This window comes from Sorghum bicolor, chromosome 1, assembly GCF_000003195.3.
Source record: "Sorghum bicolor cultivar BTx623 chromosome 1, Sorghum_bicolor_NCBIv3, whole genome shotgun sequence".
Taxonomy (NCBI): domain Eukaryota; kingdom Viridiplantae; phylum Streptophyta; class Magnoliopsida; order Poales; family Poaceae; genus Sorghum; species Sorghum bicolor.
The window spans coordinates 59,826,863-59,898,951 of NC_012870.2; the positions used below are offsets into that span (position 1 = coordinate 59,826,863).

The following is a 72,089-nucleotide window of genomic DNA, read 5'->3' on the forward strand; positions in this document are numbered from 1 at the left end:
TTGTAAAATAGAAAGTTGGTCATCTCTTGATTTTCGGTGGCCATATATAGCCAACCACTGACACTGGCTATCTGATTTTGTAAAATAGCAAGACTGTTGTGGACTTTTTCTTTTTTAAGAAGTTTTCTATTTTATAAAATGGCTAAACAATATAATTTAGCTACTAATTTTAGCCAAGCTCTTGAAGTTGCTCTTAGTAGCTAAACTTCAAAACACTCTGGCTAAAAGAAGCTAAAATAGTTTAGTTCCATTAGTCACCTAAAGAGTAGCTAAAATAGTTTTAGCTAGCTAAAATTTAGCAAGAGAAAGCAAACAGACCCTGTCCGCAGAACATTGCACAACAAATATATAACAGAAAAACCTAAACAAACAAATTTATTATAGGATATTTGTTGAGCACAGCATCAAGCTATCTTTCTGTAACACGTGATTACCTAAAGAAACAAGGACGTCAAGCATTGTTCAGGTGCTTTGCATTGATACTAAGTACTACTCCACTTAGGTAGTGTTTGATTTGGTGAGGTGGGGTGGGATGATCAATATTTTTGAGTTGCTTGGTTGGGAGTCATGCGAGCACGAGGACATCCCATGAGGCATTATTCGCACCATATGCGGGATGCCCCCTTAACAAAAAAATGAGGGGACGGGGAGGGACGAAGTGGGACGAGCAACACGTACATGTGGGATGGAGACGGGGGCGCAAGGACAAGACAGCCATGGCGTGGATTGTTCCCCGGGGGAGGTAGATCTGGTGGGCGGACGACATGACCTCCGACGGGTAGGGGATCGGAGGCAAGATCCGGTGGGAGAGCGATCTTGCGAACGGCTGGAGCAGATCCGCAGCAAATGGTGTAGAACCATAGCTGGACGGAGCAGGACCGCAACTGGGCAAGCTGTGAATCGCTGGAGCAGGGCCGCTGTTGGGCGAGTTCCAGGTAGTGTTGGGCACTTGGGCTCAAGGACAAGCAGTGTGTAGGTTCTGTATGGAGGGCAAATGGAGGAAGAAGAGGAAAGACTGACAGACCCTCTTGTTAGGTGGCTGATCCCATCTTTTATGCCTTGAACCAAACAGGAAACGGAGCAGTCCTGGCCCTCCTCGACCAAATAAAAATGGGTTCATCCTGTGTCCCGGCTCACAAACCAGAGTCAGAACCAACCGACCTCATCTTGCCTCTCAACCAAATGCTACCTTAGCATCCTAGTTATTGCAAGCTATAATCACGTACCCTTGAAATCAAGTAGTATGTGGCAGAGGGTTGGAGCATCCATGGTTCTCCTAGGACGCGATCGGTGACTTTGTTATTTTTGCTGATAGGACACATCTCCCCAAAGGAAATGATTTCTTCAAATCAAATACAATGTCTCACACGGACTCTTAGAAATAGGCATTGAGATATCCTCGTTAAAAACGGTTTTCTTGCAAAAGGCTTACAACCTAGTGGTTACAAGAGTAGCACATTAGATCTTGGGTTCCAACTCCTGGGTTCGACTCTCCTCCTAAGAGAGTAGAGTTTGCGAGCTTGGGTTTGTAGGAATAAAAAAACCGTTCGGATGCACCATCATGTGTTTATAGGAATTAAAACCGTTCGCATGCCACCATGTGTGGTGTCTTATGATTACTAGCTACTTAGCGTGTTATTATTAGAAGGTTTCATGTGCCCGACTCACAACTTGACAAGATTCCACCATTGGGCTAGCATTCAACTGACAAGATTTTGCCATTAGGCTTTCAACGGAAATAAAAGAGTTTTTTTTAAAAAAGGGAAATAAAAAAAGAACACAAAAGGGATAGCAGAAAATCGATCGTACTATATATTACTATATACATCTGACTATTATCCTAACCATAACTACTATATACAATCTCACTATTTTAAGTAGAATATTCTAACTATAACCACCATTCCTAAGAGCGTCTCAAGAATTCCCAAAGCAATATTCCAATCCAAGATTTTTGACGATTAAACAAATGTTCAACAACTTCCAACCTCATCTCTCAACATCTTTTAGTAATTATTAAAAATAACCCCATCGCGGGGATAAATATGCGCGTGTATCCATCAGCTAAATTAAGGTGAAAGGATGTGTATAAAAGAATAAGAAGTAGAACTTACAAATATACAAGAAACAAAAGAAAATATAAAAATAATTGGATTAATTAAGAAATAGTTCGGGATACCTGATCTAAAATTAGCTTCTATCTTTAGGAACTAACTAATAAATATACTCCCAACCTTTTTTAGTCACTTGGAAGACTCCTTAGTTTATCAAGAGATTTTTTATTAGAAAGCATTGGAGATGCTGAGAAATCAAAAGACGACGACGTTGGTAGACACACGATCTGGCCGGGTCACTTGTCATCGTCGGCGAGCTTCTGCTGCTCGCTGGGGGCGGCGATGTTGAGTTGTTGACCCCCCGCGCCTCCCTATCGGCCTGGATGGCAAACGCCATGTTCATATGCAGGTTGATTACCGAGTCCTCTTTCACGTCGTAGCTAGTCCGCCAGCGTCGCGTCGAGCTTATCCATCGCCTCTCCTGCTTGTCCGGCAGGCTGCCGGCGCCGGCGTCGCTGACGACGACCTTCAGCTTCTGCATGGCCAGCGGGTAGCGGCGCCTGCGCCGCACCTCCTCCATGATGCTGGCCACCGCGTCCCGGGGCTCCACCATCACCAGCATCTCCTTGCCGCCGCCGTCCATCCGGATGTAGTCCATTATGGAGATCATCCACATCGTCTCCTTGTGGCCAGAGTGGCGGAGCCAGGATTTCAATCTTGGGTATTCCTACTTCCGCAAAGTCAAATTTATAGACTTAAAATAAAGCCAATCATACTGCGAGTCAGCAACTTTAAACTAATATTTACTTTCTAGAATATAGACTTCTAATTGAAATGCTAGTTTTTTTTACATGTTTTGAGCTCAAATGTACGAAAATAATATATATTATAACGTTATACATTTATATATAAATATATATATATATTTACATAAAAATATACCAAAATAGTTAGATCCGCTCATGAGTAGTAGGCGGCCGGCTTGAGCACGGGGAAGCGGTCGTCGTCGACGCAGAACCCCATGTTCCTAAGCGTTTCCTTGTGGAGCCTGTTACAGCCCGTGTGGGTGTAGTAGACGCATATAGGAGTCGGGTAGGTCGGCAACAGTTTGTTGTCGGCCAGCGTCCCGGGGGTGTCGTAGTAGAAGCTTTTGCAATTGAAGTCGATCCTCTGCAGGATGGGTGGGACGCCGGTCATCTCCTCCAACCGGGCCATGACGCTGTAAACTGTGTCGTCGGAATCCACCTCCAGCGTGTTCCACACATTCTCCTTCTTCCCTCGGGCTCGGGATATCATGTCCCCCAGCATGATCAACGTCTACATCACGATCGAGTTGGTCCCTCGCTCGATCGCCTTCTTCTGGATCTAACTAGTAGTAACTCGATCGCGTGTCGCGCTCTCCACCGAGATCTCGACGAGATTGGTGGTTGTCAAGATTTTTATCGAGGTTTCTTCGGGTGGATTTATATAGGAGGGGAGGGGACTATTATGGATCGTCCCTCGCCCAGCTCCGTACGTGCCGTTTTTTTTTTTTTGGATATTTGATAACTTACTTGCTGGGTTGAGACGGGGGAATCTTTAGGGCTTGTTCGGTTCTTTAGGAATGCATTTAGGAATTGTTCTAACTAATCAAAGCTTATACAAATTAGCCAAGCAATTCGGGTAGGAATCGTTCCGAGGAGTGATTCCAACCGAACGAGCCCGTACTTAGTGGATATCCAAACAGGACTAGCTAGGGTTGTTGTACCAATGTGGCATCCTAAACGTGTACTGGTATGGAACCAACGTAGTGGAATTGGGACCAACAACGTATGGCCATTCAAATTTGAAATTAATTTCGAAACTTATCATTTTTTAAAATAGAGTTGAAAATCTACTCAAGAATAAATGGATTTTTAAATTTATTTTTCACATAATAAAATTAATCCAACTAGGATGAAAATGACACCCCTAGGAAAACTAATTTAAAATTTATAAATAAAATTTTCATTTAATTAAATTGCAAACAACTTAACAAAATGTATGAAAAACTTTAGGTAAGATATTAAAACTTCAGTTCCAGTGGATGGCTGTCAACTAGTTTTATTAAGAAAAAACCAGCTTTATTCTGGCTATTTTTTTTCTTTAAGTTATACCTTTCTTTAGTGGTGTGTTGGCCTGTTGGCAAAACTTTGTAATAATTGGTCTGATTCTATCTGTCGATAGATGAAGCCAGATATAAACTATCCTTTATCTAAAAAAAGGTAAGATATTAAAATCACTCGTTTTTATTTATTTAAGTTGTTGTCAATTTAACTAAATAAAAACTGCTTTATAAATTTTTAAACATAACTTTCCTAGGTTTTGCTCTCGTCCTGATTGGATTAATTTTTATTGTGTGCAAAAATAAATTAAAAATCCATTTAAGCTGCGGAGAGGTTTTCTACTCTATAATTTTTTTAAAAAAAGTTTCAAAAACAAATTTCAAGTTTGGAAGATCACATGTTAGCTCCATGTAAGCACACATTCAGCATGCACAACTTGGATGACCATTAAGTCCCGAACAAAGATTAAGAGCGAAAGCATACAGACATGGCACAACTTGGTAAGTTTAAGGACCGTTATCTTCTTGTTGCACTGTATATTTAGAGACACCTCTCGAATACACTCTATTCTAGGACCGAGGGAGTATACATTACTAGAATATCTCACTATTATTCTAACTATAACTACCATGCATATATCCCACTGTTATACTAGAATATTTGTAACCGTAACCACCATCCCTTCCATTTGAGAAATTAAAAGACGACGACGTGTTGGTAGACGGATCTGGCCGGCCGGGTCACTTTTCTTCCTCGTCGGTGAGCTTCTGCTGCTCGCCGGGGGCGGCGATCTCCTTAGCCTTGTTGGCCTTCCGCCTCTCCACATACTCCATGAAGGCAAACTCCATGTCCATAAATACAGCTTGATCAGCGAGTCCTCTTTCACGTTGTAGTCCGCCATCGTCGCGTCGAGCTTATCCATCTTCCTCTCCACGCACGGGCTGCCGGCGTCGCTGATCCTCCACTCCTGCATGCTCGTTCTCCGCCAGCGTCCCGGCGGTGTCGTGGTGGACGGATTTGGCGTTGAAGGTGGGCTTCTGCAGGGCGGGTGGGACACCTGGAACATGACGCTGTCGATCGTGTCGTCGGAATCCACCTCCAGCGTGTTCCGCGTTATCTTGTCTCCGTTTTCGTACTTGTGGGTAGCGACCAGGGAAAAAGAAATTCTATGTAGTTAAAGCATCTCTAAAAAATTTAACCAAAAGGATAGCTAAATTTACCAATTTAGCTACTTTTGTACATCATTGGTGTGTGTCATAAATTTGACTCGATTTATAGAAAATACATGCAACATTTGCATCTCTAAATAAATTTGTTAAAAAATTAGATTAAAAAAATCTTTCTAATGATACTATTTAAAAAAATTAGATTAAATATAATTATCGACAGTTGTTATTTGGAAAGCGCAAGCGACAATTAAGATTATAGGCTAATCCAACACTCTGACTCCATATCCAAAATCGCCACATCAATAGAATTTCCTGGATCACCCAGGGCAGTGCAACACCGGTTGTATGCCATCTGATTCTTAGATCTGCCGGTTGTTTGCATGCCACTGATTCTTAGATCCATGCACTACATCACATTTTCTTTTCCCCACGCAAAGGCTGCAGTGGACATGAATTTATAGGTTTTTAAAACTCTTAAAATGCACTTTTATGGTTTCTGAACTTGTTTGAAAGTGTCATATTAATAAATGACATCCTTAGCAGAGTCGTATTTTTTATTTGTTATTTAAGGGCCGCGAACGAATGATCTAAAGTGGAAAATTGGACAGCTCGCTAGAACGCTACGACTTCTCGATTCGTATACATTGTCCAAAATATCACCAATGCATAGTATATATATCAAGCTAATAAAGCTACTCGGCTTTTTGGGTAAGCAAGGTCAGTTAGTCCCAAATATTTGAAAAGAAAATATCCTGCTACCATGGGTGCCAGCATGCCAGATACCCGACATCTGCAAAAAGCTATTAGAGTGAATCAACAATGAGGTTTGAGTGAAGCATCTTTGTAGCAGAGCATGAGTTGTTTTCTCTCACACGTCAATCTAGCTGATATTCAGTTTCTTTCATGAAAACACAGCTAATCGTGCAAATCCCATATAACTATAAAATTACAGCTGACTTAAAATCTTGTACCGCTACTGTTAAAATGAAAAAGGCTCCATGAGTGTAAAGATGACCCTCCCTTGCCTCCAGAACAGTTAACCACCACTATAAAAGAAAACCTCTAGTGAAACCAAAACCGCAGAAATGAACCAAGGTTCATTCAAATGCAATCGTCATGGACCTCTGAAAATATCAGCAATTGGTGAGATCTTGTTCGTAAATCCAAACTGCAAATTAAAACTATATAACAAGAAATGGAATGTATGACAATCGTATGAGAAAATGGATCAGCTCAAATGTGACAGCTCTGGTCGTATAAAATCTGATGCACGGATGAAGGTTCCAATATGACAGCTGAGTACTCCATCCCTTCCAAAAAGAAAGTCATTCTAGTTTGCCCTAAACCAAATCATCTAAAATCTGACTAAGTTTACATAAAAACTATTCATATTTAGTTATTTACAATACAAGTATCATTGAGTCATCATGAATGAAATATATTTCATACTATGCTTATTTGGTGTATAGAGACAAGCATGACCAGATAAAAAATTGGTGGCATGCGGTAAAAAATTGCTATTTTTGCCATATTAGTGTTGCATAAAAGATGGGACAACAAACTTTGCATAAAAGATGGGACAACAAACTTTCATCATGTTGCTAAATTAAGAAATAAAAACAGAAGGCTAATGCAAAACTTCATTGAATCACCTCTTTGGTGCACACTGAAGGACACAAACATAGCAGTGCATCCAATACTCTATAATACCAATGTTCATCCAGGTAAATGAGGGAGACGGCTGCAGATGCAGCGATGAAGGCACCCTGAACAAAGAAACATAGGAGTTTAAAACAAATGTCATCAAAAGGGTAAAAATCAAACTGATAGATTGTGCTATACCTTTCACCGCTAAGGATCCCATATGCCAATTGTTTGCAAAAAGAGTAACCAGTCCTGTTGAAAACTCTCTCGTAATTTGATCTGATTACTTGAACTGCACATATCATCCTTTATGTTAGGAAGATTACCAGCAAGTGGAACAGCAAAAAAGCAACTGCAGGCTAGTGCCTCTGCAAGATGCATTCTATTGACAAAAAGCAAGCACACTATTGGTGATATGAACAGAGCACATCACAAAAATGTGGTGTCCTCTTACCCTAAAATTAGACCATAGAAAAATTAAGTTGGGGCAGGGATATTTGGCTACGAGTCATGAAGATTGGTGATACGAACACCACATTTTTATCTAGCTAGGTCACAAAATAGAACTATTTGAAAGTTGTGCAAGCTATTTATATTTGGGCTTCAGTTTGTTGTAAACTACAAGTCTTAATATATATGATTCAAATAAACAGAAACTAGGCATGTACAATGACATGGACATTTTGCTGCTGACATTTATTGTAAATTAGGTATCCAACAAAGAATGTATCAACCATTCAACTAAGAATGGTCTAAGAAAAAGTCAAGAGAAACATTTTACCAAGAGTGGCATAGCTGCAGTGAAGTTCTGAAACTAATGATTCTGACAGTTTGTCGATTAGATCCTCCTTTCTCCTTTCATTGCAACATCCAATTGGATGGGCTGATAGGTCGCCACCTTCAGAAGTATGTCCACTTGAAGGCACATGAAGGAAAAATAATCCAGCAGGAAATCTGTGTCTCCTCATCACCCATAGAGTTAACTCAGCATAAGGAGTGGATTGGATTACAGCGATGACAATTTCCAGCATCACACACACCCAGATAACCGTTGTTGTCAAGATAGAGAAGAATACATAGAATACAGAAGTTGTAGGTATAAGAAGTAGGACTGGTGTAAACAGCAGGGAACCAACCACGTGCTGTTCAACTGTGTAGTCATAACTATCTAACCTCTGCCTAAGAGGATTCCATTTGCGCCCTCTGTTATGGCATAAGCAAGTGTTAGCAAACTTTTGAAGCAGATATGAAAAAAACTGAAAATAAAAATGATAAGAAAGAAATAATATTAAAAAGATTTAGCTAAGTTTTTATGGTGCAAACATTATGCTTTTACACACATTAAGTTATCTGGCTCCACTACTAGCTTCTATACATGAGGAGAAGTGAAAACTAATCACAGTCAAACTTATCCTTCTTGATATAGTTGTAATCTGGCAAAGAAAATCTGTAATTTATAGTGAAATATTTATTTCCAACATCCAGTGACAATTTTAAGGAAAATTGGTTCCAGAGCATCAAAAGACAATCACTTTAAGAAATATCACCAATCAACATTCTGTAAGATACCATGGCAAGAACGAGGCTTTCCAAATTTACCACTCCATTACAGGTGCATTTGGTTGAAGGATGAAATTTGATAGGATATGGTGATCCATGGGTATTGGGATAAGGATATCCATGATGCATGTTTGGTTAGATGGATGGGACGAGCCATTTTTCTGTTTAGTTGGATGGATCAAAGTGGATGGGATGAGAATAGTTGATTAATTATAGCTATTATTTAAAAATACCCAGGGACCCTTGCACGGAGCGACACCAGCAGACATGCATGCTGGGCCAAGAGTGTGTGGAACTACTAGATCTCAGTGGTGCCAAGCACCATCAAGCACCATCTTCTCGTAGACAAAGCGGAGGATTTGGCAGAGCTCCATTTTGACATCTTGCGCTGCAGGCAGGCCATGGCCTCCTGGCAGTGCTGGACATTGAGGGGCTCCTCAACCTCGGCCCACAGTGCCGTCCTCATGATTCCCTTCCCCGTGCTTCATTTGAACCCCTTTTACATTGATACCCTCACAGACCAAGCCGGAATCGAGGATGTCACTACTGTCACGTATTAGTGCTGCTACAGTGCTACCGACCTCTCCTTCAAACCACCAGCCCAGAGCCTCCCCCTGTGAATCATCAGCACGGCGAACCAGGTCGGTCACTGGCTGCCGTAGGGGTCGACATCACCGCCAGTGAGGGTAGCCATGGTCAATCTGTTTGACCAACCCATTCTCAATGCCCAAGTTTCAGTGCAATGACCAAAGGGCAAAATATTTCCCTTATACATCAGCTCAAAATGGAGTGGAGAACATCCTGCAGTCTTGGAGGTAACAGAGTGCTAGAATTTGAAATGGACTCATTCTGCCCCTTGTATTTTACAGAACACCGATATTCTGATGGCAACATCCAAAGTGATGATCTTTTGATGCTATGGAACCAATTTTCCCATTCCTATTGCTAGATTCGTGGAAGTTGTCTCATTAGTTGGGGACAGTGATCTAGCCAGGGGTTTTACTTTATATTATGGATGATTAGGATTTTAGTCAAGAATGTGCTTTCGCTTTTCCATGTACACATAACTTGGCAGTTCCCTCAACCCGAACCTTTTTGTTTCCCAAACTAGCTCAGCTCTGTGTCATGTTAAGGATTTAAGAACCACAAAATTAGGTATATTCAAATCCCTCATGTTTATGTATCATAAAATAATACAGTCAGACAGGCGCCAAAATTCAAATAGACAAGGATGCATCTGGTACCATTTATTTCGTATAACCAAACATTTTTTTGTCAAAGTCAAACTACAGAGAAAAAGGTGATATCAAAGCTAATGTTTAGCAATTGATCAACTTGTCAGTCGTTCAGTAATAAACATATGTTGCAGTTAGTACCCTCTTATTCAACAAGTACCACATGAGTGCACCAAGAGTATGTTACCTGAAAAGACGCCACAATGATGCTACTGTCTGAATCTGTCTTGAATATAATGATGAGATTAACCAGTGAAGCATGGTAACATGCAACGTAGCAAGTTGGATAATGTCAATAAAGAATGAAACTGGAGCTGTCAGACCTAAAATAATTCCAGAGACTGCAATGCCTTGAATTATATGCCTGAGGTAGCCTCCCACGAAGAACCAAAGGGTAGAGTAAATTTGAACTGCATTAAGAGAAATCATGCCTAAGAGCTCTGCTAACTCTGTATTCAGCTTAAAACCAGCTGGAACACCCATCAGCCACACACAACCGGATCTCAAGATTGCTTCTGTCATGTGGTGGACGAGAGCAATAGTCCAAATACAAATAGTCTCTGTATTTAACAAGAATGCTGCTCCAAGGACAAAACCCATCAGGAGATCCACAATGACACTTGACCACAATGCATGCTTCCGAATTGCAGCTTTGTGTGCATATTCGACATTCACAGTGGAGCTGAGCGATAATAATTAAGTGAAGCTTAGTATTTTCAATAATCTGCACTTGAGTATATGATAACTACTATGTACTGAATGTAAATGCACTTGAATATTCATAATACAAAGATCACATGAAACAACAAAATGGAAATGAACCAGTAAACTCTCTTTTGCATATTAAAATAACCATGTAAGATTAGTAATAACAAGAATCATGATGTTGTTACCTTGGTATATGTTAATAACTTGTAAGGGTAGCACAAAATTTTATGCTAATATGTCACAACAGATTAAAATGGTGACTTAAGTTACAGTGCAGATTAAGAAGCTACGGATCCACTATTAATCTACCTTAGGGAAGCATCTTGGAGGACAATTGGCCAGTAGAGAATTTGACAGCTGCGAAGATGAATGTTATTCCATGAATGTCTGAAAACCTTATTAAGCATCAAGTACTGGGGCATATGGCTTAAACATTTCCGGAATATTAGAATCACGATGTAGAGAATAGTTGATGCTGAAGCCAAAAATATCCCCACGCAGTGCCATGTTACTTGAACTAAGACATCATATCTGAATAAGCAAGTAACAAGGTAAGAGCCGACAAAAGGAGCAGAGTGGAGAAGGTTAACAATAGTGCTTACACAGATGCAAAGATGAAATAAGCCCCAGAGCTTGTGGTAGAACATTCCTGAGTGTCTGGCAGTCTAGCTGCATTTGAACAATTAAGCGCCAAAACAATTGAATCCTTCAAACAAACATGAACTGACTTAATAGACCATCTAACCAAAAAAAAAAGGAACAAATAACATGCAAAACCACTCATGCACATACCAAATCAAGAAATGCTGGTTGCTTTTGTAGATCATTTATCCAATTTGGCTTTTTGAAAGAAACATTCAACTTACGAGGTGCATCCAAACCCAGTGAAAAATGGTTTCTGCCAATTGTCGGAACCTCATATAGTATGACCTAGAATAAATTGAATAAAATATCTCATCAATTTGTCAGAGCAAACGAATAACTGGAGAGGTGTAAAAACATGACAGTTCAAAAAAATGTGAATACAAGGATATTACAAACAGAGCCTTGACTTACATACGTGGCAACGATTGTTTTCAATCTGTTGGCCATCAAGATACAAATGGTGAAGAACTGGAACTTGATTCAGGTTGCTCTTGAAGTTTTTTCCAAACTTCCAACACAAGTGCACCCAACTGCCCTCTTTGACTGCAGACTTTCTGCAAGCATCCAGAAAACCATCTAACACACAACAATCGCATCCCCATCTTCTATGCTCATAACTTGGACCCTGATCCCCATTCCCAACTGATCCAATCATGGCATTGTTTCTTCTTGTGCCAAAATGTTCTTTCTGAACAAATTTTGCATCCAAGGGCAGCTGCTCTAATTTATTAAAGCAGTATTCTTCTAACTCTTTAGGGGGGTGTTGGCCACAATCCCCGAGAATGATAAATGCAGCAGATTCTTGTAGGCTTACTGGCATCCTTTTATTTGAGGAAAGGACGATGGTCTAACATGAGAGACAACATTGAGAAAAGCAGCTGTGAAAAATATAAGCAACCAAGATAAACATACTCTAGCAGCAAGTTTTTTTTCCTTTGGACAATTTTAGCAGCTACATCAGTAGATGAGCATAAAACATAGGTTGTGCCTTTCAACATGCATGTTGCAAAATTAAATGAAACAGATTATTATAACATGATTTCAGCAGTAGATTACTGGAATTCCCCCCAAGCAAGGAAAAAGGACAAGCATTACATAGCAAAGCAAACCTCTGGAGTTGATGAGATGGGCCTCAAAACAAATTCTTTAACAACTCAAGAACAAGTAGTTTAGTACAAATGCATGGTAAAGATAGGACCAACTTCTAAAAAAATGCTATGTGCTAAGCACCGCCTAGGCACCACTGCACCAGAGTTCGTGGAGGAAGCAGGGGAGGACCAGAGGAGAGGAAGGAGGAAGGTGACTGGGTGAGAACAGAGAAGAGTGAACAAGGGGATGTAGGACGAAAAGGAAAGACCATGACAAGGGGGAAGCGGTACTTGCATGAGGAAAAGCTATCACCAGAAGAAGTGGCTAAGTAGTATTTGCATGAGTAAAAGTTATCACCAGTAAAGGTAGCTAACTGTCAATTGCTAAAATTATTTTAGCGCTAGAGCTTCAACGTTTTCTTCATGCTAGAAGAAGGAACCAAAATTCTGCTGAAAAACACAACCTTGGAGGATTTGATTTATGCATGTCAAAATAAAAAACAACATACAGGACAGGAGCCATAGCCCTTCAATTCCTAAGCCACTTAATTCCCTAACCCCTCCCATACCGCGGCTGTTGTGAAGCACAACTCTTTGTTCTTTAACAGCAAATCAACAAATATAACAGAACATCATCTGTAGACACTCAAGCAACTAGCCAAATCAACTGGGCCTTGTAGTAGCACACAGTCCCACTTTATTCTTTTACTGATGGTTGGTGGCTCTGAAAGGAACAGAAACTCCTCTTGGGTGCACATTTATAAATAGATACTAGAATTCGCCCCTTTGACCCTTCATTACAATAGGTCTATTTCTATATTAGAGAAAAAAATAACAATATCATTCAATAAACTACAGTAAACTAGATTGGACATCTAAATGACAGCACAACATTTTCAATGGCTACTTTCCTCTGAAGAGAAACTAAACTTATAACTGCACCATAAATCTTCCTCAGTTACATTTAATACTTTAAATTGGATTAAAGCAGCTCGTTACTTTGGGATTAAAATACAAAATGGACGACTTCCTCACCTTCAACTAAGATTTTACAAGGGAATCTCGCAATACTGCATTTGGCACATAGATTACTGGAATATGAGTTCATGCATCTACCAAAAAATGCCCAATAATGAAGCAACAATGGTAAACTATGTTTAACCCGAATCATCAATGCTGACCTGGAGGGTGTCAAGTGTTGCAAAAGAGCGCAGGATGTGATCTTGGGGCACAACTGCAGAGATGACGATGTCGATAGAACCAGCACTGCTGAAGAACCATCCGAACAGGATGAACCTCGGTGAGAAAGGCTTGTGCTTGAGCTGCAGCTCCTGGCGTGGCCACCATATCCTGCATCGCTCAATGTCCATCACTGCTGTATCTTGGGGCTCGGGGCTTGGGTCCTGTGTGAATACCATCAGTTACGGCAAAACAACATGGCAACAAAACCAACCTAGAGGTTTGCATATGTGCATCATCCCAGACAAACTCATGTTTATTGTTTATTCATTGGGTAAATAATCATCTGAATTCTTATAAACAAACGAGAAATGAAAGTACATGCAGAACAGGTGCAGTTTACTGACAAGAAATAGATATAAAACATGTATGAAGGGCAAAAGGAAACAACAAAAAGAAGAAAATCTCACCGTTGTATACAACCAGGGCAATCCATTTAACATACCTACAATAGTCTCGTTTCTATTTATCACACCCACAGAAATTATGTTTCCATTTAACACACAGCACAACAATTTTGCTTCCAGTTTTTATAGAAACAAATGAAAAATCTGGCATGCCAAGAGTACAGAACGGAGGGGAACAAGGGGGCTCACTGTGGGCAATGCTTGGTCCACCACAGGTGTGGATGAAACCGTCAGGGAGCAACAAGCAGACTCAGGGAACTGGCACCATCAGCTCTGCTTCAATCTGGAGGTGCCACCATGCAGTCAAGGTGAGGAATGAGGCGATGTGAAGGGTGAGGTCGGCCCAAAATGCTAGCCGCCTCTAAGTTGGGTTTTGTTGCCAATTGTTTTGCTGTAGCCAATGTTATCCACTCAGGACGAAGCCACAAGCAAAATGAGGACTGCATCACAGCAAGTAATCAAGTATGAAGTATCTATTCACCGGCAGGCACAAACAATTAACAGATCAACCAATTGTTTTTCACTACAGGACCCCTACAACAGTAGGAACTTAACAATTATACAATTTCTTCAAGTCGACTGACAGACTAGTATTCAAGCACATACGCACATTCAAGATCAAGCACACCAGAGTACAGATTAATGGGGTGTAGCCTTTCATGCCTGCAATGGCGTATCTAGAATTTTAGCTTAGGGTACGAAGAACCAAGTCTCCTAATATATATAATAATTTGGTATAATCCAAGGAATATTTTGGTAAAAAACTATAAAATTGGTGAGCATTAATTAAACAACCAAAATACCAAAAGTGCAAGACATCACCAATGCATCAAAGACCGAAGAGGAGACAAGAGATATAGTCATCAATTAGCAACTAGTTTGAGGTCTCTACTGCTATACATCAATCTGTACTGCTGTGAATTGCGTTCAAAAAAAAATTGCACTGCTGTGAATCAGCAATCAACAATTAAGTCTGTAACGATTACCAAAGAGGAGAGAAGTAGTTTCAAAATACAGGAAGCACAGAACCTTGCTTGCTCCAAAGGGTTCGATTTTACAAAGTGAATATGACACACCTTATCTTTTGAAATTGTGTGCTAATAAACAGACTCGGTATCTGATATTGTCAATGTTGATATCGACTATCGAGTTCCTTTGAAATTACGTACTAAACAGACGCGGTATCTAATACTGTGAATTTTCACATCAACTTTTGAGTAAAGGTCATATAGATGTGTTCTTTTCTTTGTTTCTTTGTTTTTAATCACAGTAAAGCCGCAGACACTCGAGATTGAGTCCAAAGATCTCGAGATTTGGCGAAATCATCACAGGTGCCTCGCTGCCGAGGAGCACGATGTCGCTTACCACTGAAAAAACAATGTCACTAAATCCTAAAATAATTCTAGAAAAAGAAATTGTCAGGTCGAAAAATTAAACTCATGGGAACAAATTCCTGCAATTTACCTAACCAGTTAAACTACTCTTAGTTCCAGTGGCGGATCCAGGAACGGATCAAGGGAGGAGCTAACTAAATAAATACAAGGGTAAAAATCTTACTAGCCGTATACTAAAATATTTTCGTACTACTTGGCAGTTGCAAATTGCAATGCGATTATTACTTGTTAGGAACTAACGTGACATTCACTGAATATTTGAAAATTGCAATTGAACAACCAGATACGGTACTGTTCTGTATTCTGTTCTCACCTTTGAAGCTTGAACTCTGACTCTTAGCGGCAGAAGAGGGGGGCAAGGGGCGGCCGGGCGTCGGCGACAGCGGGGCGGCCGTGACCCTCTCGCCTGGAGACCTGGGCACCTGGCCGCGGCTGACCGGCTGGAGCCTTGGCCTGGTGCCCTGGCCAGCTGGAGACCCGGCCGCGGCTTGCAGGAGGCGGCCGGGAGGCGCGCAGGCGCCGGACCGGGGAGGGGGAGGGGGAGGTGGGGAGGGCGGGTGGCAGCCGCTGCCCGCTGCCGGGAAGGCGGCGACGGCGACGGTGACGGCGAGCGCCGGGAATCGCGCGGACGGCGGGGAGTCTGCAGTCGCGACCTGACCGAGCGTGGGAGGGGAGAGCGTCGGGCTTCTGTCGCTCGTCTGCGCTCTAAGGTTGACAGTTGGGCTGTGGAGGGAGCTGCTGGGCTGGGTCTGAAGACCTGCTCCCAGTTGTTTTGGCCCACGACCAGGACTGCAGCCCCAGCAGTCCCCCCGTGAAGGCTCAGAGTCCTCTCGACCCTTCTTTTCCCCTGCTACAGTACTAGCGGCGAAAAAAGGGCGATTTCCATCTCCCAGCGTTGATTCTGCCGGATACCTCTCGCCTTCGGCTGTCTCGCCGGCGCCGACATCCAGTAGTCTTATCCATAGAATAAGATAGGATTAAGTGTGGCCGGCGATGCACTGGTCCTATTTTTTTTCCCATAGTAGTCCGTGGGGATTGGTTGTTCCTTGTCTTTGAGGTGAGTCCTTTTGTTTCCTATGAGATCCTTTGCCGTTGCTTGTGTTGGTGGCGAGCGGGATTTGGTTGTGGCTGGGATGTGCATGGTGCTTGGCGATGGCTTCCTTTGCGGAGGATTCAGTACCGACGGGTATGTCATAGTTTTCTTCTTATGCGTTGGTAACCGATTCCTCTGGATGCTTCTTTATGCCGTCGGAGCCCATGCCATCAATGGTGACGCTGGTCTCGCAAGCTACGACATGATGTCAAATGTACGGTGGGGTTCTAGTGGATTTGATTACCAACTCGATGAGAAACCGGGTTGGGTTTTGGTTCCCACCTTCTTTGGTGGTGCCGCTCCCCTTCGGGGTTCGTCGTCGTCGTTCGGTGAGCTGAGGGCTCTGGTCCTTGTGGCGTCAGATTCCTCGGTGTCCAACGATGTGATGGCCGACGGCCATCTTTTCCAGCCGGGTCGTTCAGCAGTTATAAAGCAGGTCGGGATCGACGTGCTACACAAGACGGCAACAAAAAACCGTGATTCTTCGCCGGAGAGGAGGTTGGCCTCAAGCAATGTGCTCTGGCCGCCGGCGGCGAGGCAAACCGGGAGTTGTCTACAAGAACTGAGTTGTAATTTTCTTTTCTTTCAAGGATGTTCTTGTAAGATTTGGGCTGTAACCACCAAAACTTTTATGTGAAGTAATAAAAATCCTGGTTTCTCAAAAAAAAAAAAAACAGTCCCCCCTGGAATCCACCCCTGCTTAATTCGCAAATTTGCTATCTTCTCGCAAATTTTCTATCTTCTTGAACTAACGTATATAATCAGTTTTGGTAGACATGAAAAATAAATTATCTATTCCATTGCAAAAGATATGAATATTTTACAATTAACTCTCATGATAAAAAAAACTACACACATATAAATTTCTATGATTCCTAGCAGTACATGTGCATTTAGCTAGTCTCAAATAAGAGCACCTCCAAAAGTCTTTTAAGTTTTAACTTAGTCTCTAAATTTTATTTAGAGAGTCATTTGAGTAAAAATGATTTTCTATATCTTTCTATCTTTTAGCAGCTTCTCTATTTCTCTATATCCTATATAGATTATGCAGAGTCATCCTCGTTATTCATCTTTAACTAGCGAGAAATCGAAAATAGAGAAGATAATAATATTCAAAGATCAAGCTATTAGATGACTTTTTCACTAAAATCTCTATTCCAATCAATACAATACATAAAGAGAAAAGGACTCTCGTAGCTAGTTTAAGTTTTGTGACGATAAGCATCACCTTAAATGAAGCAGGAACAACTTCTTATAACCACCGCCTCTTAGAGCAACAACAAGGTGGATAACACAATTGGGGTGGATGTCACTCTCTTGCAAGGTCTTGTAGTCAGCGAGTTGTTTGTCGCCGAGGATGAGCCGCTGCTACTCAGGGAGGGATGCCCTACTGCTCCTCGACGCGCACCTTGATCATACCCACCAGATCTGTGGACGCGACTTGGATGGCGATCTCTCTGCCCATGAGCGTCTTGACTTTGATCGTCCATGTTGCCTTGTGTAACATCCCAGATTTTTACGAAAATCAAAAATACGAGCTTTTTTTAAAATTTTTCCTGTAATCGTGTGAATCATATAGTTTCGAGGTTAAACTCGATCCTAACCCGCTAACAAATCGTGGCATACATATAGATTTGTTTGTAGGCAAGTGCTTCTATTCGAGAGTCGTTTTGAGTTGGGTCTTGTTTAGGGTTTTGAGTTTCTTTTGGAGTGCACAAATCCGTAGCAAAGTCTTCTCGAATCTCCATTGAGCCTATCTCAAAGGCGAAGCGAATCCCTTCTCAATCTTTCTGTTGGAGTACGTCTCAAACTCCTTTGAATTCTTTTGAACCCTCCTCGAAGTCCCCTTCTCAAACCTCTCCTCCCTTTTTGGTCTCACCTCAAAACTCCACCGGCAAATCCCCCTCAAATCTTTCGTCGAGTCCCATCTAAATCTTCTCTAGGTCTTATCTCAAAATCCTCTAAATCAAAAGTGGGGAAATCTCCTTTCTTTCTTGGGCTCCATTCTTTTTCCCCATTCTTTACCAGCAGGCCCAACTGAATTCCCCGTGCCCCTCCTGATCCGCTCGGCCCAGCCTGGGCGCCCTTTCCCCCGCCGGCCCACCTCACGCATTCGGCCCGCCTCGCGCTCCCTCCACACTGGCCCAAGGACCAGGCATGCGCGCGGCCTGCATGGCCCAGCTCCCTGCGCGACCCCCCCTAACCCTAAGCCTGCCACGCGCGCCCGCGCCCAGCTCGCCCAGGCCGCCGCCGCCGCCTAGAGTGGGCAGAACCGCCCCCTGCACCCGTGACCCTGCCCGCACCCCATCCCCCCTCGATCCTGATGCCCGCCGCGTGTCCCGCAGCGGACGCGGACGCCGAGGATGAACGTGGCTCCCCCTAGAACCCTAGCCCGGCGCGTATAAGAGCTGAGCCGCCGCTGTCTGCTCTCTCCTTCCCCAGCAGAGCCGCTCGCCGCCTCCTGCCTCGCCGCCAAGCACCACGGCGCCGCCCTCCTCCTCTGCCCCCTCCATCCAGCAGTCGAGCCCCGGCCGAACCCCGATGACCGTGGCCACGACCTCGCCCCCGCGCACCTGCGTCACCTCGCCGACGAGCTCGCCCAGAGCCTCGCCATCCGCGACGCTGGAGCTGCACGCCATCGCCACGGGCAGCCGAGCACGGAGACCCCGACCACCTCTGCTCTACCGGCGTTCACGGCGCCAACGCCGAGCCGCCGCAACGCCGAGCTGCACGCGACGTCGCCCGCAACCACGAAGCCCGAGCGCCCCAACCACGACCGTGCCACGCCGTCCTCGCACCGGAGCCGCGCCACCGCCGAGCCGCCGCGATGTCGAGCTCCCTGCAGCGCTTCGCCACTGCCTGAGCTCCTCCCTGCTCGTGCACCAGAGCCGTCGCGCCGCGCCGAGCCCCGTCCCCGAGCTACCACGACGACGCCGTGCTCGTGCCCCGTCGCCCCTCCGCGTCGTCCTCGCCTTGCCGCGGTCACCGTCACGCCAACGCCATCGCCTGGGACTTCACCACCGAGCTCATCCTCCACCACGGCCACGCCAGGAAGTCGCGATGGTCACCGCGTCAGCGCCGACCATGGTGATCGCGACCCCGAGCACGACGTCGAGCCCCGACGCGTCCACGTCCTCGCCATGCTGCGTTCTCTGCGTCGAGCTCCTGCCCATGTCTTCGCCAAGCCAAACCATCGGTGAGCCACCAATGACCAAGCTTCCACCCTGCTCCCCATTCTGTCACGTTCCAGACTGAGACCGGCCTTCGTGCCGCGATTCATCCACTGTGCAGGGAAGCAGTGGCCTCGTTGTGCCCTTGCCGAAGATGTGACGCCTTCCCGATGCCTGCTGCACATCCTGGCCAGCCGCAGCGAGCCTCAGTCGGCCAGCAGTAGGCTTGCAGCTGATCGACGCCCTTCCTCGTGTTCGGTAAGGTCGAGCCCCGAACCCTAGTTGGCGTCATTCCCGATGCCAACAAAAACCCTATCTTGCATTCATACACTTGTTCATACTTGTCATTTCTTTATCTATCATCTGTACATAATCATACATCTCCTACCTTGTTTAATGCATGATCTATCTTTATCCATTGTTGCCTGTGTCGAGCCTTCGCGCCGGTCTACTCTATTTATCTCTTGTGCTATGGAAATGTGCTACTCCGTGTCGTCTTGCGTCGAACGTGTTGCCAGTCGTTGTGTTGTGGTTCTTCATGCGTTGTCTGGTGGTTGTGTGTTGTTTGTCGTTGTTGTGGACAGAGCCTTCGAGCTGGTCGGGGATTGTAGTAGGTTCGACCATTCGGTCGTTGGATCGTTCCATGGTGACCGTAATGCCGAACCTAGCACGTTTCCCTCATTTTAGTTGACTCTCTAGTGCTATGAATAATAGCGACCCTATTCTACCCACAAGCGTGGTCACCATGGACTTGTTGTCGGTGCGCCTCCTACCCACACCTGGCGAGCCACTCGTGACCTAGTTTAGTGGGAGACTAGCGGACGACAATCGTGGGACTTATGAAAGCCAACTCGTTAGGTGGAGCTCATAGCTGCGAGTCGCCTCGCCATAGCCATCGGGCTTTACCTTGTTTTCGCGTGTTTATCCTAACCACCTCGTATGCTCGTACCACTTCGACTATAGCATTCCCTCGGACCTAGCGGTGACAACCGCATCGCTACGGGCCTTAGGAGTAGCCTTGTGCTGATTTAGATGCACAGTCGTGGTGCCCTACGAGTGAGTTCGGATCATGGAGTCGTATCTCTCTTTATCCAACCGTCGTTCTTTCCATGATGAGTTGGTCGAGAGAGTATGAACTCCATTCTTCTTCCTCTTTCTTAATCTTAATCCTCGTCGATCTAGTAAGACGTGGATTGAGCCCTTTTTGTTTGTTTGGTGTTTTGATTCCATTTCTACGATTCCCGCTGTTGCTATGGCGAGTGGATCAAAGGAAGGTGAATCCCGTGTCCTTTTCCGCCTTTTTGGTTCTTCGTGTTTAAACTCTTGCATGCCTGTACCTATTCAACCATAGCATTTCTTTGGTTCTCATGGTGACAACCGCACCGCTAAGAACCCTGGCGATGTCTTAGTGCATTTAGTGCACCTAGGTTGTGGTACCCTACAAGTAGTTTGAGCACTCGTGTACGTGTGTGTCACTCTCTCTGATTCCCCGTCTCTTACCATGGCGGGTGGATTGGAAGGAATAGACCACTTCCCTTTTCTTCTCTCTTTGTTCCACCCTCTCTTGACTCTCGTCAATCATAATGGCGTATGAGTTGAGAGAGATCCGAATCTCTTGTGCTTACAACAGTTTGGTTCTCGTCAGTCTCTGTGACGCTTGGATCGAAAGACCGTAAGCTGTGGTGTTTGCTTAGAATGAGTTAGAGTCTAAGCCATTTATTAAAGCCGTACAGGTTGACTCAGTTGACCCGGGAAGTATCGGCTAGGCTAAGACTCTGACTTACTTGGTGAACAGCCATTCCTATTTCTTTTAGCCCAGGGATCGGACATCCGCCGAGAGGGCTAAGTCGTTATCCTTTCAGTGCTCTTTTAGTGCAGTCGTTCTTTAGTGTTTTGTCGCCTCTTTTCGTAGTCCTTCTATGTCTAGCGGTCTGATTGTTTCGCCTTGTTTGTCGCTTACGAGGTAGTCACTTTAGGGTTAGCTTTGATCGGATTAGGACCCGTTGGAGGGAGGACATGCGGAAAGGAGGATCTGGGATGAGAACAACTACAAGTGCACTGTGGATCTTGGAACTGACACTCAACAGGTGCCACGTCCCACCCAACCTCGTAGAATCCTATTAGACATGCAATATTATAGATGCTAGTGCTTTACTTTTATGCAAATGAACTGTGATAGGTTGCATGGTAGAAGTGCTTGTGAGCCATTACCTTGTTGCAACCTATAACCCTCGCACACCCGCTGTTAGGTTAGATGCTTGCATACTACTTGCTACTGCTTCTACTACGCATTATATCTGTGATGTGATGCAATGTGGGAGATTGGATGTGAGTGGATAAGGCACGTGGTGCTAATAACTGGATAGTGAGATGGTAATGGATTTGGGGAGATCTTGGCGTGTGTCTTGGGTGTGTGGTGAGGGTCGAGTCGACCGAGCAGGATCTACGACGAGTCTTGGGACAAGTCTTGCCGGGGAACGCTACCTGGGCGTTCTCCATGAGAGATACCTGTGGCGGGTACATGTGACAGGGAGAGGTCCCAGAGTGGAGTGTCTTCGTGGGACGAAGCACCGGGATGGGAGGTGTTGTTTAGCACGGGGTAGCCGGATGTCTCGTCGAGCGGGGCATCGGTTGGCCCCTTGTGAAGATGTCCTGTTTGGTCACCCTAAGGACTGATATGTTCTGTGGACCGGGTCTTAGGAAGCCTTGCACCCCACTCGCTCTTATGGGGAGGAGACGGATGTACGACCAGCTGGGGCGGTGCCACTACTACTAGGTTGTTAGCGGATAGTGTAGGGAGGTACGGGCATGAGGACCCACACCCTCCTAAGACAGCGTAGTGACCTTTGGGGCCCAGTACTACGCCTCACAGTCTCAGCGTATGTTGGGTATTCTTAACATCATTACCAAAAGTAGACTAAGTTCTCTAAATCTAGTAACGGTGCCAAAAATGCCAAACCTATCCCTCACACCACTTAAGCCAAGTTGTCATCCCCAGCATGATATAAGAGACGCGGTATTGAAATATGCAATTGCTCTTCTAAATAAATAATGAATGGGATCTGCAAGCGCACAGATTAATACCGATGTAGCATTTTAACCGGAAAGTATTCCAGGTATCGTTATTTATATTTTTACCACTGGGAAGGGATTAGCAATCATCACTATTGATTACAGAATAGAATATGAGATTGAGCATCTATCATTGCACGTATAATTGAGAACATTTATCTAACTCTTCATACAGGGGTAAGTGTCACATAAAAGATATATGAAATAATAATAGTGACAAGGATAACTAATCTGATCTAGCCACATAATAAATATGATAAGCACCTCAATTAGATACTCTAGAAAGTCATTAGCATGGAATTAGAACGAACTACAAGAATATTCCCTAAGTTATTCTCAACTATATAGTCTAGCATTATCATAATTAGTGCAAGCATACTTAGCAATCATTGCAAGACAAGACTACGCCCATGCATAGTGATATTAGCAAGGTAAATGAGAAACATAGCAATCACTCCCCTGTAATAATGTTGCTCTGCCAGCCAATACACGAGAGGGGGACTATATAAGAATCAATGAAGCTGTCACTATCACGAACCACCCCACGATCTGGCATATTGGGTACAATCGCAGATAAATACAGTATAAGCACCACGCCTACACAATATCTATCATTTACCCATGGATCCGATGGATAAACGCTATACGATCCTAAGCATGTATATAGATCGAATCTAACTAAGTCAAGTACATAACTATGATAAACTAAGAACAATATAATCTTGAATATAAGCAAGTAGAGCAAAGTCATAAGCAATATATTGAAGTAGAACAAAGTCATATTCATAATATTGAAGAACAAAGATAATTAGAAAGTAATTAGAAGCACAATTAGAGAATTACCAAGAATCCTCCTGACAGATCCGGAAACCAATCGAAGATTGACTCCTTCTAGTTCTAGTCCTATGTAGCTATGCTAATCTAGATATCTAATTGATGTGGTGGCTCTAATCTTGATCAGAGGCTTCTTCTCCCTTAAGGAACAATGAATTAGGGTTGAGAGGCTCTCTCCTCCAGGGGCCAGGGGGTCTGGTTTTATAGTCCCTCCAAGTGAATATGGGCCATTGGATCAAACCGACATAGATTGTATGGTTTAGATTCATCCTTTAGGTCGGTGGAGATCTCCCGCAAAGCAGAGTCCTCATTGGACTCAGGAGGTGGGCGGGCGCCCTGACCAACTGGGCGGGCGCCCAGGGTCAGGCCCCGTTTCGCCTCCGCTTCGGTCTCGTGGCTTCTGGAGTCTTCTAGATGTAAGATAATTGCGCGGCACGTTAATATCTTTATGTAATCCCGACGTGTGGGCCTTTCTTCCGTATTTCCTGATAACCCCCTGCAGAAATAGACAAACACCAAAACTCGTGGAATTCTGTCAGATAAAACCCTAAGTCTAGATCTTGATTTCATTTGGATCCTTTTCTTTATTTATTTGATAATTAAATTTGATACTTAAGGACCGTCAACAAACTCCCCCAAGCTTACCTCTTGCTCGTCCCTGAGCAAGGATAGACTCAGCTATGGATCATAAGTTGTTGCAATATTTTAAAAATTGACGGTACACATGCTTTTTTTTTAAATAAGATCTCATCTCTGAGTTAGAGTAAACTGTCAAGACTTAAAACTTACATACTTTACCTTCACCATGGGACTTGTAACCGTCACTTCTGTCTTGAGTGGTTAAAAGATAGAACAGTCTAGCCAAGTGCCATGTCTCTTATTCTTGATCAGCTATAGCTCTGGGGTTTTTGCAGATTTTCAAATAAAACTCAGAGATTCCTTGTATGACTCTCTCATATCTCTCTTTTGTGGTATTTCTGGATCCTTACCAAGGCAGTGATGGTATATGCCTTCTCTCAAAGATATGTGGTATTTATGGTATGATGCATAATGACATTATCTTCTCTCTCACCCTACTCTAATAAGGCTTTAATATCTGGAGCTCATAGGTAGGAGATAAAGTATACATACTTACAAGACATTTATTGCATAGTCAAACCATGGATCCAAAGAAACAAATCAATAAGTCAAATCAAGATGTGCATGTGTGGCGAATGAATGGTGTATGGTGATGATGGTGATAACAATGGTGGTGGAAGTCTAATTCTACTTTGCTCTTTGAGGGAATACATACCTTCCTTGCTTTTGAAACTTTATGAGGAGAATGAGATGCTCTTCTTTTTCTTTTCTTTTCTCTCAGGTGGGTATCTTGTACCCCTAATTCTACTGTCGGACACTTGTCCATTTTTACCTCTCGTCTCACTTTTTCTTTCTTTCGAGGTTCCGAGCACTTGCTTCTTTTTATTTTCTCGTATTATTATTATTATTTTTAGAGCACTCATCTCTTGAGATAATATAGCAAGTGGTAGTAACAAGATAACTTGAGCATTTATTTCACAAGGGAAAAACAGAATATATTTTTTTTGGTTATTCTCTCCCGGATTAGGAGTAGAATATTTTGGGTGATTCTAGAGATGGAAATGGATGGATATATGTGGATGGTACTTCCGGAGTAGAAGTAGCATATATGAGTGAACGTGCAAGTGAAATCTTGATTTAACCACATGACAAGCTCCTAAGGGTCTACACAGCTTGACCACACTCAATGCTTATAAGCAGTAAATAGTAAATGTGTGGCTCAAAGTCTAGCAAGCATGTATATATGGCTGTGGTAGGAATTTAAACTCTCATCATACAGGAACTCATCATGCAACATTTTAAAGATTTTTTAAAGATAAAATTCTCCAGAATTCTAGCATCTCTAGGAACAGATAAACAGCAGCTCAACCTTCCCATATCATATCCGTTAACAACTTAGACTTCAGATCAAGTTTTCATCCCACAAGTTTAGATCTAGAGCAAGCTTTAAATTATAACAGTTATGTCTAAACTTGAGAGAGAACTTAAAATGTGCAAATTAGGCAGAGCAACTATTCATCATATCCATGCTTAAGTTTTATTTAGATACAGATTAGCATAGCCACTTTATTTATTTATTAAACACACTAAGCAAAAGACATATATATAAGTATAAACATAAAATCTTTATTTGGTTTTTCCATAGTTATGTATATTTATATTCTAAAATAGTATAAGTATAAAGATAGATAGATAGAAATACTTATCGAGATAAATGGGGGTGCTCTCCCCAAGCTGAATTTTGACGTAATTTCTCTTGATGTAGCTAGCAGGCGGCAGAGGTGTATTTGAAAGTCAGCAGCATTCTGACAGCGATTAGAATATCCTCCGTCTGCTAGTCTTCTTGATTCTTAAATTCTGTGGAGTTCAAATAGACAACAAAGCTTGTGGAACTGGTTAAGTGTTAGCATAAATATCTAGCCTTTATCATGTTGAGACTCCTTAATAAATATTACTCCCTGTTTTTATATTTTTATTTTATAAAGCAAAAAAATAATTATTTTATTTTTATGCCACCACAGTGAATGTACTTATGGGTTTTATGCCACTCGTATACTCACATGGGGCTTACTGTTTTTCATATTTTTTTATTTTCTCTTTAAGATAGTATGAACATGATTAACTAAGTAAACTAGTTGAAATAATTGAAAGGGAAAGGATAACTACCAAGTTTACCTCTTGGCAAGGCGTTCGGTGTTTTTAAGTCCTCGGAACGGGACTCTCCATTTTCTTAATCGTCCTGAGGTTCGTTGGGTGGCGTAGTCGGTACTTCTGGCAGCGCCTCCTCTTCATGTATAGTTATCTTCATTTTCCACACCTGACTTGGTGCTTCCGTCTCCTCTGGATAATTCTGTTTAAACTCTACGTCTTCTGACCTTACAACTTCTCCTTCATAGTCTGCCCATCCGTCCTTGATGATCTGCCTCCTCTGGTTGCGGTTGCGTCGCTTTCTTACCTGCTTAGATTCTTCAATGATATAGTTAGGGTCAGTAAAATAACGGCGTACCTTCTCTGAGGGGAAGTGCATATAGACTTCTCCGGTTCCAATGTAGATAATTGTTTTAACGGTGCTGAGGAACGGTCTTCCAAGGATGATTGGTGGATCGTACTCATCTTCTTCCATGTCAATAACTTGAAAGTTCTGAGTGGTAGGGTGGCATCGTGTTTAGTTGGAAGGCAGCCCGGAATCAGCCTAGACGAGGGCCTTCGTCGATGATGGTGATCTTGTGGTTAGTGCAAACCTCTGCAGAGTTTTGGTTGATCGATCGATACATATGCCGACTCGTCGGCTATGGATCTTTCCTAAGTACAGCTTCACTTGACTAGAGAGAGAAGTCCTTTCTACCTTCACCTGGGTTTGTGTTGGATCCGGCGTTGGCCGTTGAGGCAAGGCACGAGCGGGAGTCGTACTTGCCGCCTAGAGAGTGAGAGTGTGGTGAGATGTGTGTGATGGGATGGATGGACGGATGGATGGATGTGTGGATGAGATGGAATAAAACTTGATGAATTATTATTATAAAATACTGATGAACTTGCATAGGAAAAACTACAGCCATACATATAGGCCTCTTGATCTACCCTTTGCATTCCACTTACCACAAAGCTTACGCAAAAGTATAGGGTGGGAGCCAGTGGCCAGTACAAATCGTACTGAAAGTTGTTTAGCAGGTTTTGACGTGGTCTATGATGATAACTACGGGGAATAGAAGGATTAGGTGGTCTCGTTCCTGCGCTCAAGTTTGGTTCGGAGATGAAGGCTACGCCTGCTGATAAACTACGCCGACTCTGATGATTGCCCGTGAAGGAGGAGCCTTCACCGCTGATGCGCTACATCGACTCTGATAAAGATCCGTGTGTGTTTCCGCTAGAAAAACGATGTAATAGACTTGTTAATCAAGAGTTGTAAAGTAAAAGTGTTGTAATCTTGTTTTTCACGATGTATGACTATGATAACAGCTGATATATGATAATGTGATGGCTCAATTTCTGAATTATCACATTATAATTCGAATCTGTGAATTTTCCCTTTTGTGGAAAAATCTAGGTCGTTTCACCTTTTCTACCCAGCCATGCCTACCGCGGACCCCCGTTGAAGTTGAAGTCGATCGCATTTAGCTCCCCCACGAGCACCTCTACCTCAACCACCTCCGCCTTTGGCAAGCCGTAGTCGGCCAGCTACTTGCCGGCGAAGATCGACGGGACGCCCATCCTCCTCCCTGCATCCCTGACCGTGATGTTGGCTGTAGTTGTAGTTGCTAGAGAGGATGGACGGTCGATTCCTCTTAACGGACTTGGCAAGTGGCCACATGCATGTCAGATGTCACTAGGCCTTGGATGTCATCAAGGTCTTGTTTAGTTCCTGAAAAATTTTGCAAAATTTTTCAGATTCCTCCTCACATCGAATCGTTAGATGTATGCATGGAGTATTAAATATAGATGAAAATTAAAACTAATTGCACAGTTTGGTCGGAATTGACGAGACGAATCTTTTGAGCCTAGTTACTATATAATTAGATAATATTTGTCAAATACAAATGAAAGTGTTACTATTTCTATTTTACAAAATTTTTTGGAAGTAAACAAAGCCCAAGAAATCCCCTACTATCTCTACTGCCTGGTACGCACCCGGTGTCCAGAGTCCTAACTCTGTAGTCCCATAAATATTTGCACATCTGTCATTCAAATTTTTCTCACAATAAAAGGTCACTATACTACCGTAGCTACCACTATATTACTGTCGCTTTGTTTAGTTCACCCAAAAAACAAAAAGTTTTCAAGATTTCCCGTCACATCGAATCTTACGCACATGCATGAAGCATTAAATATAGACGAAAACAAAAACTAATTATACAGTTTAGTTGGAAATCACGAGACGAATCTTTTGATCTTAGTTAGTCTATAATTGAATAATATTTGTCACAAACAAACGAAAGTGCTACAGTACCGAAATCCGAAATCTTTTCGGAACTAAACAAGGCCTGTATGTAAAAGGCATCTAGTCAGATCAGCTCAGAGGCAATGGATTAAAAAAAATAGGCACAATCATTTCAAGGCTCCCTGTCCACTCGTTTCCACTAAACCATTTTTTCAAAAAAAAGATGGACGCACAACCATTTATCCCCTCGTCTGGATGGTTCTCGTGGACTCTCCGAACTGTTCATCTTCTCAATCGCATAGCAGTCATACCTGTTCACCTTTCTCCTTACGCATGCCTAACTAGATCCAACGCTTTGGCTCATGGAGCTGAGAAACCAAGGCACACTATCATACTCACTTGGCTGCGAAGCGCCGCCATGCTGCTCTCCGCTGCTGCATGCCATCTTTTCTGCTTCGTCACGTCACGCTAGTTTGCTCCTAACGTCGCACTTGTCCTCCTACGGTCCTACCTTGTGGCCCCTCTCCATCTAGTGCTCCTTCATCGTGCGTGGATATGGCAGCGCAGGGCAGTACTGCACGTGTAGTCATGGGCAGCGGGGGCTGCCGACGTCGAGCTAGCCTCTGGTGTGGCTGCGAACGGAGCTACCGCTGTGGAGCTGGCCGCTGAAGTGGCTGCGGTCGACAATGTCATCGATCCGTGCGGGTGGCACGAGCTTATCCCTTGTCGGCTTGAAGGAGGAAGATATGGCCCGATCGCCGGTGCGGTGGATAAGATGCGTTGTATGGTGGAAGATGAGGGTCGAGCGTGCTACTGAGGAGGTGTCGGCGGCGGCAAGCGGCCATGGGCGACCGAAGACACGAGATATTTTGTAGAGGCAATTTCGTTATGTTGGCTTTGTCTTGGTTTTCCGCCCAAATGTAGACGTGCAAATATTTGTGGGACGGAGAGAATAGTCTGTATACAAGTGAGGCACCAGCCCCGCTACCGTTTCATGCTATGTAGTCTGCATATGTCCGACGCCAGCCCGCTACCGTTTCATGCTCTTAGCTCTAGGCCTTGTTTTAGTTCCCAAAAAATTTTACAAAATTTTTCAGATTCTCCGTCACATCGAATCTTTAGATGCATGCATGGAGTATTAAATATAGATGAAAATAAAAACTAATTGTACAGTTTGGTCGAAATTGACGAGACGAATCTTTTGAGCCTAGTTAGTCCATAATTGGATAATTTTTGTCAAATACAAACGAAAATGCTACAGTGTCGATTTTGTAAAATTTTTTGGAACTAAACAAGGCCTACTACAAGTCTACAATGTACTCCCTCTATCCACAAATAAATACACGTTTTATTTCCAGAGGAGTTAAACTTTTTAAAAATATTTATCATATGTAATATATATATCATTAGTTGAAGCATAAAATATACTTTTATAGTATACTTATTTGTAGATATAAATGTTTAATATTATTTGATATATTTTTAATCAAACTTTTAAAAAATGACTTTTTAAAAGCAAGACAATTTTTTTGGATAGAAGGAATAAGTACAGACTTCTGTCATCTACTAGGCTGATTAAAGTCAAGCCCTATAACTATAATTAAACAGTTTTTTTCGCTTAAGTTTATTATTTGAATAATAATTTTTTTTTCTCTTATAATAAATTAGCAAACTCATGACAGCCTACAACTACTGCACCCCAGCCCCAAAAGGCTTGGTCGATGCTGGGCTGAAGACGCTTAACTTTGTTGACCATTTCAATAATAATATAATCAGACAAATTTTGCTCAAAAAGATATAATCAGATAAATAGCTTTATATATAAAGCAAAACGAATATTAAGATACAAAAATCCAAGAATATAAGAATAAAATATACTACTGCTGCTGCTGCTAATATATACTGGTACTAGTACAAAAATAGTAAATACTACGATGGTGGTACATGCTAGCAGTGGCCAACAAGCCTAGTCACTGGCATTGGGCCCTACGCAAGCCTTAGCCTCCGGGCTCCACAGCCACTGCACCAAGAACTTCCTCCCCTTCCTCCCGTTCACATTCCAGCTCCTCCCCTGCGCGTCCACCGCCACCTTCCCGGCGTACCCGCCGCCACCGCCCGTCCCGTACACACCCTCGCACAGGTCGGCGATCTCGGTGGGCGCCGTGGGGTCCTCCCCGGCGTACCACGCGTTGACGAGCGGGTTGGTGGCGAGCTCGGCCAGCTCGTGCGCGATGACGCTGACCATGCCGTCGACGCCCGCGTCGCCGTTGGGCGGGCGCAGCGCCGCCATGCCGGTCCGGGACATGTAGGATGGCAGCGCGAACGGGTACGCGCAGACGTCGCGCAGCGGCCGCCGCTGTGGCCGACCCACGCGTAGGGCAGCGTGTGGCCCACGAGCGACGGGAAGGTGAAGTAGTGGAAGCCGCAGACGGCGCGGCAGAAGTCCTGGACGCCGACGCCGGGCGCCGTGAGCACGAGGTAGGCGCCGCCGCGGGCGTCGGCGGGGAGGCGGCCCGCGGCGACGGCCGAGGCGAGCACGCACTGGATGTCGAGCCTGGAGAGCGAGCGGCCCAGCGAGGCGGACTCGTCGGCGGCCTCCCCGGCCAGCGCGACGCGGCGGGTGACGTTGGCGAGGGTCTGGTCGGCGTAGAGCGCGGCGGTGGCCCACCAGTCGGCGACGGAGGGCTGCGGCGGGGACGGGTCGGAGAGGGAGAGGAGGAAGTCGCGGACGGGGGCCTGGTGCGCGGGGTCCCAGCGGCCGTACCAGAGCACGTAGAGGCGGAGCGGCGCGGCGGAGAGGACGGGGCCCATGTGGTAGCGGAGGTCCACCAGGTCGGAGCTGCCCTCGTACCTCTTGGACGCGCCCACGAGCGGGTCGCCGCCGCCGCGGCCGTAAGGGTACGGCGTGGCCGCCATCGCCGGGACGAGAAGGCCTGGAAGCAAGAAGACAATGGCGGCGGCGAGCGCCATTCCGACCGTGAGTGAAGTGAGAAGTGAGCAAGGAGAGGTGGTGTATTAAGGCCTTGTTTAGTTTCAAAATATTTTGCAAAATCGACACTGTAGTTTTTTCGTTTGTATTTGACAAATATTGTTCAATTATGGACTAACTAGGCTCAAAAGATTCGTCTCGTCAATTTCGACCAAACTGTGTAATTAGTTTTTATTTTTGTCTATATTTAATACTCCATGCATACGTCTAAAGATTCGATGTGACGGAGAATCTGAAAAATTTTGCAAAATTTTTGAGGAACTAAACAAGGCGAGGATGGACGTATCCCAAAAATTTTACAAAATTTTTCAGATTTCCTGTCACATCGAATCTTTAGACGTATGCATGGAGTATTAAATATAGATAAAAATAAAAACTAATTGCACAGACGAGACGAATCTTTTGAACCTAGTTAGTCTATGATTGGACAATATTTGTCAAATACAAACGAAATTGCTACCGTGCTGATTTTGCCAAAAATTTTGGAACTAAACAAGGCCGGCTCTGCTCCTGCTGTTGTTCCTACTTCAAGATGCGAATCAGGTGTTCTAAAAAACATGGACTACTAACTGTATTAAGGCAGTGCCACCAACAATTTCTAATATACAGGCATACAGCTGTCTACTATGTTAATATAATAGATCTTCTTTCGGTATAAGAATCACCATATGTAAAATGCACCCAACCCTCATACTCCATTTTGTTTTGCTAGCTTTCCTCCATCTGTATGGAGGACACTATTTATTATGTACAAACACTATTAGTATTGACTTACTTATACTGTCACTAAATATCACAACGTGCAGTGCCTGGGTTTTTAATGGTGACACATAATGCAAGTAGCAAGTTCGATGAAGCAAATGGGTACCTAAGAACTAAGAGCTCATGTAGATCTAAGCATTAGGTAACCACACTTCGAAAAAAAAATATGGATTCAACTTGTAGCAAAAAGATGAGGGCAACCATGTAGGGTTTCATTGAGCACAGGAAGAGTTAAGGAGAGCAGGCCGCGCCGGGGCGCAGCTGCGCCGGCAGCCGGCGGTGGAGCTCTCCCATGCCGCATCGTGCCCGGAGCCAGCCACCGCGGGGCCCGTTCGGATGGCTGCGCCGCTGCCCTGACCGTCAGGAGCTCGCACGGAGGATGGTGGAGGGCCACACCGGCGTGCCGTCACCTAGCGCCCGCCGCCTCCTCGGGATAGAAGGGGACAGAGGGAGAGGAGGAGGAGGACGGCGACGAGGAGGACGAGGAGGGTGGCGGCCGCCATCGCGTGCCGTGCCCGTTGTCGTCGCCCTGCGCGTGCGTCGGGAGAGGGAGAGCAATGACGAGAGGAAGAGACGGGAGGGGAAGAGAAAGTTCCTGAATGAGAAGCAGAAGCCGGAGTTCTATATATTTGGTGGATCAGATTCAGACGAGAAGCAGCAAAAGTTACCACAATCAGCTAAGAGCGACGAGAAGCTGACAGAAGCGGATTCGTATGGAAGCTACTTCAAGCGATCTGGACCATACGATCGAGGATCCGACGGTTAGGATATTTCCAGGTGACGTGGACCCTGCTTCTCCTCCTGGAAGCTGCGGATGGTTTAGGGGAGAATAACAGCAGAACCACAAAGAACTATTCCAGGTGATATAAAGTAGCCAAATATGAATACAACATTCATTGCGAACGGTTTCTTGCATACTATAATGGAAGCTTCATGTAACTAAAGCAGAGTAGAAAAACACCTACTTTATATTGGCAAACGGCTCATTCTTCTATATGAACGGGTTACAAAAGGTAAAAGTGTATAAAACTGAAACTCAATTCCAGATTTGTTCTCTTTTGCCATCCTAATACAAGGGGTTACATGTACAATATCTATGTATATTAATGGAGAGAAGCACACACCTTCCATTTCAGGATTTTCACATTGGTGCTGTGAAATCCTCCACCACCATCCTATTTTCAAAAGCTAGAACCTGCACGTAGGAATCTTTGTTGTCAAAGCTAAACAAGGCATCATCTTAAGCATGAGCCAACAAAGTTCACCTTATCATACACAGGGACTGATGCTTCTGCATCTCCATCCTCATTAATCCTTTGCATCCTCACCTAAGGAAAAAAGGGCATTGAGTGGTTAGAACAACGGGGCAGAACTGCACAAAAGAAAATCTTAGATAAATTTAGATAAAAACATTCGAAGCACAATCAAATATAAGTTACATTTAATCACGGGCAGTGGGAAAAAAATTGCAGGTCCATCACAAGCAAAGGCAATGCAAAAGGGGAGGGCACAAGAGAAAGATGTTTTAACTATGTAGCTGCAATGTGGATACATCAACTATCATCACAGCTACAAAACACTGAAAGGGAAAGGCCGCAGATCATAGGCAAAGAAGATCACAAAAGAAACTTCTGAAAATTTTAGAAGCCTCAGAAATATACGAATTATCATTTGATTAAGATCTTGGAGTATAAGTTTCAATAGTTTATATATCTGTTAAGGGCAGCTATGATCTTCAAAAAAAAATCTTAACTTGGTACATCTTCCACTTAGCAACCCCTTCACAGAAGTGACAGGAAATTATCCTATGTTGAGGCCCTTTATTAGTTTCAGAGTAAGGCAGTATGTATCAAGGTTGCATATGAATTCTATGCTATATAAATTGCTAGATGCAAAACCTATTTCTAAAATGCAACCATGAAATAAAGTACAATTCTGTTGTGCATATGGATAAGCCATCTCAGTGGCAAGAATCTTTGAAGGAAAACCAGGAAAAGAAACTATATAAAGCATCAGAAATGAACAAAGGAAATAGCAAGGAATAAAGCTGAATTCTAGCTTATCTGAAGGAAAAATAATGTGATCACATTCTATATCCAGTGAGGTTAAATCTAAATCGAGGGCTCGGCAGCAGTCAGAAGGTGGGCACAAGCACCTTTTTAGTAAAGCTGAGGGTCGATGAACCATATTGCAGAAGTAAAAAAAATCTTGGTTCCTAGAATCAGATGTTTAGGACAGGCTCTTTTCACAGTTCGTATGAGTTTTGTATGTATCCATTCACCGCATACTGATTGCTTTGTCTGCTGCTCTTATTTTGTTCATAATTGGAAGCGCCTAAACTAAGATTAAAAAAATAGCAAGCCCTGAGTCCTTTATAGAAAACAAAAGGTCGCAAAAACTATAACTACATTCATGCAGAAAACAAAATGTCTCTTGAGCTGTCTGCACAAGCCTTAATGAATGAAACTATTACATATATGAATCTTCCCATAATCTAGTAGCTAGTGTCCTCAAGTCTTTTGATATACAATTTTTTTTTCTTATAGGTTGTACAAACTGAAATGTGTAGCCAGCAAAATGAAAGATGACCCAAAAAAAGGTGAAGGATTATATACAGAGGATGCATAGTATTGCATACTCGGTACTTTAGTAGCACATTTTCATTTAATCTACAATTCTATCTCGACAGCTTGAACTATAATTAAGCAAAACAAGAACTAACATGTAAATGCAAATCAATGGAGAGAAGCACACACCTTCGATTTCAGGATTTCACAGCAAGAACGGGGCAACAGGGACATTTGGAGGGAACTCACCAGTAGATAAAAACAATGCAGACTGTTGAGCGAGTGGAAGGTAGTATGGCTCGAGGAACGGCGGCGTGGTTGAAGCCGGACCGTCGATGATGGCGAAGCAAAGGTAGAGAACCCCACCGAAGCACCTGTCGGCTGTCGCCCAGAGAAGAACGGAGGCAGCAATGCGAGGGCCCAGCAGGCCCGCCGCTCCTGGAGGACCAACGGGAGACCCAGATGTACAGAGCCGAAGCGAAGGCTCTAATGCAGGGTACCCCAGCCGAAGGTGAAGCGCCAAGCACAGGGCACACTGATGCGACATACCTAGGGTTTTGGTAACCCGAGGAACAATGAGGAGGGAGGAAAGGAAAGCTCCGTGTTCGCAACAATGGGGGTTGACGACGGCCAGATCCACCGTAGGAGATGCACCACTGGTGGATGCGCAGGGCAGAGCAGACCGGGGGGCGGCGGCGCAACACGGTGGCGGAGCGCGACGAAGGGAAGCGGGGACGAGAGCCGACAAACGCGAGTTAGAAAGGAAGGGGAAGAATCTGGAGATGGGAAGCGGAAGCCCCAAATATATTAGGCACTGCTGATTCGGAAGAGAAGCCGATGGAGAGCGATTTTGGCGACAAAAAATTGTAGGAGCCGCTCCACACGAAATCCGCTCCAAGAAACGACACCCGCAAGATGGGAGATCCGATGGCCACGGGAATTTCAAGTGACGTGGCACCTGCTTCTCCTACTGGAAGCCGCCGGATGGTTTAGGGGAGAATTTATTGGGGAATTGCTCTTGTCATTTTATTATTTTTCATAAATAGTTAGTTCACTGACTATATTAGTTTCTTTAAAAGTATTGATATCATTGATATGAGGTGCCTGATTTTCCAGTTATCTACTTGGTGGTTTTATGAGCTTTTTTCAATCTGTACAACCATTCATTCCTGTAACAGAACCGTCCAATTTATAAGAATTCAAGTGAATTAGCGACCACGGAAGCAGTCAAGTCAATGGACTTGAACCCATATAAACCCGGTAGTCCGACGAAATCTCAAAAGACCTCGATTCAACCAACATACAACCAAGATCGTACATGATCAAGCATCACCATCACAGATTACATACATTCAACACAGAACATAATTTTACATCACATCAGAGTTTAAACACGGTTATTACAAACCAGTTTGGTAGCGGAAACAAAGTAGTTTTAAGACACCACACACTCAGTTTATATTACATGCCAGTTCCATGGTCCAACCCAACAAAAGCACAACTGATGATCACGCCCATGATCTATTCATCATCCGCAGCCGGATGATGGCAGTTAGCACAGTAGCCGTGATAAACCACATCATCTGCAACATGGGTAAATAAAACCCTGAGTACGGGAAGGTACTCAGCTAGACTTACCCGTCATAAACCAGAATAAAGTGACACCAAGGAGTATGCAAGGCTGATCTTAGTGGACTGGTTTGACTCACCTTTTTGCATAAAAAGCCTTTGTTGTGAGTAACCCATTTATAATATTTCAGCAGCAGGTTCATTACTTAGCATCTATCCACTAGATTAGCACATGTTCTAAGCATACACTTGAGTATTTAAGCATTACAATAATAACCATATCCAGATTATCGCATAGCTATCAACATTCTCATCATAACCATTAAATTTATTTAGTGAGTTCTACGTGCGACTGCCCGTGCCAAGTTCTCACTATCCGGAAGAGACGGCGATTCGAATCGATTCCTATCCAGCTGGAGGGGTATTCCTAGCACTCACCCAAGCATACTTCATGAGGGCAGCTCGGATCACCTTTAGCACAACTCCGGACCAATTCGCGGGTCCGTACGGCGCCGCACCCCCAGGGACCGCCAATCTGCCAGGGTCAGGACTCTAACCTGACACCTCAGACTTACGCCATTGACTCCCCGCACATGCTTACTACCAACCGGGGTGCGCACTTTAACCAGATTGGGGTATCCGGCCGGAGATGCACTCGTAGGCTTCGCGGTCGGAATGACTTATCCGGCCAGCTAAGTGTTAGGCATGCGTTCAACATGACACGAGGACGTTACATCAATCAGTCCTTAATCGACACAGACGGGGATAGATTCACACCCAAGACCTCCATGCCTTGTTGCTGCACTATCGTCATCCCGCCCGGTCTCAAGTTCATTATCAGCACCTGGTTATTTCCACGATAGCAGTATAGCCAACCGTGATCAGCATCCACCTATCTCGCAGGTGACAGGAAATCACCCGGCTTCTACCGAGCTAAGCATGGCTAAGCATCAATTCGATTCTGGACCTACTTGGGTGAAGTATGAGGTGGACAAGGTGGTCATAATGCAGCAAGGGTGTCATATCAACGCCTAACACTTAATGCAACAATATATAACCATAGTCGATTGATAGCTGAACATGATAACAAAATAGTAGGAGACTTATAATGCTTCGGGGCTTGCCTTCAACGTAAGTAGAGGGACGGTGGTCAGGGCACTCCGGCAAGTCCTCCTCCTCCCCAGCTTCCTGAGGTGGCTCCCCTTGTTGTCCTTCCGACTCCGGCAGCTCGAACTCCAAAACCGTCACGCCATTGGGTACACCTATGTATGCATGACAAGGAGATAAATATAGAGAATGCACATATGATGCATGATGTCATGATGAAGAGCTAAAGGAACATAAAACAAGGTATAACATGAGCATAAACTCCTAAGATTAAGTGAATCATGGAATAACAAGTAAGTGCATACTTCTTCTCTGGTAGAGAGACTAACTAGACAAGTTAAACAGTCATAGCTACTCCTATTCAGTCACTGGTTTCACGGACAGACCAACTTGTCACAAGTTTCAGCTATAACTTGAACATTAGTTGGCCAAACTAAGTAAGTAAATACTTTCTGAAAAGCTTAGAAAATTGTTTACAATTCACTTTTAGACATCAGAGAATGATTCCCAACCGAAATAAGCCAAAACATACAAAGTTGGCTGGCTGTCCTGGAAAATCCAGAGAGCAAGCACTTTGCAGCAGCTACTTGTAACATTCATAACTTTTAAACTACTCAGCCAAATGTCATGAAACTTGGACACGAAGTAGATAAGCAAGTTAGCTACAAGTTTGTTGTAGACAAGTTTCCCAGAAAACATCATCTTCAATTAGTTCTTAAACAATTGCTATCAGCTACACAGAATTGCTCTAGGAAAGGCATAAATAGCAAAAATAATATTTTGCACATAACCAGAATGTATCGAAGGGTCAAGCCAATTACACCAGTAGATAAAACATGTCTAAGAAACACTAGAAAACATCATGGCAATGTCCAAACTCATTTCTATCATCACCTTTTTCATTTATTTAGTTATTAAGGTGATTTAATGAACATGCATCCCAATTGCTCCAAAAATTCTAAGAAAATTACAGCAAGCTACTCATGCTAATACAAGTTTACTGTAAAATTTTCAGGGCACTTGCACATACAGCTTGTGAGATACAAAAATAACAATCTAGCAAAGGCATGCAAGGCATAAATGTGAAACCCTAACAAAAAGTGTCAAACAGCAGATTTCAGATTTTTCCTAGCTTTGTTTACACAAGAGTACAACACTCAGCAAGTTTCACCACAAAAGGAGTTATAACTTATTTATTAAAAATACCACAAGAAACTCCTATTTAATCAAGAAAGATTTATAACTTCACAATCAAGTCTCCAAAAATCATGATAAATTTATCAGAGCCTATTCAAATCATAAGTAACAACACCCTAAATTTTCATGGCCAACAGATCAACAGATCTCAAAATATAGTTACCTCCTAATAAACAAAGATTAAATTATATCTATTTATTTCCATAAAAACATGGCATGTTTCATATTTTTATTAAAAACTAGATTACTACCAGAACTTAGCAAAATTAGAACCATGTCATTTGGATCTATAAAACTCGAGATATGAATTTTACAAAAACAGCAAAGAATCTGCTACACAGTGACCAGAGATGTGAGAGGGTGAGACTGACAGGTGGGACCCGCTTGCCAGTGACACAGTGACAGGGGAGATGTTCGTCGCCGGCGAAACTCGACGACGGCGAGGTCTCGGTCGGATCCAAGGGCATCTACGTGTTCCTCTCATTAAGGCGGACTCAGTGACCTACTTTACCCGCGCTCTAGTGGACCCTAGGGTGCTCGCCGTCGGGAATGGCGGAGCGGCGGTGCTGCGCGGCGTTACGCCGGCGGATCTAGGCAATGGCGACGCGGTAGAGCTTGCGGCTTGCGGACGAGCATCAGTGAGCCAAGAGAAAGCGATAGGAACAAGAATGAAGGAAAATGGTGGAGCAGAGAGGCCTGGCCACGTTGCCAGTGATCCCTGCGAACTCCGGCGAGGTGGAGCTCGCGTCGGAGTGGGCAATGTGACCTCACCGGTGATTAGCTAAGGATATGGAGTGGACGTCGAGGTAGAGGACATCGAGGCAGAGCTCTGGGCGGACTGGCTCGGCCGGTGGCGTGGTGGAACGGCCGGAGGAGCTCGCCGAAACGCGGCGGAACTCGCCGAGGACGAAGGCGGACGCAATGTGGCGCTCTGAGCGAGTGGAGGTCGCGTCTGAGGCGTCCACCCGGTGCGTGGCGACTTGAGGACGCCGTGGGAGCTGACAGGTGGGACCGTCGACGGCGTACGGTCGACAGGTGGCCGGACACGCGGCGGCGGACGAGTTCTGTCCGAACTGAATCGAGCGATTCAGTCGCCATGGCCAGTGACTGAAGCTCGATCTTTGCCAACGTTTTACTCCCGTCTCACTCGATGGATTTGGCTCAAACTTGATCCTTTGGTTAGATCTACATGAGATCTATAAGTTTGCTTACAGGATTCCAGTCTAATTCGGCCTAGAATTCAAACTACAAAGCCTCCAAACACCCTATGTCGAAACTGTGTCATTCAAGACTTAGCCAAATTCGGCTAAGTATGAAATCAACCCTGATTTTTGGCTTGTGAGCAAATTTTGGATGTGTTCCAAGCTTTTTCATGAAAAGTCATCAACATAACTTTTGTAGCTTATGAAATTTACTACAACTTTGTTTTAGGTGTCATTTACATGCAAGGTCTCTAACATCAGTTTCATAAAACATTTTGGAAAGGAGGTTTAGGGGGACAATTTGGTCAACCTAGGGTTAACCATGACTTAGAGACAGTTTTGGCCAAAACCTTCAACATGAACTTTGTTCAAAATGATGTTCTAAACATGATTAAAGTATTTTGGAAGACAACATACACTTGTATACCTTAGTCACACATTACAATCAACCATAGCAAGTCATATAGCAATTTAATCATGCATGGGACACATAAGATGACATGTGATCATGATGTATGCTTATGAATGAGCATGATGATGCTTATGTTGATGAAATGCTCATGGTTAACATGTAAGCTAACACTAGGAGTCTTACAATTCCTGGACAACCATTCATTCCTCATATTTCGGCTCCATTGCCACCTATGGGAAAGGGATCTCAATTAGCGCCACAAAAACATGACTCAGGAAACAAAAATGCTAAAAAGAGCTCGAAAGGCAAAGCTATCATCAACTTAGATGATGGAAATTAAATGATGGCAGGACTGCAAAGCATCTTGTATTTGATCCACCTGAGGACGTGACGCTAGTAAGTAAAATTGTATCACTTACTTTCTTTTTATACCTTCACAAATATATGAACTAACAACTAATCATGTATACTAAATTCAGGTCAGTGCATGGCTGATTCACTTGAATGGCCCAATCAATGGGAATTACAAGAAAAATGAGAGCTATTGGGGTGATGTATATGCACATTACAATAGGACTACAGCTACAAACCGAAAAAGAGAGGTGAAACATCTTAAAGATTGCCGGCAAAAAATTAAGAGATGGTTGGCATTTTTCTGTGCATGTTGGAAGAAGGTTACCTCAATTTATCTTAGTGGATATTCAGATGACCGGCTAAAAGACATGGCTAAGCAGTTTTATTTGGATGACTATCCTAAGGAAGGCCCACTCACAGTTGAGCATTGCTGGAAGATTCTTTGCGATGAACCCAAGTGGCATGCAATTTTGGAAGAACTTGAAAACCCAATAAAAGGAGTTTGGATGATGAAGGTGAGACAGTTGACATCTCAGACAGTGGCGGAGCTCGTCAATTTCTACGTCTAGGGCCACTACGAAACCATGTATACTACGAGTCCACCACATCGAATCAAAATAGGTCACAATTAAATACATAAGTTTAGCTGATATTCAATTATATGCTTAAATTCACAACATAATTTCTTTTTATCTCAGATGATGGTTTGGCTTAGGAACAGGAGTGATAAAATTTTAATGTATTATCCTTTTTATTGTGCAACTCTAAAAAATCGATATTTCATTGATGAAATTTTTAGAGAGAGGATAAGCCAAGAATTGGTTCCGAGAACCGGAATTTACCACACGACCGATAAAAGTGACCGTACGAGTAGTCCATGCTCATGCACTTGCGGCTGACGGCCTAGTGCCCTGCCCATAGTCCCACACACAGACGTGCTCTGTGGCGACGCACGGCGCGTCTCCGACGGACATCTTCTAGCGACTAGTGACTAGCGACGGCCAGCATGGGCTGAGACCCCGAGTTGCCGGCCAATATAGTTGTTGCCTAGTGGGTTGACGAGCGACAGGCAGAGCTGTAGTGGGGATTTGCAGCACGGCAGGCAAAGCGCTGTAGTGGGGATTTGCCGCGTGGCATGAGACACGGAGTGAGAGTCACGGCGATGCCCGTGAAATTAGGACTCAGATTGCTCTCTCCTCTCTCTCTCTATTTGGGCCTGATAATTTAATTTCAATGCTTAGAATTACTTCAAACTAAGCCAGAAATTTACATATGGTATAAGAGACATTTTGGGCCACACCTAGGGCCACGGCCCCAGTTGCCCCAGTCTTATATCCGCCCCTGATCTCAGATGTAGAAGAAAAGGAACGTCCTATAAGGACAAAACGAGCTAAGAAACAACGCAATAGTAAAGGTAGAGTCAGGGATGATGATGTTGGTTTAGATGAAGACTTGAAGAAATTCATTGGTATTGAAGCAGCAAGAAAAAAAACAACAGGAAGACTTCTTAGAGGCACGGGAACACATTTCTGATAAGAAGTTTGAAATAGCAAGGCTTAGGAGGGAGACTGCTTTACTGGAATCATATGAGAAACTCTTGTGTATGGACACTAGGGAGATGACAGAGGAAATTAGAGTTGAGCATGTCCTTGCCATGAAGATGTTAAGGGAGAAATTGGCCGGCAACAGTAACTAAGGTGCTTTCTTATTTTGTTTACTGCTATTTTTTACAGCCAGTCATCATGTATAAAAATAAGAAAGCACCTTAGTTACTGTAAAAATTAGCAGGTATGAAATTCAGTGGTACTGTATGATAGTTAGCAATGCCTTAGTTACTGTAAAAAAATAGCAGGTATGAAATTTTGCATACCTCATTGGGCAACACACCAGGTCTTAGATTTACAGGTGAGGAGAGCTAAGGTCGAGTCAAGATGGCAAGAGGGCGTAGTAGAGCCAATGCTAGAGCATAAGGTATGCCACCACGTAGACGACGAGTGTGGGGGGCTGAGGCAGGAAGAACCTGACAGCCGGTATCGAGATCCACACGGAGGACCTCACCCTCCATGCCACACCAAGGGAACTTGAGGTAAGGAGAAGGAAGAACAAGTTTCTCATCGTACACCATAGGGGAGATGAGGTCCACCTGATCTGCCAACCACGAGATCTCAAGCGGCCCCACCGGACCACAGGATCTTGCGTGACGTGGAGGAATGGCTGTGTGAAGGCTGCTCAGCGAGAGGTTGAGGTGCAGAGGCGACGACGACGGCGGGGAGAGGAGAGAGGGATTCTAAAACCTTTTTGGTAAAAACTTTTCATGATTTTCCCGTCACATCGAATCTTGCGGCACATGTATAGAACACTAAACATAGATAAAAAATAACTAATTACATATTTTGCCTTTAATTTATTATGAGACGAATTTTTTAAGTCTAGTTAGTCTTTAATTAGAAAATAATTACCACATACAAACAAAAAATAGTATCAAAAAAAATTTTCACAAGGAGGCCTGTATGTGCGTGCCGTGCCAGCTGTGCCTATATACACTTATACGGATACGGAGTACGTACGTGGTGATGAACGTACGTACTGATATGTTCACGTGCATTCTCAGCGCGACGGGGCTTGGTGTTCCCTGCCGGTGCAGGAGGGTGTGGATGAGCCATTCCAGGGCGGCGAAGATCAGCATGCAAAAGGAGAGGGAGAGGCCTCTTTATCTCTCTGTATATTATTTTTTATTCTTAAATGAAATGACATGCAGCTCTTGTGTGTTGTATGAGAAATTTTTTTGACCAAATTTATAAAAAAAATTATTAATATATGTAATATTAAATAATTATTGCACAGCTAAAAAAATGTTTCATGATATATGTAGTGAATCTTGTTTGATGTTGTATTTTTTTAATTGCATTTTTTCTATGAACTTGCTCAAAACTAAAACGATTTGACTTAGAGTAAACCTAAAATGATTTACAATTTAAAATGTAAATAATATTTTATTACAGTTCAAGTTACTCCCCCGGTCTACAAACAATATTTCTAACATTCAAGCAACTCTAGCATAGTCTACTCTCTCCCCTTCATAATTACTAATAATTAGTTTTATTATTTGCATGTTGCATCAACTGCACAATAGCTGAGTTTTTTTTTTTTGAAAAGGAAATATTCCAGCCTCTGCGAACACACACAGTCAACACAACAGCTGAAGTGCTTGTCATTCTCAATGCGGTGACACCGGATAAACTATTTGCTATTGCAGATCCTCAGTTTTTTTACCCAGACGACAAATACAAGCATCTGATTATATCGGACTTGGCTGAAACGTTCAAACTGATGTAGCCTTGATGTATACATCAAATTTTTTTAACCAAATATATAACTGTAACGGTTAGGATTTCTGTACATAGCATTGGTACAAAAAAAAGTTCAGTTGATCTTCTGTACTCGGGAATGGTCAGGAATTTCTCTTAGCGCAAGGATGTGTAGTAGCTCTGCAGCGTATTTTAGAAAATGAAAAATGGTAAAAAGGTATAGTTTGACTTCCTTTTCACAACACTTTCCCATGTCATCTCCAACAGTTTGGGCAAACTAATTTGCCAAATCTTGTGATTTGGCAAGTTGCTAAAATATATAGCAAGTGAAATTTTCTTTTATCTCCAACAGTTTGTCAATTGGGCTTGATAAACTTAAAAAGAAGACCCACAACCAACAACCGAATCAACTAATCTGCTGGATAGCAAGTTGACAAATAAGGACGCGCGGTGCTGCTGGATAGCAAGTTGCCAAAAGATGGCAACCCATTTACCAAACTGTTGAAGTGGCTATTTTCTAGTTTTGCCAAATAAACAAGAAATAGCAAATTCATTTAGGAAACTGTTGGAGATGCTGTGCTTGTTTGGATCCCTATAGCTAATAATTAGCTGCAAAAGTTTAGCTGAGAATCTATTTGGATCCTTGATTTTTTCTTAAACGGCCATAGACAAGAGCATGATATGGATACATATCAAACAGAAAAAAAAAAGATCCTCAGATAATAAGATAGTTAATTAATGTCTTAGCTACCACCATCCCAACTAGCTATTAGCTGGTTTCTTTCCACTAACATAGCTAATAGCTAGCTAAGTGGATTCAAACGAAGCCTTTGTAACACCGATCGAGAAACTAAAGCTTTTACCATGCAGATCAAGACATGCAAGGTATCTTCTCTTCTCGAGACCCATTTACAGAGAGTGTTGTCTTTTAGCTCTTGTTGTTGGAGAAAACTAAAAATAGGTATGGAACCTTTTACCTGTAGCGCTACCCAAAGAACAAATGAGTCTTGTATTTTGGGTGACGATTGTTGGAGATAGTCTAGCTTATATGAGTCTGTGTTTGATAAGAGAAAAAGATATGGTGGCCTGGACTACGTTGTTCACTGTAGCGGTGAGCCCATCCCTTTGATGGGGTGTAGTCGTCAGAGGGCATTGCATTCCGATGTCCTCTCCGCTGAGCAGCCCTAGGACCGACATCGCCTGGATGCATACTTTCCTCGAGCTACTCTTGAGGGCTGACTCGGATGACGACTCCGATGAGGTCGAAAGCTACTACCCAGCTAGAGTGCATGCGAGTGTTTCCACATCGAGGGGGATCCAGTCGACAATGATGGAACCAACTTCATTCACACCGTCGGAGCTGAGGCCGTGTTTACTTTCCAAACGAAAAAATTTTGCGTCACTCATTTGTTTATGATAATTATTGTCTAATTATAGATTAGGCTTAAAAGATTCGTTTCGTAAATTTCGACCAAACTGTGCAATTAGTTTTTATTTTTGTCTATATTTAATACTCTATACATGCGTTTAAAGATTTAATATAATGGGGAAACTTGAAAAAAATTGAGTTTGGTGGAAGTAAACAAAGCCTAACTCCCAGTCTTAGGGTCACCTATCTCCAGGAGAATGCAGAGCGCTTCAAGGTGTGAAGGTGAGGTAGGTAGGCTGATCTTGAGGCCGAACGCTAGGAGCTCGAGCTGAGGTGATCACCCATCCGGCCCATCTGACAAAGTCGGTATCATGGTCTTGGCGTTGGCACTTGGGCACAAGGTTTATGGTACAACTTGGGACTTGTTTAGCATAGTTCAGCTTTATTAGTGAAGCTGTTCTTTTATTAAAAAATAGCTTCATAAGCAATTTTATAGGTGAAGTTGATCTATTTTGAAAAAAATGTTTGGTAAAATAGCTTCACCAACTACTTTATGTATAGACGAGAGAGAGAAATGTGGGAGAGAGCTGTAATAAGCTACTTTTTTTTAGCCTCATCCCAATTCATATCTTTGTGAGAGAAGAAGAAAAACAGCTTCACCCATGAAAAAAACAACTCACAACAGCTGATGAGGTTGTTGTAAGCTGTACCAAACAGACCCTAGTTTCACAAGTGGAGTTGAAAAAAAGAAAGAGTGGAGCAGCCTTTTTTATTATTATTTTAGCTCCACGAGTATATCAACGGAAAGGAAAGGATGCAATAAAAAAATTTAGCTGCTGTTTTTTCTTAGATAATAAAATGACTATCCGTTTAATTCTTCGTTTTTAATGATCGTTTTTTTATGACTGTACCACGAGGTACGTATTTTATTAACCTAAACCCTGCATCATACAATACTTACCTGTTGGCTGTTGCTCAGTTTTCCGCTTCTACTTAGGCCTTGTTCAGTTTCCAAAAACTATCTAAAAATTTTCAAAATTCTTCGTCACATCGAATCTTGCGGCACATGTATGAAACATTAGATATAGATAAAAACAAAAACTAATTGCACAATTCAACTGTAAATCACGAGATAAATTTTTTAAACTTAGTTACTTCATGATTGGATAATTTTTGTCAAATAAAAACAAAAATGCTCTCCTTTCCGTTTCTAGTATAAACCATTCTTGTACAATTTAGATCACTCCTCTTCTCTTAATAAAATACGTATCTAGCATATGCTCGAAAAAAAAAATAACTATTGCTGTATTGCAATAGATGCACGATCGATTGGCCAATGACCACAGTCCACGGAAGTGTGTGGTCTTATTGTCTGGTTGCGTCCCTCTGTTTTCATGTGCATATATGTGTAGTTTCAGCACTCAAAATTGTGGGTTCCTAGCCAGTTTGATTCCGTCTCAAACTTTTGAATGATTCTTGTGCTTGTTGGGAAAATGCTCTCCGCACTCCCCAGCAGTACAGTAGATCGAGAACCTTCTCACTCGGTGGCGTGAGAGGCTTGAGCAGTAACGGACAGTGGGCTCAACAGTAGGTGAACACAGTGAATGCTCTCTCTCCTTTATTAATGACGGCATCCCCCCTTATATAGGGCTCGGAAACCGACCTAGTGATATTTACAAAAATGCCCCGTGACGGTGGGGGAATATCCCAGCATATTCTCCTATTACAGTCTACTGGCCCTAAGTCATCTGTGTAATTTCACACTACAAACCCCACGCGCGTCCTCTGTCTAGAGCTTCAGCTGGTCGGAGGCTCGGATCCTCCGCCCGACCGAGGATCCTTCGCCACTTCGTGTGTCGGAGGTTCCTTGGCTTGCTTGGTCGCCGATCCCTCGACGCGTCTCTGTCAGAGGTTCCTCGGCTTGGACGCGTCGGAGGTTCCTCGCATCCTCCGCGTCCCTCGCCGTCCTCGGACTTGGGAGGGTCGGAGGTTGCTCCTTTCTCCGCTTGTGGGCCTCCGCCAGTATCAGTCCCTGCACAGATCATGACGAGACAAATTACCAACATTAGTCTCTTTTCAGGGTCCTTCGCACGCAATCGCACAGAGGTTCCCTGGGCGGAGGATATCCTCCGACGCTCCTGAGGTCGGAGGTTCCCGGGCTTAAAGGGCATCCTCAGACGACACCAGGGGGAAGGATGCGGCAATTCCCCTACAGTGCTGCAGAAGCTCGGCATTTGCATAAGCAAACTACAAATCGATCGAGCCAAAGCCATGCATGAAGCAGAATAGGAAATTGGCAAATCCGTTGTCCACGTATCACTTCTGATCCATTCGATCAGCTGATGAGTTGGATGCTTGTGCTGCGTCTCTTATATATATCCTACCATGTTATGTTAGCATTCGGGGACGACCCAGTTTTGTATTACATAAAAGCTGTCTTTTTCAGATGATGAATGATCCCTTGAGGCTTTGTTTGGATGTTGTCGTATTTACTTCAATCCATGTGGGTTGGTGTGGATTGGAGTGGAAATTAGTTCAAGTTCCACTCCAATCCACCTCAACCCATGTGGATTGATGTGAATACGACTACATCCAAACAAGGCCTGAGGGATAATGCCTTCCTGATACTTTTTTGATACTTGAGTGTAAGTAGTTCTTAGCCAATCGCCGGTTCGTCGCCACATGCCACGGTCCTGATCGCCGGCCCCAGCCTCCGCCGGCCCCCGGCTTCGGCTCAGCACTCGCCGCTCCCGACTCCGGCCACCACGTTTGCCACCGTACCGGCGTTACCCCAGGCCACCGCCCTCGGCTGCGCCCACACCTATCCGAGCCCTCCTACCACATAAATCTTGACGCTCTTCCTATATCCAAGATAAGCCTAGCAGTCATATATATAGGTGGAAAATCTACTATCCTTTTATGGGGCCTTTTGCCATAAATAGATATTTTTCTGATTGAGGTCGTATTTTGTTTAATAAATTTTGTACCATGTGCTAATGTAATGTAACGGGTTGGGTCTTGGAGAAGCCTCTTGATCTCTCTATATATTGATGTTTTTTCTAATGTAATGTAACGGGTTGCCTGTATCATAAATCATGACAGATGCACGCACAACAGAAATCACATTCATAAACATTCCAAAACAAGCTTCGGTATGTTAACGATCAAAATTCTTTGGGTTGGTTCAAAAATTATTTGCATGTTGCATCAACGTGATGTTGATGTTAAAAAATTAAGTTGCCTTCTATTTTCTGACTTCTGGTCTCTTCCTTAATACCCTCCGTCAGATAATATAATGCATTCTAGCATTCAAAATTTATCGTCAAATATAATGTATTTCATACGACAAAAACCAATTTTACATTGAATAATTCTATTTATCAACCAATCACCATTAATCATGTGGATGACAGCATCTGATTAGGAAATAAAATAAGAGTACAGACGTCTTTTATGTTGTCTTTTAATTTGTCTTAAAATTACTAGAATGCACTATATTATAAGACAAAGTGAGTATGTCCTAAAAATACTAGAAATGCTGATAATTATTGATGGAACTTCTTGCTTGTTGCTTCTATCGTAAATCACAACAGATGCACAACAGCTGAAATGCTTGTCACTCTCAACGCTGTGACCCCGGATAAACTATTTGCTATTGCAGTTTTTTTTACCCAGACAGATACAATCATTTGATTATAACAGATAACGGACTTAGCTGAAAAGTTCAGATTGATGTTACCTTGATGTATATATCAAAGTTTTTATAACTCTAACGGTTAGGACTTCTGTACGTAGCATTGGTACAAATAATGATTCAGTTGATCTTAGCTCAAGAATATGTACCTGAAACGGTCAAGATGTATACCTTGACTCTCACAAATTCATAAACTAATAGTTAACTGTTAACCGGTTCCTCTTAGCTAACACAGCTAATAAATATGAGTGGATCTAGGGCCTTTGTAACACCGATCGAGAAAATTAAAGCTTTTACCTTGCAGATCGATCAAGACATGTTAGGTCTGTGTTCGAGAAAAGAAAAAAACATGTTATGAGTCTAGGGCTCTAGGCATGCAATCTATAGCAACAAGGCGATCAAAGAAAAGGTCAAGCCGGCCAAGGATGATCTACTTGTCCAGTTGTCCCTACCCCGGCTCCCTCCACAAAGCATCAGTATGTACTAGTATAAATACTGAACCCAACAGGTGCCTAACATTATTGCAACTGCATGTAAAGTTGTAAACCTTGAACAATGAAGGTTTACACCTTATCCAGCCTGCTGCTCCTCAGCACTCTCACACTGGCAATGGCAGCACGGCCTGACGCCGCCGGCATCCTCGATGCAGCCACGGTAGCCGTGCAAGAGCTCGACCGTGTCCTGTCGCTGCCAGGGCAGCCGAGCTACTCGCCTGCATCCAAGCAGTACTCCGGGTACGTCACGACCGATGAGTACCTAGGCAAGGCACTGTTCTATTGGTTCTTCGAGGCCACGGACAAGCCCGAGGAGAAGCCACTGGTCCTGTGGCTGAACGGAGGTTACTGACTAACTGATTATTGCATCTGTTACTAGCATCTGATTCTTCATTTTTTTTTAACAAGGACTGTAAAAATTCGTAATTATTCAGGGCCTGGCTGTTCTTCCATTGGGTTTGGACAGTCACAGGAACTTGGGCCATTCCTGGTGAAGAAAGATGTTCCTGAGCTTGAGCTCAACCCGTATGCTTGGAATCAAGGCAAGTGAAAAACCGGCAGAAGTAACTTGTCACAGTTTTGCCTTTAATCGCCGTGACAGTAGAAGAATAGGTAAACTAAACTGCATGTCTGGTGGTGTTTCAGCTGCCAATCTGCTGTTCCTGGACTCTCCAGCAGGCGTTGGATTTTCATACACAAACACGTCCTTTGAAAAGGATCCACCGGGAGACAATTCCACAGGTATATATCTGACTGATATACTCCCTGGGTCCCCAGAAAAAGAATAGTATCATTATAGGGTTCATGTGAGCCAAACTAGCTTTCTCAGCTTTGACTAGATTTGCAGAAAATATTAGCAATATTTGTATTTCCAATTAGATTTATTATGAAAATATATTCAGACATTTATCTAATGATACTAATTGTATAACATAAATATCAATATTATCTTATATATATATTTGGTTAAAGCTGAAACCGTTTCACTTCTCAAAAAGTGAGAATGACAGTATTTGTGGGATGGAGCAAGTATATGTCTGCTTACTGTCAAAAAAACAAAAGAAAGTACTGTAAGAAACATCATCAATAACAGTAACGATGGCTGTCTGCACTTGCTGCAGCACACGGTTCATACACTTTCCTCGTCAGGTGGTTCCAGAGGTTCCCCCAGCACAAAGCCAAGGAGTTCTACATCGCTGGAGAGAGCTACGCAGGTGCAGCAACTGTTACTCATGATTCAAATTTGAACAGCATCTATTGCTGGCAGACATATGTTTACACTTGCCTTTAATTTGTTCCTGCTATAGGACACTACGTTCCCCAGCTTGCAAACGTCATTTTGGAGGAGAACAAGAAGGCCTCCAAAGAAAATTACATCAACTTCAAAGGCATCTTGGTATGCACTACGCAGTGTCTGAGGCTCTGAAAGTCTGAACTAGCCACTAGTATACTCTACAGTACTAGTATTCAGTAGTCACTGAACTTCTCTTCAGAAGTACTCCTACGTAATTTAAGATACCGAGCGCCATCATTCGTCTGCCTGAATTCTTGTTGTTTTTTATTCCATCCCAGATTGGGAACGCGTACATGGACGGGGACACTGATCTGGTGGGGATCTTCGACTCGTTGTGGCATCACGCCATCATCTCCGACAAATTCTACAGCGACGTCCAGAAGAACTGCGACTTCAGCCTGGTCGACCTGTCCCCAGAGTGCAACGCGGACATCGAGCAGTACACCGCTCTCTACGATATCATCGACATCTACAGCTTGTACACCGATCGCTGCGAGCTCGGGTACCCGGATTTCAACTATTCGATCTCGGCGCAGATCGGGCGTACCAGCAGCGGCCGTGTAAGCGCCCCTGAACTACTTCAGTACGAGCTGAGTTCCAGTCTTTTTCCATGGCGTGTTTCAGTATTGATGGATGTTTTTTTTCCATTGGTGCTCTGCTGCGCGAATTTCTCAGCTCGATCTTCTCAAGGTGCCGATGGGGTACGACCCGTGCACGGAGACGTACGCGACTGAATATTTCAACCGCAAGGACGTGCAGAAGGCGCTGCACGCGAATGTCACTGGCGTGCCTTATCCCTATTCGCTTTGCCGGTGATTTTGCTGCCCTGTCTGTCTTTGCCTGGATTCAGAGAATGATGATTGTGGTGGCAACAAAGCTGTGTTAATTAAAGATCGCTGTAATAAGTATATCTTTTTTCTTGTAGCAATTCGATCAACGCCGCATGGAAAGATTCTGACTTGACAGTGGTTCCAGTAGTCAAGAAGCTGGTGGAGGCAGGGCTCCGGATATGGATTTTCAGGTAAAATTTCCCTTCATCTGCATGCTCAAGAACATGATCGATGGTGCCACACTTGTCAAGAACATGTCTATACCAAAGCTAGCTATGACCCGCATTCGCTGTGGTTTTCTCATGTTCCTGCCTTTCTGACGAGCAGCGGCGACACAGACGGAAGAATCCCTACCACGTCAACCCGGTATACGCTGAAGAAGCTTGGCTTGCCCATCAAAGAGGACTGGTCGCCCTGGTTCCATCACAAGCAGGTAGTAGAAGCGCAGAGCTGCTGAACAAGTCCAATTACCTTCCATGCATCAAAGGATATGACAAAATGGAGTTTACTAGTAAAACTGATCCCACGCTATTATCACACATATGACAATTCACTACATCCTGGTACATGGTTGTTTGTCCCTGTGTGTTTTGTAGGTTGGCGGCTGGACTGTGGTGTACGATGGCCTGACATTTGTCACCGTGAGAGGAGCCGGGCACATGGTCCCGTCCACGCAACCGGAGCAAGCGCTTGAGCTGTTCAAGCACTTCCTGGCCAACACGAACCTGCCCTCCAAGCCCTTCTAGAAAATTTGTCAAGGCAAGGAACAAGTACCCTCCTGAATGAAGAAACAAGATGATCCATGTGTGATCATCATCATGAGCATCGTGACAGTTAGATTGTTGTGTATCACTGCACCTGTGTTCTTGAAAGTTGTGACGAAACTGTGATGGTATCCTTCAACAGATATAAATAAAATTTAGATTTTTTTATGACAGATTAACGATGAAGGAAAAATGACCATCTTCAGTCAATCGTTCAAATTACAGAGATGCAATCAGTAACTGCGGATATGCCAGAAATAGAATGCACTAGTGAATTTTCTAAACACCAACATTACCTTGCTGCAAACAAGGAAAATAATTAGGATACATTAGGATATAAATGTTTACATTAATAGATAAATTTTAAATGCTAGAAATTTTTATATTTGTGGACGAAGAAAGCATGAGTCAATTGACTGTTTTGAAGGAAAGTGACGGTGGTGGTTCTTAGTTTTGATAACATTTTCCCCATGAGGTCGTTGGAACATATCCATCATCCCTAATTTTTTTCTTTTGTTTGTTCAAAAAACATATAGAAAAATCAGTTATCTAAACAACAACAACCACCTTTTTCTGTAGTATTTTATTCTTTTTAGAAAGGAGGACAAAAGATTTGTCGTCGGTCAATTATATTGTACGAAAAAGGAAAAAAAACATGAGTACAAAGGAAAACCACCATGCACCTTGAGTACAAAGAAAAAACATGAGTAGTAATTTTTGAAAGGTCACGGGGGATGAAGTATCTCCACTTGAATTTCATTACCACAGATTCTAGCAAAAGATGACGATGGTAGTTACAATGTTGGGTCAAAACCTAGAGTTACGGAGCAAGAAAGGTGAGAAAGAGAGCAACAACCACACCACAACAAACGAAAACAACGACACCAACAACCACAAGGACAAGCAAGCAAACTACAACTCCCATATATGTTGATGATTGCCGAATATTGCACCACCAACAGGACGAACTCCATTCCATGGGCGTTAGTAAGGCACTAAGTCAAGATGACAGACAACAACCATGATGTGCATCTTCTATGGAGTTCATCTAGAATCCATTCGTGTTCCATCTACGCCACTAGGGGGGGGAGCCTCAAGGGTTGGAGGACTAATGATTGGAGAACAAGAAGATCCAAGAGAGGAGATCATGGTCCTATTAACCCGACATATGGTGAGAAGATGTAATCAAGGAACCTAAAGGACGTCAGAGCATGGACACTGGCAGCAGGTTTCATCGATCAACCAGCTTGTGCTCCTACATAGAGGAGATGTGAACAAAAGGACCTTGCTGAAGAGTTGTACTTAAGCCTAAGCCAACCTTCCATGGCGATGTCTACAAGTAGGAAGTGACATCAACGACGCCACTGCAACTGGCCCTAGAGATTTGGAGCTAGGTTTTCATGTGAAGATATCCTACAACTACATGGGCGGAGAGGCTACAACACATCACCTATGGGTATTGCGTCGATAACACCAACAAATCTGGCATGACTTTTGTCTAGGTTCCCGAACCCATGAACTGTAGGTCGCCATGGCACGATGCAATCCCTACTACTTGAGTCCTTGACGGCTCGAGCAGGGCAGCAGGAAATGCGACCACCATAGGTGGTGCACCATGAAATTAATCATCTGTCATGTTGGAGGCACCGACAAGCCAAATCTGACCACCGTCAGACAAGCTGCCTTGCGAGTTCGCTGACAACTAGCACCGCTTGGGGAAGCTATGCCACTGTGCTACTGCACGAATAGTTGGCATGCCTATGAGGGTGCCCGAGCTCATGCCGCAGTCGCTGCTTGCTTCCGAGGCCACTCCAGCGGCGCTACGTGGCTACACCCAGATGCCAAGATCGTAGGCCGCCAACCAATGCGCCAGCATCACCACTTACATAGAGTCCATTGGTCGGCCGGCGTCTCCAGCCACACCGAGGTCACCACCATAGCAGGGCACAATTGCCAGGCATGACGCACCTATAGCATGCAAGCCCACGCCGCCACTGCATAGCACCAGCGAGATCCAATGACCACGAGGACACAAAGGATAGATCTTGCTATGACGGGCTTAGATGCAGTCAGCCAAGGTGTGATGTAGCCACAACATCGAGCTACAAACCCACAACATCGAGCTATCTATGGCGAACTCGTAGAGGAGGGACCATCGGGCTTCAGTTCACCGGATCCAACATTCCCTGGCGAGGAATTGGCCGGACCTGCCGTAGCTTGAAAGATGTAGGAGATGCTGTGAACGCCGTCTATAGGTGCGGCTATATGCCACAACATCGAGCTACAAGGGAAGCAGAGGTAAGAGTGAGTGGAAAGGAACGAGGGGTAGAGTAGAAGTGGCTGTGAACGCCGTCTTTTTCAGCACTGTTGCCGCTGCCGACCACCACTTGCAAGAACAGTGGCGATGTTGGAGATGGTCTGGGGCAGTGGGCTTGCGGCAGCAGTGGGCATGTCGCCCCTGAGTCGTCATTCTTATAGGAGTACTCCCTCCGTTCTAAATTGCAAGTTTTGACTTTTTTTCATATATTTTGCTATGTATCTAGATATATTATTTTATATATATATGTAGCAAAATAGATGTACCAAAAGAGTCAAAACGACACGGCACTCTGATTTTGTGAAACACAGCAGCGTTTGAGGATATAGACAGCACAAACAACAGCAGCAATTCCTCAGATTAAAAACAGCGGTAGTAATAATCCAACACCAAGACATATAAAGGGTTATTATTACAACAAAAGCTCAAATATATATATATATATATATATATATATATATATATATATATATATATATATATATATATATATATATATATATATATATCATCCATGATTGATAACCCACGGCCAGCACCACCGCTCTCGGATCTCCGGCCGATCGTCAGTGCGTCGAGTCACAAGGCTTGACGCAGTAGCAGCGAATTCCGTCAAGCGGGGTGGGGGAGATGAGGCACTTGCCGCCGGTGTAGCCCTTGCCCTCCTCCCTGCACCCGATCGCGCAGTAGTCCGAACGCACGCACAGAGCCCCCGGTAACCGGGTGCTCCGCGTCAGGCAGTCGCGTGCCTGAACCGGACGCATCTCTGCACGAGCAGCCGCGAAGCAGCAAACGTTAAGCAACATCCGGCGAGGCGAGATCGCTCGCCGATGATTGGACTATTGGTACAACATTGGTACCAGTTTAGTTGATCAAGAACGCACACAGCGCACACATACGTACCGGCGACCATGACGAGGAGCGTCAGCAGGAGGACGACGGCGGCAGACAGCTTCTCCCGTGAAGGCTCCATTGCCGGCCGGAGGATTTGCTTGGGCGTCGAAGGGAAATGGACGTAAATTCACGTGGAACTGTCGAAGCCCCGTTCCTGAGGCCAGTATATATAAGATATAAGATCCGGCGGGAAGAGAAGAGATTAATATAGGTGGTGTATAACAACGCTCCAGATCATCAAAGCATTATTACTGCATCGTTACAGCTATAGCCTATAGGACCCGGACGACAGGCCTCTTCAGTTTTCATACATATGAAAACACATTACTTTCTCAGTTTCTCTAGGATAATTATGGTTCAGTTTGCCAAAGCTCTACTACCAAGATTTTCCATAGCGGATTCTGTGGATCCCTGGCAAACGTCTAAAATACAATTGGATTTTGGTGTGGACCTAACGAGAATCGCTTCTCTATTTACACTACAAGCTTAGAGCTAAAAAAACCTGCTCTCCACTACTTACCAAAGAAAAAAATAGCAGGCTACTGCTGGACAGGCTTGCCGCTAAGCTATTTGTATTTTTTCCGCTATCACAACTTTCATCGCTATTACATGCTATAGCGCCGCTAAGTTGCATTTGTTACAACAAATTTCACCGTTATTATACGCTATAGCGCCGCTATGATAAATATTCTCAGTTTGACTCTCAAAACTCTATCTTAGACTAGATTATTATTTATTCTTTACTACTAATTTAGTATTTTGGACAATGAAGCTTTCATGAACCATGTTGTAATGTCATGTTGGTATTTTGTAATGTTACCTAGACTTATGAAAACATATTTTTATACATCAAATTCATATTTACCATGTCTTTTTCATCAATTCCTCGTGTTTTTCATGTATTTTTTATAAAAACGCAATCTGTCATAGCGCCGCTATAGCTGCATAGCTCCTGAAAAAAAGTTGCCGCTATTTTCAATAGCCCACTATTTTAAACTTTGCTACTTACCGCTGCTCCCTATTTGATTGCCACTAGAATCACTTCAGAATTAGAATGATTTCGACCTGCTCCCCCATCAAAATCACTCCATTAGAGAATCAAGAAGTAAAGTTCAGGAAGAGAATCTCTAACAAACTGACCGTAAGAATAACATATTTTCTATTGTCCTTATTTTAAAAACAGACTACAGGCTCAAATGCCAGCAATCACACATCTATGAAGCACTAAACTACTGCATTTTAATATTGACGAAGTCACCATGACCATTACACTTATCAAATCTACAGGATACAAATGGAGTATTTAAGTAAAAAATTCAAATGATGATTCAAATACTATCAAAACAGTAGGAGTTTATCAAATATGTCCTGATTAACAGTGAGGAGAGCCCCTTAACAAGGTCCATGCCATATAAGTTGCACTTTTCCCCTATACTGTATGCATGTTGGTTTATACATTAATATGATCTAAGTGACTTATTTAAGCAGAGATGTTATTCTACTGAACATCTTATATGAGGAACATACCTTCGTGAGTTTAACTACTTAGTGCACTCGTGAATAATTGTAACATATGTGCATGATCAATGTTCAACTTAACAGTTTTCATCAAAACAATCGTATATCAAACAATTATGTGGAATTGAGAGGATTTCTTCTGTGCCTTAGAATATTGTGCGGATTGTTGGATTCAATCGGATTCTCATTTTTATTCAATTAAGATAAAATAAATCATAAGTCCCATGTTAGATGTTAAGTGCATTAAAGTCTTAGTCCACATGAGAATTTGACTAAAGTTTGACAACTTAAATATGTAATATTCTTGTGAAGTTGAGAAGGCATGGCCATGCACACATATGTCCTTAGCCGAGTTATGCCCGGCCCGCCATGACATGATGTGGTGCGGGGTAGAATGTTTTTGCCACGTGCCATTTTTTTTGATAAATTAGCAGGAGCTCTGCTTCTCAATTAAGGAAGGAAATAGGTTATATGTACAAGAAAATCGAAACGTCTAGCTAGCCGCACTGGGCAAACATAAAAACAGGGAACACCCGGCGCTCCTACACAGTGGGGCTAAGTCTGGTTGTTAAACACCCTAAAGTGCATGTTAATGTCTTCCTTGGCTTTCAAGGCCACTTGTCGAGCATCCATGACTGTGTCTTGGAAAATCCTTCTGTTTCTTTCCTTCCAAATGTTCCATATCGTGTATATCACCACCCCGTTAAAGTGTCGTCATCGCTCCCTTGGAACTTTGGTTGCCGCTTGTTCCCACCAAGTTCTTATCTCTGTCGGTTGGGTCTGATGTCGGATTAAGTCCGTGTCAAAATGCTCCTACGCCAACACAAGGCACCAGACCTCTTTAGCTACTGGGCATAGCAGACACAAGTGAAGGCCAGTTTCCAATGGCCCATTACACATGACACAGTGGTTTTGATGGAGCCAATTCCTTAGCTACAAATGATCCGCTGTGAGGATTTTGTTCTAGATAAGGACCCATGTAAAGAACTTGCATTTATTCTCCGTGTGAGCTTTCCAAGTGAGGTCTAAACGAAATTTACTGAAGCTTCCTTGGAACTGAATTTGGTATGCCACACGCCAATTGATGGTGCATATCCAGGGCTCAACAATTTTATGGATATTTTGCCATCTGCGGTAACTCCCTGTTTACTCTTCATGGTAATGTCACTGGCCGGTGATGTCCAGGTTTATCTCCTTTGTCTACTGCTGGCGCTGAGGCCTCTTCTCCTTTATATCATACGTTTAACACAACACACCTCTCTACCTCCGAGATAAAATACATGTTTTTTATTGTGGCTGTTGTCCCATCTCCCCGTCCTAGTACTCCCACGCACATAGGTGTCCTAGAGAGCAAGCCTTCGGATGTCCGCTATAAACTCATCATGCGTTCCAATACATGGTTGTTCGACTACTTCCCGACAATCCAATAGACTGCACATACTAGTACTTTCTAGTGAACATTCATAGGATCGCATTGTCTCTTCCTGCATTGACCGACTCTGCATCGACTGTGATCTACAACGTCGAACATCTCACTATACTGGTACCTCTAGCACTGATCCCATCTCCATGTATAATTCTGCAGTTTATATGTTGCTATATGATTTTTATTCATATGGTCATCATGTTTTCGTTTATAGAAGTTGCTAATAGATCACACATGCACATGCTTGTCATGAATATTTTGCCAATTTTATGGATGAAAGTATGTACGAAAGTTCACGTCAGACCATGAAACATGTGGGTTCGGGTGGTCCAAAGGGTCGGGGTCGATCTCAGCCATTCTCGACCGAAGGGACTTTAGGTATTATTTGAATAAATTCAATCCCATCCAATCTATATAGAATATTTTTTGAATGGACAATCTATATAGATTGGAGAACTAATTTTATTTTAATCTAAATATATCAGATACAGCGAATGTTTTTAAGATATATTTGGCAGGGTTTTATCTCCTCCTAAAATGACTATGACTTTGGATTATCTAGTGGAACAACTTTTCTAGTAGTAGAGCTAAAGTATTTTAGAAAAAAATATTTAGTAAAAGGGCTCGAAAAGTATTTTTAAGTGGAACAGGTAGAAACTAAAAAATTTGTCTCAGGCTCCTAGTTTGAAAAGAACTAGGCTCCTTGATAGTTTCAATGACAATGAAGCCCTTTTTTCATCCTGTTTGGTAGAGATTCTTAAGAAGCCATGACTGGAAAGCCCTACAAAGTTTCCTTAGATGAAGAGATGCAAAGAACATAAAGAGAGGTTAGTCAACGAAAATTTAGTGCCACTCCTTTTATTCTTATGATTTGTTTGCAAGAAACAAAGATCAAGAGCCAACATTACACATAGGTAGGATTTTTCTCATTTATTCAAGAACCCATCCCCCCCACTCTGATCCATTTGGGCTGCCATGGCCGCTGGGCGCTGGCGCTGGAGCATTGTCGTGCACGGCGTGATGCACATGCATGTAAGAAACATGGTGGCGCACTTGCCGCCGGAGTAGGATTTGCTCTCCTGCAAGCACTTATCGTTGCACTTTTTTGAGACAAAGCACACACCCTTGAACGTGGTGCTCTCAGAGAAGCACTCTTTCGCCTCAGCTGGCCCCATCTCTGCATGTAACACAACGCGAGCGTGATTCAGGCATACCGACGTTAACCAAACCATTCCTACATGTCCCTGGATTATGGGACGTACCACCGGCCATAGTGAGTAGGAGGAGGACGACGGCTGCTGAGAGTTTCCTGTGTGAATCCTCCATTGTTGATTGATTGTGCGTCCAAGCAAAAAAAAAAATGAAGGGAGTTCAGTAGATGAGTGAAAAGCCTTGTGACGTGGGTTATATTTTGGGGTGTGTTCCAAATCACCACCGGCCTATTCAAGGGTACTTCAAATATTGCTAAAAATGTAAGGCAGCGAATAAGTTTTGACCTTTGATTGTTGCATGTTTTAGTTGTTGCTACTAGCTACACATAGATATCAGCCAAACTAATGGACACATATTAATTTTAGTTTTTTATATTTCTATTGGAGTCATCCAACGAAGTTTCTAGGATAATTCTCACGAGATGTGTTAGATAAAATAAAAAGATTTAATTTTTTCCTAAAAATCACAAGCATGTGACATTAATTTAGTTTACTTTAATTATCATGGCCATTGGATGTAGTATGTTTGTTTAAAATTATCACCTATAGAAGATTGATAAATTTAACCTAATAAATTTGTATCAAAATTACCTACTTCTTCTATCTTTATGAAAGATAATACCAATAATTCATAACTTTATTTTGAAATTACCTGGATATGCCATCAACTTCTGGCGTTACGACAAAAAACAAACTAATAACTCTCAATACAAATATAAGCTATTACAGAACATACTTTAATTGATCTATATCTATATCTCTATACCTAATATTAAAAAGCAAAACATTTCTTTCAATCTTTTTAAATTTCATTCATTCTTTCGAGTATGTTTTCCACTTTTTTTTTCTTTTTTGCTTTCCCCCTCCGCTGGTTCTTTGAGCGGCCGTTATGTTACTTTTCTTTCTTCTACCTTTTCTGTTTTTTTTCAGTACCCCTGTCCCCTTTCTCACTTTTATTGATTTTTTTGTTTTCCCCCTCCGTTGTTTTTTAGTGACAGATAATGTTAATTTTCTTTTTTCTATTTTTTCTGTTTTTCAGTCCGCTTGCTGTCCTTTTTCCACTTTTTCCTCTTTTCCTTTTTCGTTTTTTTTCTGATCTTTTTCCTCGTGTATCCAAGGTTTTCATCTCGTGTTCTTATTTTTTGTGTTTGTTTCTAATATATACTTGGTATAAAAAAATAAATTGTGGGTCTTTAATTCTTAACCCTCTTAAATTAAAAATTTCTAACGGCAAATTATCTGTGAGTAGTACGCGACCTTGAGCAACAAGGGAACGATCTACCCTCCTTCGTCATGTCCAGCAAAAACCTATCAATGACATTGCCTAATCAGTTCTTTGCGGCCTCTTCAACAACTTGAACACACTCATATTTTACATATAAGTTCAATGATGAATCTAAACCCATGTGCATTTGGAGTCAATAGAATAAGAACATGGATTCGGCTATGGATCCTTGCTAGCAAACGATACCTCCACACCATAGATCCCCATCGAAGGCTAGTCCGCCCTGGGTTGTAACCACATTCGAGATCTCTGGCGGCGCTCAAGAATCCCAGGGTCGAAGTGGTGGAGAGAGCTAGAATGAAAATAGAGGGAAGGGAAAATAGGAGATTGTGGGGAGATGAAGCTGCCTCTCCCGCACGCTAGTTGGGCGGAGGAACGCCTGTGGAGGAGGTGGAGGAGCGACGACGGCGAACTCGGACGCGGACGCGGCGATATGCGAGCGGCCGGTGGTTGGGAGAAGAGCGGAATGAGGACGGGTTAGGTTTCGGGTTGGGTGGAGCCATGGAGGGCTTTCCAAAAAATTTACAGGGGGTACGTGAACAAAATGAACCAACTCTTGAATTCTCTCTTCTTTATGTCAATAAAATTTAAAATAGGGGCTATTATGTAGAGACTAAAGTATAACTAATGAATGCCGCTAATACAAATTATATAATGCTTCTAAATTCCACCGGGAATATTAATATAAGCAAAATGATTACACTCTTATTTTCACTGTTTTTAGTGATGATTACACTCTATCATATGTTTTTGCTTTTCAGAATTCTTATGACTTTTATAACGTATCCTCTAAAATGAGGCTCCAGTTCTGCTGTAAAAACTTGTTTTTTTACATATATATGTCCAAATAGTTTTGTCCTTCTCCGAGTACCACATCCAAGGGAAAGAAGCCGATGATCTTATTGTCCAACCAAAGCAATGTATCAGGCAAACATTTTAGATGGGTACGTCTACCAGAGCTTCACCGTGTCGAGACAGCACTGCTTAAAGTGCAGCCGAACATGTTTTTTTTTTTGTTTAATTTTGATGCTGATCAAAGCGCAGCAATTTATTGTCACGAACTGATTTTTCTCACGATCGATCGATCACAAACATTACTACAAGCTACCGGCTGGTAGCAAAGCAAACATTACACCGGGACAGGGCCCAGAGGCCTAGGAGCAACAACAATAGTCCCAGGAGCAGGAGGCTCCCCGTGCCCGGGGCAGAATGTCATGCAGTAGCAACGAGAGGGGAAGCTGCGGCATGCGCCGCCAAGGTTGTCATCGCTTTCATGCCAGCATACATCTGCGCAGTGCTTCGTCTCCCAGCACCACCCCTTAAAATTTTTGCTCCGATGGTAACAGTCATCGTACGCCTCCACGGACGACGACGCCATCCCTGTATGAACGCGTACGTGGACGAACAAAAACAAGTTCACCCATCGAGAGTTGCGATTTCCACTTGCCACTTCTTATATGTATATATATGAATAATAAATATATAGCTCATGCATTTGCGCATGCATATTACCTGTCGCAATGATGATGAGCAGGACGGTGGTGGCGGCTGCAGAGAGATTTCTTCGTGGAGACTCCATTGGTTTATTATTACTATTATATATTATAATAATTATTTTGGGTTTGATGACCGTGAACAAGTGACATCTGATTGAGGTTTGAGGGGGGTATATATCACCCGTCGAAGACAAGAATTTACATGGCCACTATAAAACCTTAAAGAAATTATGGCAGGTAGTAAGTTTTTATTGCCAACGTAGGAGTATACTAAAGAAACAGCCTCCTTTTGAGATCCCCTATTACCTGCCCCTTTTTGGGCTGCTTGAAATTTAGACAAAAATCATACACGTTGTTTTTGTTCCGAGCAAAATGATCATACTAGATTAAGAATGTAATTAATCTGTGTGGTTTCTTTGTTCATGTTGTAAAGTTAAAATTAACTTCACAGGCTAATCTGCTTTTTTGGCAGTTTTTTCAAAATTGTGAACAGTAGCAATTTTGTTTGTATTTGATAAATATTGTTCAATCATAGGCTAATTAGGCTCAAAAGATTCGTCTCCCAAATTACATGCAAATTGTGTAATTAGTTATCTTTTTACTTATATTTAATGATCCATGCATGTGGCGTAAGATTCGATGTGACGGGGAATCCGAAAAATTTTACAAATTTTTTTGAAACTAAACAAGGCCTAAGAAAAAACTACCAAAAAAGAAGCAGATGGGGTGATGTCCATACCGTGGAACCATGACAACCAGTTAATTTCATGGCCCTTGAATCTCTTGCGTCGAGCCATTGTCATGCACTCATGCAATTTACAGACTGGTTGTCATGGTTCCACAGTATAGACATCACCCCAACTGGGCCCCACAAAAAAAGTCCTAGGTCTTGTTTAGTTCCGAAAAAATTCAGATTTCGGCACTGTAGTATTTTCGTTTTTATTTGACAAATATTATCTAATCATAGAGTAACTAGACTTAAAAGATTCATCTCGAGATTTACAGGCAAACTGTGTAATTAGTTTTTATTTTCGTCTATATCTAATGCTTCATGTATGTGCTCCAAGATTTAATGTGACAGAAAATCTTGAAAAGTTTTTGGTTTTTGGGGTGAACTAAACAAATCCTAGTAATTGCATGACAATAGGCCGAGGAACCACTATACGCGCCTAGTCTGCACTTGCGTCCGGTCAGCAACCACGGCATGCTGCCCTGATGTTATTTTGAAAAAAAAACAAAATATTTACTTTAAATTGCTATAGCTTCTAAACATTGTATTTATTTTTAATTTCGTCTGCATCTATCAAAAGAATTTTATTCTAATAATAAATATGTGTATTAACTTATAATTTATGCTAAAACTTAGAAACACAAAAAGGTTGGCCGCAACCGGCAGGGATGTATGGCCACGAACTGATTTTACATCCTTCTTTTTTACTTCCCTTGGTATCTTTATGCTCCTCCCGACCTATGCCATACGAGTTAGTACAACACTTGTTGATGGTAGAGAGTTCAATTCTAAAATGTGTCTGGCGATAGTATGGAATTTCCATATATTTCATATGTGATCTGTATTCCCGACTTATACTCATGCGAAATAGAACAAAAGGCCCAACGATGGTAAGGAGTCCTACTCTAAGTTGCGTTCAGTGACACTATATATAGAGTGCAAATCCATATATAAGAACATATGAAATGATGTTCAAAGATCTCCTTCCATATTTCACAAGTTGCGGCTAGTTCAAAACTCCATTTGCAAGCTACCTTGATAATTTCATTACCTTCACAAGCAAGATTTAGGATTCCGCTTATGTAATAAAGTCAATCTACTAAGGGATTAAGAAGTGGTGTAGTATCAGATCCCAAAGATAGGAAGTTCTTTTTTTCTTTCTTGTGGAAAAAGGCCTTTTTGCAGGAACTTCCTATTTGAGTCTTATGAAATTGAGTACCGGTATTTCACCAGAATCCATACATAAACCGTATTCATTTATTGTTAGAGAATAAATTTCATCTAATTAGTTACTTTTTGCGGGCGAATAAATCTCTGAGTCACAAATCGTCCAGTTGACCGCACCACAAGCGTTTTGTTGCAACTCACGGTCACAATTTGGCACAACTTGGTCACGATTTATTCTTCTATTTGTTTTTTTACTTCCCAATGTGTCTTCACAATCACCATGCGGTATGTGACCCGGATTCACAAATCTATGCTACATATGACTTAGAACAACTCACGTCGAGTGATAGTAGAGCCCTTGTTAGATTCTAGGTGCATTAAAGTCTTAGTCCGCATGAGATTTTGACTTAACTTTGACTCAACTTAAATAGGATCTATGTGGTAAAGTTGAGAGAGGCACGTGCACACACGCATGTCCTGAGCCAAGTTGTGCCTGGCCGCCATGATATGATGTGGTGTAGTGTAGAATGTTTTTGCCACTTAGGCCAATTGATGGCACATATTCAAGGCTCATCAAAGAAGTCATTATTGACATAAGTAATGCGAGAGTAATCCATGTCCGCTACTCATAGTACGATAGCTTAGGTAATTTCTCCTTTACTCTTCATGGTAACACGGTGGTGTCTAGGTTTATCCTCTATATCTATCGTTGGCACTATAAAGAGAATTCTTCTCCTTTTTCTCAAATGTGTAACAAAACAACTCTCTACCTTTGAGATCCAACAAATATTCTTTGTTGTCGTCGTTGTTCAATCTCTCAGTCCTAATACTCCTACACACATAGACGTCCTAGAGAGCATGTCTTCAAAATCATGATGTCCACTGCGACAATGGGTGATGGGCGATCATGGTTTTTGGGAGCGCAAAGTTTTCCATGACTAATCATTGTTCGATGACTTCTCGACATGTGTTCCAATACATTATTGTTGTTTGACTAGTTACTGACATTCCAATACACTGCACATGCTATTTTCTAGTGAGCGTTCGTGAGACTTTATTGTAAACCTCTTCATGCATCGATTGTGATCCACAACATCGAATATCCGGTCCAATCTATATAGATTAGAGTGAAGAATCTATATAGATTTGTTTGATAGTGCTCCAACTTCTCCTAAGATAACTACGACTTAGGATGCTCTAGTGGAACAACTTTTCTAGTAGAGCTAAAGCATTTTGGAAAAATATTTGATAAAATGACTTTAAAAATGTATTTTTGAGAAGAACCGACAGCAAAAAGTTTTTTGGCTATGGCTCCTAGTTAAAAAAGAAAGGGCTCCGGCTCCTTTCAAAGACCATAAAGCCATTTTTTCAATCTTGTTTGGTAGTGTTTCTTAAGAAGCCGTCACCAAAAATCCCTACCAAAGCTTCCTTAGAAGAAAAGTTACAATGAACACAAAGAGAGGTTAGTCAATGAAAATTTAGCGCCACCCTTTTTATTCTGACCAGCATTTTTTCAAGAAAACAATAATTACATGCCAACGTTACACATAGGTATGGTTTTCTCATTTATTCAAGAATCCATCGTCCCCACTCTGATTTGTCGAGGCTGCCATGGCCACTGGAGCCAGCAGCGTTGTTGCACACGGCGTGATGCACCAGCATGTAAACATGATGCCGCGGCACTTGCCGCCAGAGTATGTTCTTTTCTCCTGCAAGCAGCTATCGTTGCACTCTCCTGAGCTAAGGCATAGATCCTTGAACATGGTGCTCCGAGACAAGCACTCTTCGCCATAGCTGGCCTCATCTCTGCAGGTAACACACAATGTGTGTGTGTGTGTGATTCGGGCATGCCAACAGTAGCCAAAACCATTAGATATGTTACGACTTATTACATGTCTCAGGATTGGACGACGTACCAGCAGCCATAGTGAGTAGGAGAAGGACGATGGTTGCTGAGAGCTTCTTGTTTGAAGCCTCCATTGTCGATTGCGTGTGCGTCCAAGGAAACAAAATGAAGGGAGTATATGCAGATGAGTGAAAAGCCTTCGGTGCTTGATGGGGGTTATATGTTGGGGTGTTCCAAACCACCACCGGGCTATTTTAGGGTGCTTCAGTTACTGCTAGAAATGTAAGGTAGAGAATAAGTTTTGACCGTTGATGGTTCCATGATTTAGTTGTTGCTATAGTTACTACACATAGGTGTCAACCAAACTAATGGACGCATCTAGTCTTAATCTTATATTATACTATGGAGTCATCTAATGAAGTTTCAGGATAATTCTCATGAGATGTGTCTGGTAAATAAGATAAATTCTAAACATTCTTCTAGAAATAAGAAACATGTGACTGTAATTTGGTATACTTTAATTGTCATAACCATTGGATGTTCCTTATTCATCCATGTCATTATGAAAGATACGTAATGTAATATCAAAAATCTGCTTCAAAATTACCTAATTCTATCTTTATTATGAAATATAATAGCAGTAATCCCTCAATTTAAATTTATTTTTAAATTATCTGGTTATGCCATCACGTAACTATGACGTCACAAAGATAAACTAAGGTGTTATTTGGTTGATGCTATTGTAAGGCGATTCGGTTACATCATTATCAGATGATGTTAAATAATATTTGTTTAAGTCCAGCCATCACGTCATATCACACTGGGAACTGAATACCCATGTATTCAAACTTGTTACCGCTCACAGTCGAGTGTAAACTATTACGGTTGCCATTTGCGTTACACTTACAACCAAACGGCTCGTAAATGTCTCTCAAATACAGATATAAGCTATTACAAAACATACTTCAATTTATCTATATCTATATCATCTAATATTAAAGAGCAAAAGGACTTTTCCATCCTTCTTTTTTTTACTTCCCATAGTATCCTTATGCTCCTCCCTGTCCCATCTATGATTCATACTCACAACCTCTTGATGGCACATAGTTCAATTATATTATGCGTCTAGCGACGATAATCTCCATATCCCATATATGATCTGGACTCACGGCCTATACTCATATGAATTAGAACAACATGCCCAATGATGGTATCGAGTCCTTCTCCAAGACGTGTTCAGTGATGTACACTATAGAGTCCAAGTCCAGTATACAAGAACATATGAAACGATCGTTCAATAAATCTCTGAGTCACAAATCATCCAGGTGACTGCACCACAAGTTGTACATTTTGTTGCAACTCACGATCACAATTACTAGTATATACCTAATATTAAAGGACAAAGTGATTCTAGAAGTATTGTTTTTACTAGTATATACCACAATTTGTTTTTTACTTCCCAAAGTGCCTTCGCAATCGCCATGTAACTCACAATTTGAGCTTCATACGACTTAGAACAACTCACATCAAGTGATAGTATGCAGTCTGATTCCAAGACGTATTGTGTTCCGTTGCAATATATGTACACATTTTTCTACTAACCGGTGCGCAGTTGTTTACGTACGTTGAATATTACATCCAGTCCTCGCGACCCGGCCTTGTACGCAGGGTGCAGCGGCAAGAGAGCCTGCACGTAAGTGCCCTTGGATGGCACACGTACCTCATTATGTTTGAGTATGTTGTCCTTCCCTGTGCATTCTTTTTGCACCAGTTTTCTACGTATATCTATATCTAATATTAAATAGAGAAGAGCTTCTTCCAACCATATGTTTTTTACTTCCCATAACACCCTCATGCCCCTTCCCGTCCCATGTGACACAAATTTATCACTCGTGGTCATACATATGAGTTAGAACAACATACTTCAAATGACCGCGCAGAATCTGATTCCTAGATGTATTAGAATAGATGACGTTGTCATTGAATAAATCATCGAGTCACACATCATTCATGTGACCATGCAACAAGTTATATGTTCCATTGAAACACATTGATATATTTGCTAATAACTTCAAAATGCATTATATATGTTTCTAAGTTACACACTTATACCACCCTTAAATTAAACAAACTCATTGTATTTTCTTATATATCTTTGGCTTTGTTTCATGTTTTGCTTTTCCTTGCAGGTATTACATCCACCCTTTTACTTCTAAGTATGTTCAACCCTTCCTTGTCTGTATGCCCTCATTAGAGTTAGTGAAGCAGCGCTGTTTTTTCTCATGTAACACCTTGTGTCCAAAACTACTTAAATGGCCCGGCTCCATACGTGAAATGGGCAAGCATATACATAGCACCTCTCTTACACTTTTGTCCTCACTTTGTATAAAATGATTAACCTGAAGGTGCTATGTTGGAACGACAACAGCTATAAACTCCTACATGGGGCCACATGGCCAACTTCATAACTACTACAGACTATTAATGGATTAGTATGTTACATTCACCTCACCATAAGGGCTAACGCCCCTCGGCAGCCCATCACATATACAACAGATGTCTAGGATCACCCCTTGGTACGCCCCCTCCATGGGCACATGCAGCATAGATTGATGCTTTGAATACCATCTGTAACACCTTGTGTCCAAAATCTGCTTATATGGCTAGCTCCTCACATGGAACGAGGTCTACATATGTGTAGCACCTCTCTTATACTTTTGTTCTAGCTTTTGTGTAAAAGGATTAAACTGAAGGTGCTACATTTGGAATGACAAGGATTATAAGATGGTCCTCACCCTCCTCAAGTGACACATGGGACACATGAGCCAACTTCAAAACCACTATAGGCTTCTAATGGGCTAGGGTGTTACATTCTATCCCCATTAAAAGAATTAATCCATGAATTCCTATATATCAAAACATATCGAAAGAAAAGATATCGACAAACAACAACACATGTATGAGACAAAAAGATCAATACCACACTTAAATTACTTGCAACACATGGAGTCACCTACACTGACTTATTTGGCTAAATAAACCAGCTTTGAAACATATATTTTTAGGAATAACTTTTTTAAGGCAATATCCTAGAAAATATGTTTTTATATGTGGTTGCCTTATCATAACCGCCATGGAAAAAAGTTTCAAGAACGGTTGCATTAAGGCAACCACATATCTGAAAACATATTTTTAGGGGCATTTGTCATAGAGTACCTTCCCCTTTCCATGGACAGTTGTCTTAAAGCGACCGTCCCTGAAAAATGTATTCTCTAGGGTGAATTTCTTAACAAACCCTTCTCTAGAAATGCTTTTCTTGAGATGGTTAAATATCTGACAGTATAAATGCCCTACTTTCGATCGATATGGTGTTGATTTTAAAAACCACCTCTAAAGATTTGTTTTTAATGTTTGCATAAATCTTTTCTACCGTAGTGTGTTTCACGAACTCTAATATGTGATGGGCCACTTTCCATCCAAAGCGCGTGACACCGTGGCTAGTGGCCCATGAGCCCAACACCTTGCCAATGTCGGATAGGAAGAGCTGCTAGCATTATATACTCTCTCCGTATCAGATTTAGAAGTCGTTTTGGACAAGGTTTTAGTCAAATATTAGAAATATAAATCATTAGTAACTTTTAAATTGTTGAGTTTGTAAATATGAAAATTATATGAATAGATTTGTCTTAAAAATTACTTTCATAAAAGTATATCTATATTATTTTTTTCTAAATATTTTTTAAAAATAAGAGGTCAACGTTGTGTTTTGTAGACCGTGTCGCTGTCCTAAACGATTCTAAATCTGATATGGAAAGAGTATATGGTAGGGGTTAGGGTCTAGTATTTTCACGTGGCTTCCATGGCTTTCGTGCCTATTAAAGGGGTCGCTAGGCAGGCCACTAGACAGTGCGACGAAGCCAGCGCCCGTGCTACTCGTGCTCCAGCCGGAGCTACCGGCCATAGATACACTAAGCCCCCCTAAGCACCCCCCCCCCTACGCCATGGAGGAGGAGGAAGAAGCAAAGGAGGGGCTGGAGGAAGGCTTCGTCGCTGGTTGAGCCGAGGGTAATATGGGATGTCATAGGCGTTACTCACCAAGGTGATGCAAGCAGATGGTTGCAGAGCACGAGGGCAAGGGTGTTTGTCGAAGGAGAAGTGATTAGGATTAGCAGCGGTGGAGGATAGTATTGGAGGCGGGGACATTCGCTCCAGCTAGGATGATGAAGGTGCTGAGATTAGCGGTGGTTGCCATTGCAGTCGGCGAGGGTTGTTGAGCTAGTTGGGCGATGAGCGGCGTCACATGATGTGTCGAAGTTTTAGGTTTGGGACCGGGTGACATGAAGCATATGTGCATGGGAAAAACACTTTGGACTTGTTCAACTGCCCGTTGTAACAGTCATGCTATAGTATTTTACACTCACGACCCACGCAGCACCAGAAGCCGCTGCCGTGGCAGCACTGCCTTAAAATGTAGCCGAGTAGGTCGTTTATTATTATTATTTTGATGCTGAACGAAGCGCAGCAGTTTGTTGTCACGAACTGATTTTCTCACAATCACAAACATTACTACAAGCTGCCAGCCAGTACCAGGCAAACATTACAGCGGGGCAGGGCTCATCCAATCCTTGACGGAGGCCTAGCAGCAACAATAGTCCCAGGAGCGGCCCTTATTTGCCTATGCGGGCATGTTGTGCAGTAGCAACGAGAGGGGAAGCCACGGCACTTGCCGCTAAGGTTGCCGTCGCTTTCACTCCAGCATACATCTGCGCAGTGATCCCGGTACAAGCACCACCCAAGTTTTTGCTCAGATGGTAACAGTCATCACCCGCCTCGACGGACGCCATCTCTGTATGAACGCGTAGGTGAACCAAGAACATTAGCCAAGGCATCAATCAAGTTCAGCATGGGGAGTTGGCATATTGCGACTTCTTATATATTTATATAAATGATGAATAGGACAGTAATATAGTGTAGCTGATAGCTCATGCATACTATGCATGTACCGGCGGTGACGACGAGCAGGAAGACGGCGACGGCGACGGCGGCTGCAGAGAGATTTCTTTGTGAAGGCTCCATTGATTTATATTACTATTGTTATATATTTTGGTAAGAATGAGCGATGGGGAACGAGTGATATGTAATTGAGGGCATACCCTAGCAATATATAATAAGAGTATTGTACTCTCTCCATCTACAAAAGAATATAATTATAAGATACGTGGTAGTCAAACTGACACAAATTTGACCAGCTTATAATAAATAATATTAATATTTATGTCTCTAAATAGATTTGTTATAAAAATATATCCTAATGATACTTATTTTATATTATAAATGTTAGTACTTTTTAATGTAAATTTAGTCAAAATTTAAATTGTTTGACTTTTTGGAAAGCGAGAATTGCATGTGGCAGAACCTCCTGAATTAATTGGCCCACATGCACCCATCATTGTCTCAAAGACTTCTGATCGGCGTGCACGAGTTCCAAATGACTCAATAAGTCTGTCGGGTGCCCTCGGAGGACCCCGAATCATTCACGTTTTAACTCATACAGGATCAACATGGAGTTACCACAACATTACAACATTTGTTACAAAAGTAACTTAGATCAGAGTGCGGAAGATTTATAACTTAATTTACAACATATGATGAAGTATAAACTTAACTAAATTTCCAAAAGGTGTGTAGAGTAGCGGAAGCATCTTAGGTGAAGCTTCTAAGGTAGAAGAGGTGGATAAATCATGTCGCACCCACCGACATGACCTCCATAAGCAGTCTAAGTCAGCACCTGCAACAGGGGTTATAAAACCCTGAGTACAAAAGTACTCAACAAGACTTAACCGACTATAAAAGAGGTGAAAACTCAGGTATGCAGGCTATAGGGATTCAAGGTAAAGCTTTAGCAAGATCAAAGCATTTCTTTTGCATAAAAGCTTA

General features: G+C 42.7%; 3 protein-coding genes, 1 long non-coding RNA gene and 1 pseudogene across 7 annotated transcripts; 2 read left to right on the forward strand and 3 right to left on the reverse strand.

The window, feature by feature from the left end:
* LOC110431864 lies at positions 2,310 to 2,889 on the forward strand. The gene is made up of 2 exons (XR_002449332.1): positions 2,310 to 2,463; positions 2,551 to 2,889. It is a non-coding gene; the product is annotated as an uncharacterized LOC110431864 (long non-coding RNA).
* On the reverse strand, positions 6,088 to 16,077 carry LOC8058803 (phosphatidylinositol N-acetylglucosaminyltransferase subunit GPI1). 4 transcript variants are annotated; one of them, XM_021450860.1, is made up of 12 exons: positions 15,541 to 16,076; positions 14,023 to 14,116; positions 13,369 to 13,590; positions 11,515 to 11,946; positions 11,247 to 11,384; positions 11,057 to 11,160; positions 10,764 to 10,985; positions 9,934 to 10,428; positions 7,733 to 8,154; positions 7,150 to 7,243; positions 6,960 to 7,073; positions 6,088 to 6,431 (listed from the first exon to the last, which is right to left on the reverse strand). In XM_021450860.1, exons 3-12 carry the CDS (start codon positions 13,555 to 13,557, stop codon positions 6,422 to 6,424), a joined length of 2,220 nt encoding a protein of 739 aa, XP_021306535.1. In that variant the 5' UTR covers positions 13,558 to 13,590; positions 14,023 to 14,116; positions 15,541 to 16,076; the 3' UTR covers positions 6,088 to 6,421. The 4 variants fall into 4 exon arrangements, with proteins under 4 accessions (XP_021306535.1, XP_021306534.1, XP_021306536.1 ...); XM_021450859.1 differs by having other exon boundaries at positions 14,023 to 14,273; XM_021450861.1 differs by lacking the exon at positions 14,023 to 14,116 and having other exon boundaries at positions 15,541 to 16,077.
* LOC8058804 (protein EXORDIUM-like 5) lies at positions 29,975 to 35,437 on the reverse strand. The gene is given in 5 exon segments (XM_021455767.1): positions 29,975 to 30,693; positions 30,696 to 31,283; positions 33,226 to 33,289; positions 33,367 to 33,429; positions 34,858 to 35,437. Coding segments are annotated over 5 exon segments (1,137 nt in total). The 5' UTR covers positions 34,903 to 35,437; the 3' UTR covers positions 29,975 to 30,316.
* On the forward strand, positions 49,436 to 52,244 carry LOC8058805 (annotated as a pseudogene).
* On the reverse strand, positions 54,390 to 55,552 carry LOC8062856 (defensin-1). The gene is made up of 3 exons (XM_002467533.2): positions 55,483 to 55,552; positions 55,163 to 55,345; positions 54,390 to 54,469 (listed from the first exon to the last, which is right to left on the reverse strand). The coding sequence occupies exons 1-3, from the start codon at positions 55,550 to 55,552 to the stop codon at positions 54,390 to 54,392; spliced, it is 333 nt and encodes a 110-aa protein (XP_002467578.2).

Coding starts and splice junctions, on each gene's coding strand:
- LOC8062856 (XM_002467533.2), bottom strand. CDS start 55,552: ATGGAGCCTTCACGGGAGAAGCTGTCTGCCGCCGTCGTCCTCCTGCTG. Junction 55,346..55,482: donor GCTCCTCGTCATGGTCGCCG/GTACGTATGTGT, acceptor CTGCTCGTGCAG/AGATGCGTCCGGTTCAGGCA. Junction 54,470..55,162: donor CTGCTACTGCGTCAAGCCTT/GTGACTCGACGC, acceptor AAGCTACGGCAG/GTCCGGCCAATTCCTCGCCA.
- LOC8058803 (XM_021450861.1), bottom strand. CDS start 13,557: ATGGACATTGAGCGATGCAGGATATGGTGGCCACGCCAGGAGCTGCAG. Junction 11,161..11,246: donor AACCAGCATTTCTTGATTTG/GTATGTGCATGA, acceptor GTTTGTTTGAAG/GATTCAATTGTTTTGGCGCT. Junction 10,429..10,763: donor CTCCAAGATGCTTCCCTAAG/GTAGATTAATAG, acceptor ATTATCGCTCAG/CTCCACTGTGAATGTCGAAT.